The sequence below is a fragment of the Convolutriloba macropyga genome, unplaced genomic scaffold, assembly GCF_964194025.1.
Source record: "Convolutriloba macropyga unplaced genomic scaffold, txConMacr16.3 SCAFFOLD_572, whole genome shotgun sequence".
In the NCBI taxonomy this organism is placed as follows: domain Eukaryota; kingdom Metazoa; phylum Xenacoelomorpha; order Acoela; family Convolutidae; genus Convolutriloba; species Convolutriloba macropyga.
Window position 1 is genome coordinate 49,762 of NW_027453771.1, and position 53,161 is coordinate 102,922.

Below are 53,161 nucleotides of genomic sequence, written 5' to 3' on the forward strand. Positions count from 1 at the left end.
CAAAGATAAACGGAGAAAAGAAAAGGGCAATAAAGTACAAGCTTGGTGGGAAAACTAGGAAGCAATGGATTGTGTTTCCAACTGAATGGTTAACAACGGACGAGAAATTTAAGAAATGTAGGAGAAAAAACGTTTAGCAGATCAAAAAACTGCGGAACAACAGATTGAGAGAATCAATATTGTTTTGGGAAGTAAAAATGATCAACTTTAGGGCAGCAGTTGAGATACTGAGGTGCAGTCACGAATTGAAAAATAGGGTCGAGAGCGCCTTGAAAAATTGTTGCAGATTGAAAAGGAAGGTCGAAGTCAATTGATTTTACGTGAGGCCAAACTGGAAAAAATTTTCTCAAAACCAGAGAAACTAACTACTCCCGGAGGTTTTTTTGCACTATGTCAACTGTTAATCATCGAGTGATGTAAAATATAATTCCAGCTTCATGAGTGATTCTGAGTGCAAATGTTGAGTACCATTTAAAAAGGCGAGTAAGCCATGCTTCCCTTCGTATGTTTGGTAGGCTATACACAGGAGGCAATAACCAGATCCGTAAAAATTTGGAAACATGGCTTAGTACCATTAGCTGGAAGTCAAATTGATATGAAGCAGAGTGCAGTTGGTGAGAATGACTGTTATTAAGTGCAAAATAAGAGTAGTCTTAATACGCGAGTTAGTCAAAACAGGTTAAAGTAATCATGATGCTGAGATTAATGATTAATAGCTCTAACCAAGATGTATCGTTACTACAAGTAAATGGTGAGCAAGCGGAGGGGCTGAAGTGGGGTATGCTGGGAAAGATAATCGAAGAAGAGAAAATAGCCATAAAGTACAAGCTTGGTGGGACGACTAGGAAAGAATAGATTTTTGTTCTAACTGAATGGTTATCAACGGATGGGAACTTTAAGAAAACTAGGATAAATAACGTCTAGCAGATCAAAACACTGTGGAAAAACAGATTGAGATGATCAATGCTGTTTTTGGGATTAAAAGTAGTCAGCTCTATGTCAGCAGGTAAAACAGAGAGGTTCAGTCCCGCAATGAAAAGTAGGGGTGAGAGCGCCGTGAAAATTTGTTGTAGATGGAAAGGGAAGGTCGAAATCGGTTGAGACTACGTGAGGCCATACTGGGAATATTTTTGTCAAAACTGGAGAAACTAGTTTTCCTGGAGGTTTTGTGCTCTACGTCAACCGTTTATCAGCGACTGGAGAAAAATGTAATTCCAGCTACAAAATTAAGGGTTCTTGGTACGAATGTTGAGTACCAATGAAAAAGACGAGTAAGCTGAGCTGCTTTTTGAATGGTTGGTAGGATGTACAAAGGAGGCAATAATCAAAGAAGTAAAATTTTGGAAACATGGCTTAAAATCAGTAGCTGGTAGTCAAATTGATATGAAGCAGAATGCAGTTGGTGAGAATGATTGTTATGAAGTGCAAAACAGGAGTATGCTCAGTACGCGCAGTTGGAGTGGAGTTAGTATAATCAGGTTATTGTCCTCACGATGCTGAGAAGAGGAGCTGAACCCAAATTATATCGTAACTATAATTGAATAATGAGCAAGCAGAGCGGTTGAAGTGGTTTATTTTGGGAAAGATAAAGGGAGAAAAGAAAAGAACAATAAAGTACAAGTTTGGTGGGAAAACTAGGAAGCAATGGATTGTGTTTCCAACTGAATGGTTAACAACGGACGAGAAATTTAAGAAATCTATGGGAAAAAACGTCTAGCGGATCGAAAAGTTGCAGAACAACAGATTGAGATAATAAAAAGTGTTTCGGTGATTAAAATTGGTCAGCGCTAGGTCAGCAGGTGAGATAGATAGGTCCAGTCCAAATTAAAAAATAGGGCCGAGAGCGCAGTGAAAAGTTGTTGCAGATTGATAGGGAAGGTCGAATTCAATTGAGACTCCGTGAGGCGAATATGGGAAAATTTTTGTCACATCTGGAGAAGTTAATTACTCCTGGAGGTTTTTTGAACTATGTCAACGGTTCATCAGCGACTGATTGAAAATATAATTCCAGCTTCAGAAGGGAATATGAGTACGAAGGTTGAGCACCAATGAAAACACGAGTAAGTCGAGCTCCCATTCGTATGGTTGTTAGAATGTACACAGGAGGCAAGCTGTAAAAATTTCTACACATGGCTTGGTATCATTGGCTGGTACTCATTTTGATGTGAAGCAGCATTTGTCCATCCCGAAAGCCTTTGCAGAGTGCCTCATGAAATTCAGTGTTAGAAAAAAATTAAATGGTTGTGATGGACGTTTTCAATGAAGGGGACATTTTTCTAGTTGAGACCTGATGCCAGGTTGTTAATAGAGGCGGAGAAATCTCTTTGGTAACAGATGACAAATAGGCTCAGTCAGTTAATTGTTATGCTCACTTTGCGCTTATTAGGTGGCAGCCTACGACTTTGGCAGACTCACAAACAGTTTGTAAATAAAAATCTGTTTGACATTTTCAGTGGAGTTTTCAGTCAGCTGCAAGTGATCAAAACAATTAGATCAAAACGGGCGGAAACAATTATTTCAGAACGAAATTGCTATGAGGGCCTTCAGTAGAATGTTTTCATGAAGAACGAGAAGAAATGTTAAATGGAGAGTACTGGAGATCTAATTGTTGAAAACTTTTAACAGTTGTTGCGATCGGCGAAATTATGAGGGTTGTGAATGAGACGAAGGCATTTGATATACAACAAAAAGTCAAAGTGTTAGGTGGTGTTTGTGATGTCATGGTGGCGTGGGAGGTGAGATCAGGTTTTGCTCACCTTTGCCCAATATTCACTTCGGTTCACACTTCCCAAGACAGGTTTCATGGCTACAATTAGGTTGCACAGAACGTTTGTGGTGTTGACTGCGTAGAAGAGGGGGAAATATGTCAACAAAAGGCAAGTTGTTTTCAAAATTTAATTTGGTTGTCTGGGTTGTTCTGCGTTAAAAAAAGCTTTGAGTTGTCGTTTTTGTCTTATCCGGATATCGGGTTCTTTGAAGATTTTCTGGGCAAGGAAATGGGCCAACGAGTCCTAGAAATGAGCAGCAAAGCCGATTCTACGGGCTAAAAAATCAATTTTTATGCTGTTTTTTGTAGAGCCAAATAAAAGAGATGAGACGGGAGGCTTGTTTAAAGATAGGGAACCCGCAGGTTAAAGATTAGGACAGAGAGGTTGAGATGAGGCTTATCCCTGAGTCAACCAGATGAATCTTTTTGGACCTAGAAGTCACGATTTGTGCTCTGATTCTTGGACTAAAGTTGAAAAAAGGAGGAATGTTTTCCATTTCCCAAAGTAAGTTTGCCACTAGTTGCCTTGAGAGGAAGAGTCTACAATAAAAAAGAGGAGTTCACTCAGTGGCCTATTTGTTTGACGAAAGATAGCATCGGGGGTTCTGAAGTGATTCTCTGGCACAGAACAGGGTGGATTGAATCAAGCCCGAAGGGGAGTTGGAGTAGGCTGAAGTTGATGAAGAGATGATGGTTCATAAGAACGCCGCCAGATGTCCGGTCGCAGTCCATCGGGAAGTTTATTCATTTCCCGATGTGTGTTTGCCACTAATTGCCTTGAGAAAAGAGTCTACAACATAAAAAAAGGGTTCACTCAGCGGCCTATTTGTTGGACGAATGACAGCGTCTGAAGTGACTCCCAAGCGCAGATCAGGGTGGATTGAAACGAGCCGGAAGAAGAGTTGGAGTAAGCTGAAGTGGATGAAGAGATGATGGTTACAACGTCGCCAGATGTTCGGTCGCGGTCAAATGTGGAGATTGGAGGTCATCCCGAAGGAAAACAGGTGTCAAAAATTGAGGAGTAGTATTAATTTCACATATATATTTTTGATTCACTCATTTTCAGAAGGGTAACTGTGTTGAATTACCGGTCCATACAGTACTTTAGTAAATTTGTGTTTAGTTGGGTTTTTATGATTTCGTACTACGTAGACATATCGGAGTAAAAAACCTATCTGATTTAACCGAAACTTAATCTGATTTAACCGAAACTTGTCAAGAGTTCTAAAGAGTAACAGTGCTTCTTCACAAGATCTTGTTTTTCGTTATAGCTATGAATTTTACGCAGAACAAAACGGGCAATTTTTTAGTATTATCATCAGAATGCTCTCAGAAAGGTAAGTTGTTCCAAAATAGTTCCGTTCATAGTTATGGAAGTTTTTAAGTAAAATTTTTGATGAAATCGCCAGGTTATGGAAAAAATTATGTCGACTCAGCTAACCAAATGATATTGCTGAGAAGTGTTGAATGCTTTGAGTTCTTTCTTATTTTGATGTTTATTGGTTTTATATCAGCAAATCAGCGACATGTTTCTAGTCTCAGTAAAATTTTAAAAAGCAGTGCTTAGCTTTTTGATTTAGTTTTGGTTGATATAAATTGATAATGATACTGTTCGGATTGTTTGGTGTTCTAATGATCTTCATTTGTAATTAGCGATGGCTCTCAAAAATGTCTGATAGTCCAAAACAGTAGTGAAAAGTTGTAATACGTTGTGTCTATGACCTAACAATTAATTTAAAATAATTTTAAAAAATTTCAGCAGCTTCATGCAAGCAAATTTACTCTTTACATGGCGACCAAAAATTGTAAAGATATTTTTTTCCGGCGTAACAACTTTCCTCTTTTTAACTTAGCATTAAATAAGTAAATCCCAAAGGGCAGTTTTTTGTCGAATTTTTTGTGAAATATTAACTATAGATTTGTGCCGGAATTCAATTTTCCAAATGAGAAAAACTTCAGAATTTGAAATTGTGAGTGCTTCAATAACTGACCGCGTCAAGAGTCTGATACTGTTTCATATTTTGAATAATTTTAGTATAAATCAACACTGGAAGTCGTAAAGGAATTTTTAATTGAGAAAGGCTAAACCAAAGTAGTCTAGAGTTGCAATTTGAACAATTTCTTTTGTTTCGCCATTATAGTACATTTTTACAAGATAAATTGCTAGGGATTGAAACCAAAACGTTACCACAACAGTGCCATAATAGATCCGTCGCTTAGGAGATGTGCGGTGAAGGAACTGATCAAGAGATAGTGCTTGAAGAAAACACCGCTAAATGTGCCTTTCGTTCCAGTTTGGAGATTGTAGGTCTTCAGTTCATTCACGATAGGAAACAAGATGTCGAAAATTGAGGAGAAGAATTGCTTTCACAGAATTATTAGTGATTCCTTCTTTCTCTTCTACTTTGAGCTTTTCAAATAGGTTCCTATATTGGATTAATGGTCGACAAGGTACTCTAATAATTCTGTAATGAGTTGCGTTTTGACGATTTATTTATACGTAGACATATGGGAGTATCAAAAAGTAAATGAAACATTAACAGTACTTCTTTACATGAGTTTGTCTTTCTTGTTAAACATGACTACTACACAGAACAATATGTTCAATTTCTTCGTATCATCCTGGGAATACACTTAGAAAGGTAAGCGTACCGAAAAGAGTTTGTAGTTAGGACAATATTTTTATGAAGAATTTCTGATCAGATGGCCAGGTTATGCGGAAAAGAATAAAAGTTTTTGGCTCAACTAACCATTTTATCTTGTTGAAAGTACCAAAAACTGCGTTCAGCTGTTTATAATTTATTTGTTTTGGGTTTTTTTATAATCACATCGCGGAGAACTTTTTATATCCCGTGATAACTTTTAACAAAAATGTGCTTAGATTTTTTGATTTGCATTCAGTTGATGTACATTGATAAGAATAGTGTAGTAAATGTTTGATGTTGATGTACAAATGATGCTCAGTTGTAATAGGCCATTGCTCACAAAATGCTCTGATGGGCATAACAATAATGAAAAAAAATGTAATAGGTCGTGTCTATGACGTAACAGTGAAGTGTCAAAACAAGCTTTCAGCGGCTTCTTTTAAGTATGTTTACGCTTTATCTGGGGACCAGAAAATGTTTTAAAAAAACGTTAATCTTGCGTATTATGTTGCAGAGCAGATTCAAATTTTTCAATAAGTAAATGCTGAGTTGAAGTTTTTGCGTAGTCATCTGAGCGAATAATGTTTTATAGATACAATGTGGAATTTTAATCTGCCAAAAAGGAGAAAATTCACAAGTTGAGAGTCTGACCGCTTGATTAATTGGCAGCGTCGAAATTGCTTCGAAATTGATACTGTTTTTGTTGTCTTTGTTTAACACTAAAAAAGTCAACATCGAATAACAAAAATTTTCTGGTCATTGGTTTCTTCAGTGGCAGTCATAACAAATTTACTTGAGAAACGATAAACAAAAATATTTAATAGGTGCGACTTGAATGTTTTTTTTTTGGATCGGTCGTTACTGTTCGTTTTTACTTGATAATTTACTGGGAATTAGAACCATAAGATTACCACTACAAATCCAAAACAGAGCCGTTGCTTAGGACTAGCCGTTGATCTGTGAGGAAATGAAAACAAAAACGTTGTGAAGAGAGTTGAAACACCTTAACACAACCAGAATAACTGAGAGCCGCAATTGGCAGAAGCGGCATAATTGAATGTTACTTGGAGATCTCCTCTTGTAGAGAAGTTTTGTGGTTAACAAATACTCTCATTCGAGTGAGTTTGGTTACAAAGATGTAACCGCGAACCATCTTTATAAAAAATCCTTTTTGAATTTTTGTTTCTTTTTGGTAATCTCTTATGTTTCTTGTTTACTTATTTGATATTTTATGATTACGTGAATCAATTTGCAGTGCGGGGACAAAAGAGCGCTCCAACAGAGGCCAAGAAGAAGCAATCAAAACACCTTTCAATTTTTCGAGTTTTGGTCGATAGTCAGCCTAAGAAGAACACAAAATTCTACACATTGATATCGCTTCAATTTACTTCGATCTTAGATAAAATAGAGTTGGTAATTTTTCTTCCATTTCGACATTTTTTGCGATGTCTTGCTTCGATATCCGATCATCTGATAAAACCTGAGCTCAGATGACAATTTGCAAAATATGCATAACAAACATTAATTCAACTTTTTTGTGAGGGTATTACTAGACCAAAGACTTGGCCGGAAGTCTTGATTCGAAGGCTTTTTGAGCTCTATTTTTCCGCAGAAATTTCTATACCAAAGCTGCACAGTTAGATTACTAGTTGGCGAGACTTAATACGCAGGTTGTGGTAAAGTTTGACAAGATGGGAATAATCCTTTTTGAGGATGATCCTTAAATGGAACCCCTGCATGAAGTCTGTTAAATTATCTTTCCTCGAAGCTTTTGTTATAGTTATGCTCAATATTGTCGCTTTTTAAACAACTAAACTTCAAATTGGGTTTGTGCTATACTGAAATGACTCAATAAACTAAAAATTTTAGTTTTTTATAATCTGTTGCTGTTTCGGACAGATTTTTATTCGGAAAAATGGTTTAACTTTATCTAGAGTGAATGTGTGTGCAAGCTCATTAAGTTTTTTTTTCACAGCTTGGAGTTCAGTTTTAACCAATATAAGCATGTGGTACTAACTATTATAGTTATGAACAAGAATATTAACTTGTCTTGTTTTAGTTGCATCACATTGACTGAGAGTTAAAGAACGAATAAAACAAACACATACATGCAATTGGTTCTTTATATTACACTGTTGGACACACACTTGTTCAGAAAGACATTATTGGCATCTTTCAGTACCGATATTTTGTTTTCCAAAAAATAAAAATATCGAAAACCAGTGAATTAGTCAAATTATAAAAAAGAATTGGTTACTCATTGTTCTACGAAGGAAAAGTTTTTTACCGAAAAATACTTTGTATTGTGATGTATTGCATCGCATTGTATTGGTTAGAGCAATATTTGTTTATTCTCTTTGATGCAGTTTCAATTGAAAGCTTAATCTTTCTTATTCGTCAAAAGACAATCTTCAATTTTTGAACAATAATTGTTATTTAATAATTATTTTTTCCTTGGTTGACCACTACAAAAAACTTCAGAACAATTAGTTGGTATATATGAATCGGTAATTTTAACCGTCCAAGTGTCCGTCCAAGTTTTATAAAAGCGCTGAGTTTACAAAATTGTTTCGCAAACTGTTTCCAATTGGATTTTGGCTGACTTTTAAAAAATGACATGGTAATGATGATAAAAAGGCGTCTCAAGAAAGACTGTAGGTGGCACAAAAAATTCTAAGACGGCGACTTTTCCAGGTGAAAATCGACTTTATGAAGTAAACTTTATTGTTGCGACACCACTTCTGGATGGGAGGAACTACATACTCGCATGATTTCTATTAGTTCAGTCAGTTTTGGCCGATCGATATATTCATCGTAGAGAAATGCGAGTGGTATCCTTAAAAAACTCGTCCAGCGACGATTTTTGAATTTCGTTCTTCGAGGAGTTATCGAGGATTAAATTATTGTGTGAACACTGGAGGTTTGGCATGATTTTGTTCACATTCGAGTAATTTTTTTTCAAATTAAGATTTTTTCTATAAAAATGTTAATTCAAAATTACATTTCACGCTGCAAAATGAATCGATTTTGTTTTCCTGATGGGCGAAAGGCGAGTTCTGGTCTCATAAGGATGTTTACTATCAAAAAAATGCGAAATTTTTTTGAGAGCTGTTTTTTGGAAAAGTTAGATACTAATCATTTTTCGGATCCATGTTCCGCTAATGACGAACCTAATATACAGTCAAATGATGCTCAATGAACAAAAAATTCAATTTCCAGGAATTGCTCATGCTTTTTGGCTTCGACTCAGTGTTCAAGTATTAAATGAAATTTTGATATTCTGCTTGAGATTTTACTAATTTTTATTAACCTATGGTATCGAGTCGTTGACTAAGAGTGCAGTTTTTGTTTCTATGATTTTTTTTAGTTCTTTTGTTCTCTTTTGAAATCTTATCACATTATATTGTATTGATAGTTCCCATTGTCTTGGAGAGGACATTCAATGGATCATAGAAGAAGTTTTCAAAGATCAGCTTAAATACTTTCTTTTTGCATTTTTCTATTGAAATTTTGGTTTATGCCTGTAAATACTGTCATTTTCATAGTCATACAACCTCTTGTGATGACTTATTGATGACATAGGAATGACACAAATTTTTGCTTTCACATCGAAGCATAATATATTATAACATATTTAGAGAATTCCGTTGAAAACTATTGAATTTATTGGCTTTAATGGAAAGGTTTTTCTCCAAAAAAATTCAAGGAACTAATATTTCGTTTGTTTTTGTTGGTTTCTTTGAACTATTGTCCCAAAAAAATTCCGATGCTAAGAAATTTAAAAAGAACTTTTTTACTACAAAATTTTTTATATGGCTTCAACACTTTTCTCTCATTTTTTCTACTATGCTGTTTTTGATTGTTTTCGTTATGTAGTCATAAAGCGCTGAGAGGTCTGATAAACTTCCAATTATGAATTCAATGAAAAATCTTACTCAAGGCCGTCAGTATATAGCGAACAGTCTCTTTTTAAAACTTTTCAGTTCTTGTTGTTTTTTTCTTCAATTTGTAACTTTTTCTCATTTTTGAGAGGTCCCATCCAGTTCCGTGTTACTCAGTGTCTGAGTTATTATGTCGGAACTGAAGCCCAAGTGAGGCCGCAAGTGAAATTTACTTCACTTTCAGTATAACATTAGCTGAATCAGTGTAAATAACAAATGAAATAAAAAAATATTGTTCAATTAATGGCTAATTTGTGTTTTTGGAAATTGTTTGTACTTTTTTTGAGGTTTCCTGCTTCTTTAGTTCTTTTATTTGGCTTATTTTAACCAAAAGCTCGAACTCTTTGTTTTTGTAATGACTTTTTATATTAAACTTATCAAGAACTAATTTGTTAAATCCTACTGCTTTTTGAGACGTTTGATCTTATTTGGTTCAGATCCGTTGATTGTTTTTTGATTTCCGCCTTATGATTTCTTTTTTCTTCAGTTTGCTACCTAGTCTCAACTTCTTTTTGTGATGACTTATTGAAAACATATGTGTGACCCAATTTTTTGTTTTTACATCGAGGCATAATATATATTGTAACATATTTAGTGAATTCTGTTGAAATCTATTGAATTTATTGGCTTTATTGCTAAGGTTTTAACAAAAAAGCTTTGAAGAATAAATTTTTTGGTCATGTTTGTTGGTTTCTTTGAACTCCTGCTGTTCCAAAAAAATCCCGATGCTAAAAAATTTAAAAAAGAAACGTTTTTTATTTATAGTTCTATTTTTAATGGCTTCGACAGTTTTTTCTCATTTGTTTTCTACTTTGCTTTTCTTGTTTGTTTTCTTATTCGTTACGTAGTCGTAAAACGCTGAGAGGTCTCATAAGCTTCTAATTGAGGATTGAGTGGAATAATTTACTCAATCCCGTCATCTAATAGCAAACAGTCTCAAAGTTTGTTATATTATCCGTTTTCAAAATGTTTTTGAAAGTTTTCAGTTCTTGTTGTTCATTTCTGCAAACTTTAACTTACTCTCATCTTTGAGAGGTTCCATCCAATTCCGTGTTGCTCAAAAATTAAAGTCCCTATTGATATTAGGTCGCAACTGAGGCTGAGACCCCAATTATAATCAAATGAGGCCGTAAGTGATTTTTACTAATCTTTCAGCATAATATTAGCTGAAATAGTATAAAGAACAATTGGAATAGAAAAATCAGGTTCAATTAATGGCTAATTTGTGTTTTGGCAAATTGTTTGTACTTTTTTTGAGCTTTTCTTCATCTTTATTCCTTTTAATTGGATTATTTTAACCAAAAACCGGTCTCTTCGTTTTTGTAATGACTTTTTTATTAAATTTATCAAGAACTATTTTGTTAAAACCTAATGCTTTTTGAAACGTTTGAAACTATCTGGTTCAGATCCATTGATTGCTTTTTGATTTTCGCCTCATGATTTCTTTTTTTTCAATTTATACCTAGTCTCATAACGAAAAAGCCACATCTGCTGCGGAGTTAAGAAAAAATAAATTTGTGTAATTCAGGTTTTAACAGATTGCATTTTGATTTCGTTACTAAAATTTTTGCGTGAAATTTTTGCTCTTGTTTATTTTGTTGTTTGATAATTTTTTCATCTAATCTTTTTAATGGAAGATCTTGTTAGCGATGTAATGAGAGAAAGCATTGTTGAACTCAATTAGTTTTTTGGATGTATAACGATCTTTTCAAACTCTAGCGTCTATTTTTGATCATCTCCACATTTTGTTGACTATTCAGTCAAAAACTTAGATGAGCTCAGTTCGGAACATCATGCGCGAACACACATTAACGAGCATCCTTGTCACACTAAAGTAACAAAAAAACTAACGGCCCTAAACTACAAAGTCTAATGCAACAGAAAGCCCCAAATGTTTAAAAAAAAACAAACGATCATTTAATTGACAAACTAAAAATATTATAAAAGTTTTGGAAAAAAATTGTAATGGAAAAATTATTTGGTGCTTCAAAATCCAATTTGAGCTTGCCTGATTTATACAAAATTTGTTGACAATGAAGAAAACAAGGTTCTCATGAAAGTCTGTAGGCGACACAAAAAAGTTCCAAGACGGCGATTGTTCAAGGTAAAAATTTGCTTAATGAAATAAACGTTATTTTCATGACACCACTTGTGGAGGGAGGATCTATATACTCAAATGATGTCTTCTGTTCAGTCAGTTTTGTCCGATCGATTTGTTAATTGTAGATAAATGCAGGTTGTGCATTAAAAAGCTCGTCCAAAGTAGCATTCGAAATTAAAAATTTTTATATTGCTTTTTTCCAGGAGATATCGAGGTTAAAGTATTTGTGTGAACAGTTGATGTTCGACATAATTTTGATTTTGTTAACTTTCGGAGTAAATTTTTGTGCAAATTAAAATTTTTTCTATAAAAACATTAATTCAAAATTGCCTTTTACGATGCAAAATGAATCAACTACGTTTTCCAATTAAACGGAAGGCGACAAAAAACCTAATTCTCGTCTCAAAGGTACGATCACTATTGAAAAAATTCAAATTCTGTTTCACAGCTGTTTTTTGGAAAAATTTCCATAACTTAAGTCAATTAGAGTCTAGTCACTTTTCATTTCGATGTTTCGTTAGAGACAAACCTTACATAAATCCAAATGATGTCCAGCGAACGAAAAATTTGTTTAATTAGACTCAGTTTTCGTTAGCTTTTTTGATTATCTTATTGATTTTCTCTTTGAGATTTTTCTAAACTTTGTAGTCCTGTGGCAAAGATTGTTGGTTGCAATAGTCGAATAAAGGCTACAAAAAGTGCAGAAGGCTCCCTATCGAGCAATAAGTGAACTTATCTGGTGCTTTGAGTGAATAGATTTTTTGAACCTTAACCAATCGTTAACTTGTTTCTGTGAACTGTAGGTTAGTCTCAGTAATAACAGGACTCAGTTCTTTTTTACTGCAATCAAAATTATTCTGGTTAGCGGTTTTATCTTTTATGGCTTCGATGACACAAGTTTTCAAAATTTGTCTACAAAAATTTTTGAATTTTTTTAAATAATTTTGTTTCATGTTGAAATCTTATCACGTTATCTTAATATTGATAGTTAACATTGGCTTGGAAAACACAATCAATGCATCATAGATAAAGTTTTCAAAGATAAGCTTCGACACTTTCTTTTTGCATTTTTTTACTGATTTTCTGGTTTTTGCATGTACTTGTTGTCGTTTTCAAGGTCACACAACTTCTTGTGACAACTTATTGATGACATAAGACTGACACAAATTTTTGCCTTCTTATCAGAGCATAATTAGTTTTAAAATATTTATTGAATTCCGTTGAAAGCTATTGAACTCAATGGATCTGATACTAATTATTTTTCTCAAAAAATTCCGAGAAAATAATATTTTGTTCATGTTTGTGGGTTCTTTGAATTCCATTTGTTACAAAAAAGAATTCCAATGTAAAGAAAATAAAAAAAGAAACGTTTTTATTGAAAAGTTCTTTTTCCAATGACTTCGACACTTTTTTCTCGTTTTTTTCTACTTTCCTGTTTTAGATTGTTTTCTTATTCGCTATGTAGTCTTAGAACGCTGAGGGGCCTCATAAGCTTATAATTAAGGATTGAATGTGTATCTTACTAAAGGCAGTCAGTTTATAGCGAACAGTCTCAAAGTTTGTGATATCATTTGCTTTCAATAATTTTTGAAATTTTTCAGATTTTGTTGTTCTTTTCTTCCAATTGTAACTTATTCCCATTATTAAGAGGTCCCATCTAATTCTGTGTTGCTCACCAATTAAAGTGTCTAGTGATATTATGTTGGAAATGAGGTTTTGAGGTTATGTTTGTTTGACAATATGCGTTTTCATGAGAGTTTCGTAAGTAGTCATTGTTTATGATTCTTTTGCTTTTCTTTAGTAATAACACAACCACATTTTATTCAAATGAAGCTTAGATGATGTTTTTTAATTTTTCAGTAAAATTTTTACGTGAAATAGTATAAAAAACAATTGAAATAAAAAAACGATGTTCAGATAATAGTTAATGATTTTAATGGGTTTAATAATTTGTCTTTTCGCAAACTGTTTGTACTTTTTTCAGTTTTCTGCATCTTTAGTCCATTTCCTTGGGTTATTCTTACCAAAAACGGGTCATAGTGGTATTTGAAGACTTTTTAGTATATGTATCAAGAGAATTACTTTTTTAAATCTAATGATTTTTCAGACGTTTGAAATCATTTGTTTGAGCACCGTCGATTGTTTTTTGAAATTAGCCTTTTTATTTTTTTTCTGTTGACTTGATAATTATTCTCATTTCGTAAAGGCACCATCTGCCGTTTAATTTAAGAAAATATGGGTGAATCAGATTTTATCTTATTGCTTTTTGACGTTGTTACTAGCTGCTTTTACATATAGATATTGAGTTTTTGCCGTGAAATTTTGGTTTTTCTTTATTTGGTTGTTTTTGTTTTCTTTTCTTGTATTCTTTTTAATGAAAGATCTTGGTAGCGATGTAATGACGCAAAGCATTTTGTAATTCTACTAATAGATTAGGTTTCTAATAACTCTATTTGTGATTATCTCTTCATTTGGCTGTCAATCAAGTCAAAAATGTAGATGATCTTGGGTCGGATCTTCATTTGCGAACAAAAAATATTAAGCCTCCTTGTCACACCAATGTATTAAGAAAATAACGGTAATTAATTTCAAAGTACAATGCAACATAAAGCCCAAAAGATAAACGAAGACAAACAAACCAGAATGTTGTTGACAAACTAAACTTCTATAGAGTTTTTGGAAAAAATTATGAAATGAAACATGGAGGCTCGTTAATATGTGCTAGCATATGATGTTACGAAACGAGCTCATCTACATTTCTGACTTAATGGTCAACTAAATAACAAAAATAGACGTTTGAGTTTTAAAAAAATTGTTTCACACGCAAAATACTAATTGAATTTCATAATGCCATGCCTCATTACAGCGCCCACAAGATCTGCCAAAAAAGAGTACGCAAAGAAACAATCGTAATAGACAAAACAAAAAAAATTTAACTGCAAAAACTCAATATCTAAATGTAAACGCACCTAGTGAACAACGTTAAAATGAGATCAGAAAAAACCATAACCAAACAAATGTACTTCTTCCAAACTAAACAGCAGATGGAAAGTTTTTGAATATTTTTTAATAACTTTGTTTCATGTTGAAATCTTATCACGTTATGTTAATATTGATAGTTTGCAATGACTTGGAAAACACAATCAATGGATCATAGATAAATTTTCAAAGATAAGCTTGGACACTTTCTTTTTGCATTTTTTGAATGATTTTCTGGTTTTTGCATATACTTGTTGTCGTTTTCAAGGTCACACAACTTCTTGTGACGACTTATTGATGACATAAGACTGATACAAGTTTGTGGCTTCTTATCAGGGCATAATTTATTTTAACATATTTCTTGAATTCCGTTTAAAGCTATTGAAATTAATGGCTCTGATACTAACTTTTTTCTAAAAAAATTCCAAGAAATTAAAATTTTGTTCAAATTTGTAGGTTTATTTGAACTCCTATTGTTACAAAAAAAGAATTCCAATGCAAAGAAAATAAAAATAGAGACGTTTTTATTGAAAAGTTCTTTTCCAATGGCTTCGACACTTTTCTCTCGTTTTTTTTCTACTTTGCTGTTTTTTGTTGTTTTCTTATTCGTTATGTAATTTTAAAACGCTGAGAAGACTCATAAGCTTCTAATTGTGGATCAAATAAAATGTCATACTCAAGGCCGTCAGTCTCTTTTTATAGCGAAGAGTCTTTTTTTGAAACTTTTCAGTTCTTGTTGTTCTTTTCTTCAAATTGTAACCTGTTCTCATTTTTGATAGGTCCCATCCAGTTCCGTGTTACTCAAAAAATAAAGGGTCTAATTATATTATGTCGGAACTGAAGCCCAATTAAATCCAAATGAGGCCGCAAGTGAAATTCACTAATCTTTCAGTATAATATCAGCTGAATTAGTCTAAATAACAAACGAAATAAAAAAATAATGTTCAATTAATGGCTAATTTTTGTTTTTGCAAATTGTTTGTACTTTTTTGAGACTTTCTGCATCTTTAGTTCTTTTATTTGGCTTGTTTTAACCAAAAACCCGGTCTCCTTGTTTTTTATTGTCTTTTTTAAATTTATCAAACACTATTTTGTTAAAACCTAATGCTTTTTGAGACGTTTGAAACTATTTGGTTAAGATCCGTTGATTGTTTTTTGATTTTCGCCTCATGATTTCTCTTGTTGTCAAGTTGGATCTAGTCTCATAACGGAAAAGACCCATCTGCTGCAGAGTTAAGAAAAAATAAGTTTGTTTAATTCAGGTTTTAACAGATTGCATTTTGATTTTGTTACTAAAAATTTTGCCGTGAAAATTTTGTTGTTTGATAAATTTTTCCTCAAATCGTTTTATTGGAAGATCTTGTTAGCGATGTAATGAGAGAAAGCATTATTGAACTCAATTATTTTTTTGGATGTGTAACGATCTCTTCAAACTCGAACGTCTATTTTTGATCATCTCCACATTTGGTTGACTATTAAGTCAAAAACTTAGATGAGCTCGGTTCGGAACATCATGTGCGAACAAACATTAACGAGCATCCTTGTCACACTAAAGTAACAAAAAAACTAACGGCCCAAAACTGCAACGTCTAATGCAACAGAAAGAACCAAAATTAAAAAAAAAACAAACGATAATGTAATTGACAAACTAAAAATATTATAAAAGTTTTGGAAAAAAATTGTAATGGAAAAATGATTTGGTGCTTCAAAATCCAATTTGAGCTTGCCTGACTCATTCAAAAATTTTTGACAATGAGGAAAGCAAGGTTCTCATGAAAGTCTGTAGGCGACACAAAAAAGTTCCAAGACGGCGATTGTTCCAGGCGAAAATTGTCTTTATGAAATAAACGTTATTTTCATGACCCCACTTGTGGGGGGGGAGAGGATCTATATACTCAAATGATGTCTTCTGTTCAGTCAGTTTTGTCCGATCGATTTGTTAATTGTAGATAAATGCAGGTTGTGCATTAAAAAGCTCGTTCAAAGTAGCATTCGAAATTAAAAGTTTTTATATTGCTTTTTTTCCAGGAGATATCGAGGTTAAAGTATTTGTGTGAACAGTTGATGTTTGGCATGATTTTGTTAACTTTTGGAGTAAATTTTTGTGCAAATTAAAATGTTTTCTATAAAAATATTAATTCAAAATTGCCTTTTACGATGCAAAATGAATCAACTACGTTTTCCAATTGAACGGAAGGCGACAAAAAAGCTAATTCCATAACTTAAGTCAATTAGAGACTAGTCACTTTTCATTTCGATGTTTCGTTAAAGACAAACCTTACATACTTTCAAATGATGCCCAGCGAACGAAAAATTTATGTTCTTAGACTCAGTTTTCATTAGCTTTTGGTTATCTTAATCATTTTCTTTTTGAGATTTTTCTAAACTTTGTAGTTCTGTGGCAAAGATTGTTGGTTACAATAGGCGAATAAAGGCTACTAAAAGTGCATTGGGCTTCGTGTCGAGCAATAAGTGAACTTATCTGATGCTTTAAGTGAACAGCTAATTTTTGTGAACCTTAACCGATCTTTAACTTGTTTCTGTGAACTGTAGGTGAGTCTAAGTGATAACAGGACTCCCTTCTTTTTTAATGCAATCAAAATTATTCTGGTTAGCGGTTTTATCTTTTCACTATGCGTTTTATGGCTTCGATGCCACGAGTTTTCATAATTTGTTTTAAAAAGTATTTGAATATTTTTTTAATAATTTTGTTTCATGTTGAAATCTTATCACGTTATCTTAATATTGATAACTAAGATTGGCTTGGAAAACACAATCAATGGATCATAGATAAAGTTTTCAAAAATAAGCTTCGACACTTTCTTTTTGCATTTTTTTTTACTGATTTTCTGGTTTTTGCATGTACTTGTTGTCGTTTTCAACAACAATTTGTTTAAATAACAATTGAAACAAAAAAAACCGTATTCAGATAATAGTTAAGGATTTTAATGGGTTTAATGATTTGTGTTTTCGCAAACTATTTGTACTTTTATCAGTTTTAGCAAGTTATCAGTTTTTTTGAGTCTTTAGTCCATTTCCTTGGGTTATTTTAACCAAAAACTGATCATATTCGTATTTGAAGACTTTTTAGTAGATTTATCAAGAATTACTTGTTTTTAAAAAAACCTAATGGTTTTTAAGACGTTTGAGATCATTTGGTTGAGCACCGTCGATCTTTTTTTTTTAATTTCGCCTTATTATTTTTTTTCTGTTGACTTGATAATTAAAAAAGTTATCCTCATTTCGTAAAGGCACCATCTGCCGTTTAATTTAAGAAAATTTGGGTAGATCAGGATTTATCTTACTGCTTTTTGACGTTGTTACTAGGTGCTTTGACATTTAGATATTGAGTTCTTGGTGTGAAATTTTTGTTTTTCTTTATGGGTTTGTTTTTGTTTTGTTTTCTCTTATTCTTTTTAATGAAAGATCTTCTTAGCGATGTAATGAGCCAAAGTATTTTGTAATTTGGGTGTGTAACATTATTTTTTAAAATCAAACCTCTATTTTTGATTATCTCTTCCATTGATTGTGAATTAAGTCAAAAATGCAGATGATATTGGCTCGGATCTTCATATGCGAACGAAAATTAACAAGCCTCCTTGTCACACCAATGTTAAAAAATATAACGGTAATTGATTTCAAAGTACAATGCAACATAAAGACCCAAAGACAAACGAAAACGAACAAACCATAATGTTTTTGACAAACTAAAACTTCTACAGAGTTTTCGGAAAAAATTCTGAAATGAAACAAGGAGGCCCGCTAATATGCGCTCGCACATGATGTTACGACCCGAGCTCATCTACATTTCTGCCTTAATTGTCCACCAATTAACAAAAATAGATGTCTGAGTTGTAAAAAAAATTGTTTCACAAGCAAAATACTAATTGAGTCTCATAATGCCATGCCTCGTTACAGCGCTCACAAGATCTGCCTAAAAAACACCAAAAAAAATCAAAATAGGCAAAACTAAAAAAAATTAACTGCAAAAACTCAATATCTAAACGTAAAAGCAGCTAGTAAACAACGTTAAAATGAAATCAGAAAAAACATTAACTACAAAAAATGTACTTTTTCCGAACTAAAAAGGCAGACAGGAGAACGTTTTCACAATGAGACTAGGTAACAAGTCGACAAACAGAACGAACAATGCGGCGAAATTCAAAAAATAATCAAAGTTTTTTAAACGAAGAAATTTCAAAAGTCTTAAAACTCATTATCCGTCAACAAAATAATCCTTGATAAAATACTAAAAGTCGTTACAAAACCAGAGGACCTGTCTTCGGTTAAACTTAGCCATAGAGAAAAAGCTGAAAAATCTCAAAAAATTACAAACGATTAGCAAAAACACAAACCATTGCTGCAATTAAAATCATTAGCTATCATCTGAAAATTATGTATTTTCAATTTAATTGTTGTTTCGACTAATTCAGTTGAAGGGTTTATACTGAGAGGTTAAATAGGTTCACGTGGGCAATATTTGAAAATCATTGGGATCTGTTATTACGCGATTGATCTGAAAGAAGAGAAAAAAAACACAAATATTGACCACTCAATAAACGTTTTTGAAAACGAATATTTTCCAACAAACAAAACATCAGTGACAAATAATATCAGTAGATATGCTATTTTTTGAAATACAAAAAATTAGATGGGACATCTCATTGATCAAAATAAGTTACGATTTGACTTTTTAGTAGATTTATCAAGAATTGTTTTTTTTAATCTAATGATTTTTAAGACGTTTGAAATCATTTGGTTGAGCACCGTCAATTGTTTTTTTTTGAATTTCGCCTTATTATTTTTTTCTGTTGACTTGATAAATATTTTCATTTCGTAAAGGCACCATCTGCCGTATAAATTTAAAAAAAATGGGTGGATCAGGTTTTATCTTATTGCTTTTTGACGTTGTTATTAGATGCTTTTATGTTTAGATAATGAGTTTTTGCAGTGATATTTTTGTTTTTTTTTATTTGGTTGTTTTTTGTTATGTTTTGTCGTATTCTTTTTAATGGAAGATCTTGGTAGCGATGTAATGACGCAAAGCATTTTGTAATTCTACTAATAGATTGGGTGTGTGACAATTTTTTTAAACTTAACGTCTATTTTTGATTATATCTTCATTTGTTTGACAATAAGTCAAATATGTAGATGATCTTCGGTCGGAACTTCATATGCGAACAAAAATTAACGAGCCTCCTTGTCGCAACAGTGTAACAAGAAAAATAACGGTAAATAATTTCAAAGTACAATGCAACATAAAGCCCCAAAGACAAACGAAAACAAACAAACCATAATGTTATTGACAAACTAAAAGTTCTATAGAGTTTCTGCGAACAGATATGAAAAGAAACAAGGAGGCTCGTTAATATGCGCTTGCACATGATGTTACGACCCGAGCACATCAACATTTCTGACTTAATTGTCAAACAAATAACAAAAATAGATGTTTGAGTTTTAAAAAAAATCGTTTCACATCCAAACTACTAATGGTTTTACATAATGCCATGCCTCATTACAGCGCTCACAAGATCTGCCAAAAAAAACTACGCAAATAAAACAAACAAAATAGGCAAAACTTAAAAAAATTAACTGCAAAAACTTAATATCTAAATGCAAAAGCAACTAGTAAACAACGTCAAAATGCAATCAGAAAAAACCTTAACTGCACGAATTTACTTTTTCCAAACTAAACAGCAGACAGAAAAATTTCATAAAGAGACTAAGTAACAAGTCGACAAAGAGAACGAATAATGAGGCGAAAATCAAAAAGCAATGTTTTTCAAACCAAGAAATTTCAAAAGTCTTAAAAATGATTATCTTATAACAAAAAAAAATAATCCTTGATAAAATACTAAAAGTCATTACAAAACCAGAGGACCTGTCTTTGGTTAAACTAAACCATAGAAAAGAACTAAAGATAAACTTCAAAAACTACAAACAATTTGCAAAAACGCAAACTATTGCTGCAATTATAATCATTTGCTTTTATCTGATTATTATGCATTTTTTGATATAATTGTTGTTTCTACTAAAACAGTTGACGGGCTTATGCTGAGAAATTAAATAAGTTTACGTGGGCCACATTTGAAATTAATTGAGATCTGTTATTACGCGATTGATCTGAAAGAAGAGAAAAAATAACACAAAAATTGGCCACTCATAAACGTTTTTGAAAACTCAAATTTTCCAACAAATAAAACATCAGTGGCAAATAATATCAGTAGATATACTATTTTTTGAAATACAAGAAATTAGATGGGACCTCTCTTTGATGAAATTAAGTTACGATTTGACATTTTAGCAGATTTTGTGCAAATTAAAATGTTTTCTATAAAAATATTAATTCAAAATTGCCTTTTACGATGCAAAATGAATCAACTACGTTTTCCAATTGAACGGAAGGCGACAAAAACCTAATTCCATAATTTAAGTCAATTAGAGACTAGTCACTTTTCATTTCGATGTTTCGTTAAAGACAAACCTTACATACTTTCAAATGATGCCCAGCGAACGAAAAATTTGTGTTCTTAGACTCAGTTTTCATTAGCTTTTGGTTATCTTAATCATTTTCTTTTTGAGATTTCTCTAAACTTTGTATTTCTGTGGCAAAGATTGTTGGTTACAATAGGCGAATAAAGGCTACTAAAAGTGCATTAGGCTTCGTGTCGAGCAATAAGTGAAATTATCTGATGCTTTGAGTGAACAGCTAATTTTTGTTAACCTTAACCGATCTTTAACTTGTTTCTGTGAACTGTAGGTTAGTCTAAGTGATAACAGGACTCCCTTCTTTCTTAATGCAATCAAAATTATTCTGGTTAGTGGTTTTTTCTTTTGACTATGCGTTTTATGGCTTCGATGCCACGAGTTTTCATAATTTGTTTTAAAAAGTATTTGAATATTTTTTTAATAATTTTGTTTCATGTTGAAATCTTATCACGTTATCTTAATATTGATAACTAACATTGGGTTGGAAAACACAATCAATGGGTCATAGATAAAGTTTTCAAAGATAAGCTTCGACACTTTCTTTTTGCATTTTTTTACTGATTTTCTGGTTTTTGCATGTACTTGTTGTCGTTTTCAAGGTCACACAACTTCATGTGACGACTTGTTGATGACATAAGACTGACACAAATTGTTGTTTTCTTATCAGGGCATAATTTATTTTAACATATTTTTTGAATTCCGTTGAAAGCTTTTGAAATTAATGTCTCTGATACTAATTTTTTTTTCTCAAAAAATTCCAGGAAATTAATATTTTGTTCGTTTGTTGGTTTCGTTGAACTCCTATTGTTACAAAAAAGAATTCCAATGCAAAGAAAATATCAATAGAAACTTTTTTATTGAAAAGTTCTTTTTACAATGGTTTCGACACTTTTCTCTCGTTTTTTTTCTACTTTGCCTATTTTGATTGTTTTCTTATTCCTTATCTAGTCTTAAAACACTAAGGGGTCTCATAAGTTTCTAATTGAGGATTGAATGAAGTATCTTACTAAAAGCAGTCAGTTTATAGCGAAAAGTCTCAAAGTTTGTGATATCATTTGTTTTCAGTAACTTTTTCAGAAATTTTTCAGATTTTGTTGTTCTTTTCTTCAAATTGTTACTTATTCTCATCATTGTGAGATCCCATCTAATTCCGTGTTACTCAACAATTAACGTGTCTACTGATTTTATGTTGGAAATGAGGTTTTGAGGTTTTCTTTATTTGACAATATGCGTTTTCATGAAAGTTTCGTAAGTGGTCATTGTTTATGATTCTTTTTCTCTTCCTTTAGCGGATTCGCGTAATAACAGAACCCAATTTTTTCAAATGAGGCTTAGATGATGTTTTTTTTGACTTTCAGTTTAAATTTAGGTGAATTTGTTTAAATAACAATTGAAACAAAAAAACCGTATTCAGATAATAGTTAAGGATTTTAATGGGTTTATTAATTTGTGTTTTCGCAAACTGTTTGTACTTTTATCAGTTTTTTTGAGTCTTTAGTCCATTTCCTTGGGTTATTCTAACCAAAAACTGATCATATTCGTATTTGAAGACTTTTTAGTAGATTTATCAAGAATTATTTTTTTTTAAAAAAACCTAATGATTTTTAAGACGTTTGAGATCATTTGGTTGAGCACCGTCGATCGTTTTTTTTAATTTCGCCTTATTATTTTTTTTCTGTTGACTTGATAATTAAAAAAGTTATCCTCATTTCGTAAAGGCACCATCTGCCGTTTAATTTAAGAAAATTTGGGTAGATCAGGATTTATCTTACTGCTTTTTGACGTTGTTACTAGGTGCTTTGACATTTAGATATTGAGTTCTTGCTGTGAAATTTTTGTTTTTCTTTATGGGTTTGTTTTTGTTTTGTTTTCTCTTATTCTTTTTAATGAAAGATCTTCTTAGCGATGTAATGAGCCAAAGTATTTTGTAATTTGGGTGTGTAACATTATTTTTTAAAATCAAACCTCTATTTTTGATTATCTCTTCCATTGATTGTGAATTAAGTCAAAAATGCAGATGATCTTGGCTCGGATCTTCATATGCGAACGAAAATTAGCAAGCCTCCTTGTCACACCAATGTTAAAAAAAATAACGGTAATTGATTTCAAAGTACAATGCAAAACATAAAGACCCAAAGACAAACGAAAACGAACAAACCATAATGTTTTTGACAAACTAACACTTCTACAGAGTTTTCGGAAAAAATTCTGAAATGAAACAAGGAGGCCCGCTAATATGCGCTCGCACATGATGTTACGACCCGAGCTCATCTACATTTCTGCCTTAATTGTCCACCAATTAACAAAAATAGATGTTTGAGTTTTTAAAATAATCGTTTCACATCCAAACTACTAATTGTTTTACATAATGCCATGCCTCATTACAGCGCTCTCAAGATATGCCGAAAAATACTACGGGAATTAAACAAACAAAATAAGCAAAAATCAATAAAATTAACTGCAAAAACTTAATATGTAAAAGCAGCTAGTAAACAACGTCAAAATACAATCAGAAAAAACCTTAACTGCACGAATTTACTTTTTCCGAACTAAACAGCAGACAGAAAATTTTCATAAAGAGACTAGCTAACAAGTCGACAAAGAGAACGAACAATGAGGCGAAATTCAAAAAGTAATGTTTTCAAACCAAGAAATTTCGAAAGTCTTAAAAATGTTTATCTTATAACAAAATAATCCTTGATAAAATACTAAAAGTCATTACAAAACCGGAGGACCTGTCTTTGGTTAAACTAAACCATAGAAAAGAACTAAAGATAAACTTCAAAAACTACAAACAATTTGCAAAAACGCAAACTATTGCTGCAATTAAAATCATTAGCTATCATCTGAAAATTATGTATTTTCAATTTAATTGTTGTTTCTACTAATTCAGTTGAAGGGTTTATACTGAGAGGTTAAATAGGTTCACGTGGGCAATATTTGAAAATCATTGGGATCTGTTATTACGCGATTGATCTGAAAGAAGAGAAAAAAAACACAAATATTGACCACTCAATAAACGTTTTTGAAAATGAATATTTTCCAACAAACAAAACATCAATGACAAATAATATCAGTAGATATGCTATTTTTCGAAATACAAAAAATTAGATGGGACATCTCATTGATGAAAATAAGTTACGATTTGACTTTTTAGTAGATTTATCAAGAATTGTTTTTTTTTTTAATCTAATGATTTTTAAGACGTTTGAAATCATTTGGTTGAGCACCATCAATTGTTTTTTTTTTGATTTTCGCCTTATTATTTTTTTCTGTTGACTTGATAAATATTTTCATTTCGTAAAGGCACCATCTGCCGTATAAATTTAAAAAATGGGTGGATAAGGTTTTATCTTATTGCTTTTTGACGTTGTTATTAGATGCTTTTATATTTAGATAATGAGTTTTTGCAGTGATATTTTTGTTTTTTTCATTTGGTTGTTTTTTGTTATGTTTTATCGTATTCTTTTTAATGGAAGATCTTGGTAGCGTTGTAATGACGCAAAGCATTTTGTAATTCTACTAATAGATTGGGTGTGTGACAATTTTTTTAAACTTAACGTCTATTTTTGATTATCTCTTCATTTGTTTGACAATAAGTCAAATATGTAGATGATCTTCGGTCGGAACTTCATATGCGAACAACAATTAACGAGCCTCCTTGTCGCAACAGTGTAACAAGAAAAATAACGGTAAATAATTTGAAAGTACAATGCAACATAAAGCCCCAAAGACAAACGAAAACAAACAAACCATAATGTTATTGACAAACTAAAAGTTCTATAGAGTTTCTACGAACAGATATGAAAAGAAACAAGGAAGCTCGTTAATATGCGCTTGCACATGATGTTACGACCCGAGCACATCAACATTTCTGACTTAATTGTCAAACAAATAACAAAAATAGATGTTTGAGTTTTAAAAAAAATCGTTTCACATCCAAACTACTAATTGTTTTACATAATGCCTATGCCTCATTACAGCGCTCACAAGATCTGCCAAAAAATACTACGCAAATAAAACAAACAAAATAGCAAAACTTAAAAAAATTAACTGCAAAAACTTAATATCTAAATACAAAAGCAACTAGTAAACAACGTCAAAATGCAATCAGAAAAAACCTTAACTGCACGAATTTACTTTTTCCGAACTAAACAGCAGACAGAAAATTTTCATAAAGAGACTAAGTAACAAGTCGACAAAGAGAACGAATAATGAGGCGAAAATCAAAAAGCAATGTTTTTCAAACCAAGAAACTTCAAAAGTCTTAAAAATGATTATCTTATAACAAAATAATCCTTGATAAAATACTAAAAGTCATTACAAAACCGGAGGACCTGTCTTTGGTTAAACTAAACCATAGAAAAGAACTAAAGATAAACTTCAAAAACTACAAACAATTTGCAAAAACGCAAACTATTGCTGCAATTATAATCATTTGCTATTATCTGATTATTATGCATTTTTTGATATAATTGTTGTTTCTACTAAATCAGTTGACGGGTTTATGCTGAGAAATTAAATAGGTTTACGTGGGCCACATTTGAAATTAATTGGGATCTGTTATTACGCGATTGATCTGAAAGAAGAGAAAAAAAACCAAAATTGGCCACTCATAAACGTTTTTGAAAACTCAAATTTTCCAACAAATAAAACATCAGTGGCAAATAATATCAGTAGATATACTATTTTTTGAAATACAGGAAATTAGATGGGACCTCTCTTTGATGAAATTAAGATACGATTTGACTTTTTAGCAGATTTATCAAGAATTGCTTTTTAAATCTAATAAGTTTTAAGACGTTTGAAATCATTTGGTAGAGCACGGTCGATTGTTTTTTGAATTTCGCCTCATTTTTTTCAAGGCCCAGTCTGCTGCATAAATTTGAAAGAGTAAATTTGGGTAGATGAGGTTTTATCTCATTGCATTTTGACGTTGTTACTAGGTGCTTTTATGTTTACAAATTGAGTTTTTGCCGTGGAAAAATTGTTTTTCCTTTTTTGTTTGTTTTTTTTTGTTTTGTTTTCTCGTATTCTTTTTAATGAAAGATCTTATTAGCGATGTAATGAGGCAAAGCATTTTGTAATTCTATTAATAGTTTGGGTGTGAAACAATTTTTTAAACTTAAACGTTTATTTCTGATTATCTCTTCTTTTGGTTGACAATTAAGTCAAAAATGTAGATGATCTTGGATCGAAACTTCATATGCGAGCAAAAATAAACGAGCCTTCTTGTCACAACAATGTAACAAGAAAACTATTGGTAAATAATTTCAAAGTACAATGCAACATAAAGCCCCAAAGACAAACGAAAACGAACAAACCATAATGTTATTGACAAACTGAAAGTTCTATAGAGTTTCTGCAAAAAGCTTTAAAACGAAACAAGGAGGCTCGATAATATGCGCTTGCACATGATGTTACGACCCGAGCACATCAACATTTCTGACTTAATTGTCAACCAAATAACAAAAATAGATGTTTGAGTTTTTAAAATAATCGTTTCACATCCAAACTACTAATTGTTTTACATAATGCCATGCCTCATTACAGCGCTCTCAAGATATGCCGAAAAATACTACGGGAATTAAACAAACAAAATAAGCAAAAATCAATAAAATTAACTGCAAAAACTTAATATGTAAAAGCAGCTAGTAAACAACGTCAAAATACAATCAGAAAAAACCTTAACTGCACGAATTTACTTTTTCCGAACTAAACAGCAGACAGAAAATTTTCATAAAGAGACTAGCTAACAAGTCGACAAAGAGAACGAACAATGAGGCGAAATTCAAAAAGTAATGTTTTCAAACCAAGAAATTTCGAAAGTCTTAAAAATGTTTATCTTATAACAAAATAATCCTTGATAAAATACTAAAAGTCATTACAAAACCAGAGGACCTGTCTTTGGTTAAACTAAACCATAGAAGCCAACTAAAGATAAACTCCAAAAACTACAAACAATTTGCGAAAACGCAAATTATTGCTGCAGTTATAATCATTAGCTATTATCTGATTATTATGCAATTTTGATATAATTGTTGTTTCTACTAAATCAGTTGACAGGTTTATGCTGAGAGATTAAATAACTTTACGTGGGCCACATTTGAAATTAATTGGGATCTGTTATTACGCGATTGATCTGAAAGAAGAGAAAAAGAAACACAAAAATTGGCCACTCAATATACGTTTTTGAAAACTCATATTTTCCAACAAATAAATCATCAGTGACAAATAATATCAGTAGATATGCTATTTTTTTGAAAAACAAGAAATTAGATGGGACCTCTCTTTGATGAAATTAAGTTACGATTTGACTTTTTATTTGAATTATCAAGAATTGCTTTTTAAATCTAATAATTTTTAAGACGTTTGAAATCATTTGGTAGAGCACGGTCGATTGTTTTTTGAATTTCGCCTTATTGTTTTCAAGGCCTAGTCTGCTGCATAAGTTTAAAAGAGTAAATTCGGGTAGATCAGGTTTTATCTCATTGCATTTTGACGTTGTTACTAGGTGCTTTTAAGTTTATAAATTTAGTTTTTGTCGTGGAAAAACTTTTGTTCCTTTTTTGTTTGTTTTCTTTTGTTTTGTTTTCTCGTATTCTTTTTAATGAAAGATCTTATTAGCGATGTAATGAGGCAAAGCATTTTGTAATTCTATTAATAGTTTGGGTGTGAAACAATTTTTAAACTTAAACGTATATTTCTGATTATCTCTTCTTTTGGTTGACAAATAATTCAAAAATGTAGATGATCTTGGATCAAAACTTCATTTGCGAACAAAAATAAACGAGCCTCCTTGTCACAACAATGTAACAAGAAAAATAACGGTAAATAATTTCAAAGTACAATGCAACATAAAGCCCCAAAGACAAACGAAAACGAACAAACCATAATATTATTGATAAACTAAAAGTTCTATAGAGTTTCTGCAAAAAGCTTTAAAACGAAACAAGGAGGCTCGATAATATGCGCTTGCACATGACGTTACGACCCGAGCACATCAAGATTTCTGACTTAATTGTCAACCAAATAACAAAAATAGATGTTTGAGTTTTTAAAAAAATCGTTTCACATCCAAACTACTAATTGTTTTACATAATGCAATGCCTCATTACAGCGCTCTCAAGATATGCCGAAAAATACTACGGGAATTAAACAAACAAAATAAGCAAAAATCAATAAAATTAACTGCAAAAACTGAATATGTAAAAGCAGCTAGTAAACAACGTCAAAATACAATCAGAAAAAACCTTAACTGCACGAATTTACTTTTTCCGAACTAAACAGCAGACAGAAAATTTTCATAAAGAGACTAGCTAACAAGTCGACAAAGAGAACGAACAATGAGGCGAAATTCAAAAAGTAATGTTTTTCAAACCAAGAAATTTCGAAAGTCTTAAAAATGTTTATCTTATAACAAAATAATCCTTGATAAAATACTAAAAGTCATTACAAAACCAGAGGACCTGTCTTTGGTTAAACTAAACCATAGAAGCGAACTAAAGATAAACTCCAAAAACTACAAACAATTTGCGAAAACGCAAACTATTGCTGCAATTATAATCATTTGCTATTATCTGATTATTGTGCAATTTTGATATAATTGTTGTTTCTACTAAATCAGTTGACAGGTTTATGCTGAGAGATTAAATAACTTTACGTGGGCCAAATTTGAAATTATTTGGGATCTGTTATTACGCGACTGATCTGAAAGAAGAGAAAAAGAAACACAAAAATTGGCCACTCAATAAACGTTTTTGAAAACTCATATTTTCCAACAAATAAAACATCAGTGACAAATAATATCAGTAGATATGCTATTTGTTTGAAAAACAAGAAATTAGATGGGACCTCTCTTTGATGAAATTAAGTTACGATTTGACTTTTTATTTGAATTATCAAGAATTGCTTTTTAAATCTAATAATTTTTAAGACGTTTGAAATCATTTGGTAGAGCACGGTCGATTGTTTTTTGAATTTCGCTTTATTGTTTTCAAGGCCTAGTCTGCTGCATAAGTTTAAAAGAGTAAATTCGGGTAGATCAGGTTTTATCTCATTGCATTTTGACGTTGTTACTAGGTGCTTTTATGTTTATAAATTGAGTTTTTGTCGTGGAAAAATTTTTGTTCCTTTTTTGTTTGTTTTTTTTTGTTTTGTTTTCTCGTATTCTTTTTAATGAAAGATCTTATTAGCGATGTAATGAGGCAAAGCATTTTGTAATTCTATTAATAGTTTGGGTGTGAAACAATTTTTTAAACTTAAACGTATATTTCTGATTATCTCTTCTTTTGGTTGACAAATAATTCAAAAATGTAGATGATCTTGGATCAAAACTTCATTTGCGAACAAAAATAAACGAGCCTCCTTGTCACAACAATGTAACAAGAAAAATAACGGTAAATAATTTCAAAGTACAATGCAACATAAAGCCCCAAAGACAAACGAAAACGAACAAACCATAATATTATTGATAAACTAAAAGTTCTATAGAGTTTCTGCAAAAAGCTTTAAAACGAAACAAGGAGGCTCGATAATATGCGCTTGCACATGACGTTACGACCCGAGCACATCAAGATTTCTGACTTAATTGTCAACCAAATAACAAAAATAGATGTTTGAGTTTTTAAAAAAATCGTTTCACATCCAAACTACTAATTGTTTTACATAATGCAATGCCTCATTACAGCGCTCTCAAGATATGCCGAAAAATACTACGGGAATTAAACAAACAAAATAAGCAAAAATCAATAAAATTAACTGCAAAAACTGAATATGTAAAAGCAGCTAGTAAACAACGTCAAAATACAATCAGAAAAAACCTTAACTGCACGAATTTACTTTTTCCGAACTAAACAGCAGACAGAAAATTTTCATAAAGAGACTAGCTAACAAGTCGACAAAGAGAACGAACAATGAGGCGAAATTCAAAAAGTAATGTTTTTCAAACCAAGAAATTTCGAAAGTCTTAAAAATGTTTATCTTATAACAAAATAATCCTTGATAAAATACTAAAAGTCATTACAAAACCAGAGGACCTGTCTTTGGTTAAACTAAACCATAGAAGCGAACTAAAGATAAACTCCAAAAACTACAAACAATTTGCGAAAACGCAAACTATTGCTGCAATTATAATCATTTGCTATTATCTGATTATTGTGCAATTTTGATATAATTGTTGTTTCTACTAAATCAGTTGACAGGTTTATGCTGAGAGATTAAATAACTTTACGTGGGCCACATTTGAAATTAATTGGGATCTGTTATTACGCGACTGATCTGAAAGAAGAGAAAAAGAAACACAAAAATTGGCCACTCAATAAACGTTTTTGAAAACTCATATTTTCCAACAAATAAAACATCAGTGACAAATAATATCAGTAGATATGCTATTTGTTTGAAAAACAAGAAATTAGATGGGACCTCTCTTTGATGAAATTAAGTTACGATTTGACTTTTTATTTGAATTATCAAGAATTGCTTTTTAAATCTAATAATTTTTAAGACGTTTGAAATCATTTGGTAGAGCACGGTCGATTGTTTTTTGAATTTCGCTTTATTGTTTTCAAGGCCTAGTCTGCTGCATAAGTTTAAAAGAGTAAATTCGGGTAGATCAGGTTTTATCTCATTGCATTTTGACGTTGTTACTAGGTGCTTTTATGTTTATAAATTGAGTTTTTGTCGTGGAAAAATTTTTGTTCCTTTTTTGTTTGTTTTTTTTTGTTTTGTTTTCTCGTATTCTTTTTAATGAAAGATCTTATTAGCGATGTAATGAGGCAAAGCATTTTGTAATTCTATTAATAGTTTGGGTGTGAAACAATTTTTTAAACTTAAACGTATATTTCTGATTATCTCTTCTTTTGGTTGACAAATAATTCAAAAATGTAGATGATCTTGGATCAAAACTTCATATGCGAACAAAAATAAACGAGCCTCCTTGTCACAACAATGTAACAAGAAAAATAACGGTAAATAATTTCAAAGTACAATGCAACATAAAGCCCCAAAGACAAGCGAAAACGAACAAACCATAATATTATTGATAAACTAAAAGTTCCATAGAGTTTCTGCAAAAAGCTATGAAATGAAACAAGGAGGCTCGATAATATGCGCTTGCACATGATGTTACGACCCGAGCACATCAACATTTCTGACTTAATTGTCAACCAAATAACAGAAACAGATGTTTGAGTTGTTAAAAAAAACGTTACACATCCAAACTACTAATTGATTTAAATAATGCCATGCCTCATTACAGCGCTCTCAAGATCTGCCAAAATATACTACGGGAATAAAACAAACAAAATAAGCAAAACTCAATAAAATTAACTGCAAAAACCTAATATGTAAAAGCAGCTCGTAAACAACGTCAAAATACAATCAGAAAAAACCGTAACTGCACGAATTTACTTTTTCCGAACTAAACAGCAGACAGAAAATTTTCATAAAGAGACTAGGTAACAAGTCGACAAAGAGAACGAACAATGAGGCGAAATTCAAAAAGTGATGTTTTTCAAACCAAGAAATTTCAAAAGTCTTAAAAATGATTATCTTGTAACAAAATAATACTTGATAAAATACTAAAATCATTACAAAACCAGAGGACCTGTCTTTGGTTAAACTAAAACCATAGAAACGAACTAAAGATAAACTCCAAAAACTACAAACAATTTGCGAAAACGCAAACTATTGCTGCTATTATTATCATTAGCTATTATCTGATTATTATGCATTTTTAATATAATTGATGTTTCTACTAAATAAGTTGAAGGGTTTATGCTGAGAGATTAAACAATTTTACGTGGGCCACATTTGAAATTAATTGGGATCTGTTATTACGCGATTGATCTGAAAGAAGAGAAAAAGAAACACAAAAATCGGCCACTCAATAAACGTTTTTGAAAACTCAAATTTTCCAACAAATAAAACATCAGTGACAAATAATATCAGTAGATATGCTATTTTTTGAAATACAAGAAATTAGATGGGACCTCTCTTTGATGAAATTAAGTTGCGATTTGACATTTAGTAGATTTATCAACAATTGTTTTTTTTTAAATCTAATGATTTTTAAGACGTTTGAAATCATTTGGTAGAGCACGGTTGATTGTTTTTTGAATTTCGCCTTATTTTTTTTCAAGGCCCAATCTGCTGCATAAATTTAAAAGAATAATTTTTGGGCACATCAGGGAATATCTCATTGCATTTTGACGTTGTTACTAGGTGCTTTTATGTTTAGAAAATGAGTTTTTGCCGTGAAAAAATTGTTTTTCCTTTTTTGTTTGTTTTTTTTTGTTTTGTTTTCTCGTATTCGTTTTAATGAAAGATTTTATTAGCGATATAATGAGGCAAAGCATTTTGTAATTCTATTAATAGTTTGGGTGTGAACAAATTTTTTTAAGATTAAACGTCTATTTTTTATTATCTCTTCTTTTGGTTGACAATTAAGTCAAAAAAGTAGATGATCTTGGAATGGAACTTCATATGCGAACAAAAATTAACGAGCCTCCTTGTCACATCAATGTAACAAAAAAAGGTAATTAATTTCAAAGTACAAAGCAAGATAAAGCCCCAAAGACAAACAAAAACGAGCAAACCATAAGGTTATTGACAAAACACAACTTCTATAGAGTTTCTGAAAAAAGTTATATAATTAATATTAAATAATATTAATAATGCTATTTTTGGAAATACAAGAAATTGGATGGGAACTCTCATTGAAGAAAATAATTTACAATTTGACGAAAAGAACAACGAAAACTGAAGAGTTTGAAAAGTATTTCGAAATGTTCATCAAAAACTTTAAGACTATTTGCTACAAACTGACTGCTTCCGGTAACATCATTCATTCAATCCTCAAATACAAGCTTATGAGACTTATCAGCAAGTTACGGCTACCTAATAAACAAAAGCAGGCAAAAACCGCAACTTCACGAAAAAAATTGATCGATAAAAGTGTCGAAGGCGTGGAAAATTGGTCTTTTCAATAAAAATTCTTTCTATTTTCAATTGATTTTTAAGAGCAATGGAATTTCTCTTTTTATCATTTTAACTTCAAAAAATCAGCAATATGAACAAATACATTAGAACCACTCGTTAGAAAACTCGTTTTATCAACGCCTTTAAATACATTAGCTTTCAACGGAAGCTAGTAAATACTCTAATTTATGCCTCAATGGGACAACATGATTGTCTGCCAGTCATATTTCATCACTAGGAACTTACAACAAGTTATTGATTATGAAATCAACAACAAAGGAAGGCAAAAACCAAAACTTCAGTAGAAAAGTGGCAGAAGAAACTGTCGAAGCCATTTAAATCGTAAGCTCTTCTCTGAAAACTTTATTTATGGTCCATTGAACGTCTTCCCTAAACTAATGGGAACCACCAGTAATAGGATAAAAAGACAAGATTTCCAAAAAGATCCAGAAATAAGAAAAAGTACCAAGAAACTTAAAAAAAAATAACAAAATCTCGTGGCATTGAAGTTTTAAAACTAATATGTGGAAGACAAAAACGCTAACCATTTTAATTTTGGCTGTAGTAGTAAAAACGATTTGCTGTGAATACTAAGATTGACTAACAGTTCACGAAAAAAAGTTTAAGATTGGTTGATGTTCAAATATAAACATGTGATCAATTATGATTATGAAGAAGACACATAGAACAAAGAAAGTATTGGCATCATAGAGTTGTCGTATTTATTTTTGAAAAACACTAAACTACCCCAAAACCAGTTTAAAGGAATTATGAAGAAATAATTGACATCTCTTCATTATAGAGATTTGCTTTGCCAAAAAAAATCTTTGCATTGTACATTTAAGGGCACAATTTTGTACGAAAAAAATTTGAACACATTTTTTGCTTTACACAATGAAATATTGTTTTTGTTAAGAAGCCTGTGCAGCCATGTTAAGTAATCAACTGGTTGTAATTTCACTGAATGAATTGTATCAAAAAAAATTTAAAATCGATTTTTGGCCATTTTTACTTCAATCCGAAGCCTTTTTTCTTCTTGTTTTAGCAATCAAAGTTTTTATAACAATAAAGAAAATATTTTCAATCAACATCATTATCATGCGCAAAGGAAGCGATGTAGAGCTCTGCAAAATTGAACTTTTTTATCTAACAACATTTTTAGGCAAAATAACATGAAAAAAATAATATAGTAGTTTTTTTTGGTTTTTATTTTTTTTAGGTGAGCTTTTTGTTTCTATTTATCGTCCTGCTGTAAATTTTTCTGTTTATGAACTTGATAGACATCTCTTTATTACAATGTTGGAGATTTACAACGTTGGTTAATTTTTTGAAAGGTTGGAAAATACAGAAATGCACATTTTTTTAAATTTCTGTATTCATGATTTTTTGTGCAATTTTTTCATGTTGAAATAAGACATTGTAATGCAGGAGGATACTGTTTTTTCCAACTTTGCATTCATGACATTTTGAGGCAGTTTTTTTTTATTTGAGACAGTTGTCACGACTAAATAACTACTTGCATATCTCGTTTCTTTTGTCTTGTAGTTTCTCTTTGGTAGTTTTTGGCTCAAACAATAATAAGTTTCATGTTTACCCAAATATTAAAAATATGCTTCTGATTGTTTGTTGTTATTTCAAAACTACCGAAAAAGCTTTGTTTTACGCGTGCTGTGAACACTGATCTTGGTGAATTTTTCGGTTTCAAATGTACAGCTAAAATTTAATTGTTTTGCCGTGAGGGTCTCAAAAATGAGCGTTGTCCAATTAATTTGTGAATAATTTAAACCTCATTTGAAGAATCTTCACCTGGTAAAATTGCTGTGTTGGATTTTTCCGTGTCATGCAGAGATTTGAACTAGTCTTCTTGTTGTATACGTCGTCCCTGGTTATGAGAAAAACTTAATAACAGTGACTCCCGATATATGATCTCTATAGATTTTTCTTACCAAGCAATGGTCATTAGAAATTCTTTGTGGTTTCTATATGTTGTTAATATTTATAGAATGTTGTACAAAATATCAGCACAACTCGGGTTTCAAGTTCAAGGTAAAGTTTTTGAAAACTTAGATTTTATTAGAAACGTTACTTAGACCATTTCCTTAAAAGTTTTCATTAATCTCCTCGACTTCGTAATACAATACGATCGTATCAAGAACCTTTGCTGGGAATTATCTTCAACTGACATCCTTTGCAAAATATCAAAGAAAAGTTTTTGTTAAATTCTTGAAAGACAGCCTTAAAAAAACTTTTTTAATAAAATGAATGATTACTGAATTACTGACCGTACTTTTGCCTCAGAGCGTTCCAGGGCTGTAACATTGAATAACAATTGTAAGCATTACTGAAACATAGGGATCCTCAGACTGTGCAGTTTAAAACGCGAGTGCTGCCTGTTTGCACATCAGTAACATCATTATGTATGCTCTCTGACCAGAGCTAATTACATACCCACCAAATTCCACATGATGTTCATTAAACATTACAGTGCAAACATGTTGGAAATGTTCGAAAATCTTTCATGACTGCAGGATATCAAAATGGCCGCCTCCGTTTATCAGAAATAATTGTCTCGGACCGCCGAAATCGCACCCGAACGCCTAATATATATACCTTTGAACTCAAATTTCTATACTCAACCCCCCACACGACCATGCTCACCTACCCATCCTCTCCCACCCGCCCATCCCCACCTCTTTTCTTTCACCCCCATACAATCCTGTAAATAACAACAGAAATCAGTGTTCTCTACGCTATTTATTTCAACCAAGCTGAAAGATTGTAATTTCCAACTTGCAGCGCTACCTGCGGGGTCAGTGAAGAAGGTCGCCAACTTCACTTACCCCGGGCCTTCCGAGCCCACACGGGAAAAGTTGGAAAAGAGGGTCCACTGAGGGGCTGGATCAATTTCGAGCTACTTGAACTTATACACACATAGTCGTTGCAGCAATTTATACGAATATGTTCCCACTAACCAGTCAGGAAGTTGTAATAACAACATAACCAGGGTTATAGCACTAGAAGATATAACCAAACGAATGCAGCATATTCCCAGCGTGCGTGGAAAAAGGCATGATTGTAAATCATGTGCTATTCTGCCGTTGGCGAGTGTCCAAATTATGGGCTCAAAATCTTTCACTTCTGTCACGCGAGGAAAAGTTCAAAATTTCTGTGTTTCCGTCGTTTTGTGAAAGTAAATTAATTGAGAAAATACGCTATATCAAATTGTGAATTTGATAGCTATAATACTGACAGATAGAGGCTGTGACATAAACTTCCCGTACTTTAGCGTTCCAATGCGTATATCTTTCAAAGTTTGGCGTTGAATTTAGCTTTGGCCTAACACAATTGCTTTTTCCTTAGTCAAAAAATGAAGAAAAACTAATTTTAAATTGTTTGTCCAATTTTTTTTATGGCATTAGTAACTTTTTTGTTCCCTTTTAAGTAATCTTTTTTCTATAAATGGAGGTCCTAATAAAGAGATTCCAATCTGCGGGACTCACAAATCTATCTAAAGAATGACGAGCTCTTGCAGCAATATAGTTAAACCAATTTATCATAACTTTGATCATAGAGTATTTTATCAGTAAACATATTTTATTCAATTTTGATAGCCCAACATATAACAGTGAAGGTGGTTTTAGATGCGATCATTTGACTGGGCTCACGAAAATGGCTTCTGAAGGCACGCATGTGTTTGTTATTTTCAGTGATAACGGCGCAAAATCAAAGTCACTTTCATATATTTGTGAAAAATATTTTGATTTACGCGATGTCATATGACCGACGGAGGTCAAGTTTGCCGGACATATGCGATGGAAAGACCTTCTACCCCAATTGGTTTCGAAGATCAAAACGTATCCTCGCAATATTCTAGGTTGTCAATTGAAAGGCACCACCCATATCATAAGGCGCGAAGACTTCAGTGACGCTTATCGTTTTCATTTTGACAAGCATGGGGAGTGTAACTGCCACATGGCGGAAATTTTTTTCGTTATTGAGAGAACTCTAAAAAGATAATTGATTGAATAGCACTATGTGTTCAGCTAGTTTAACTAATTGACTTTAGTTATTTCCCCAAACTGTTCTATTTTTACCAACTAAGAGTTGTCTTCAGCCATCAAGCTGTTTGCAGCCATCAATGTTCTATCAATGTTCTATCAGTTCTATTTTGTTCTATAATGCATTCAAAAATTAGTGTTTGTTGAACCACTGGTGCTGCTGTTTCAATTTTATTTGAGATTACTAAGTCTGATACTCTGGTGAACTTTTTTGGGGACAATACTTTTGTACGGATCCATCCCGTCTATGGACTCTCTTTTCCCGCTTTTCCCTGTGGGCGCGATATGCCCAGGATTTGTGAAGTTGGCCACCTTATTTACTGACCCCGCAGGTAGCGCTGCAAGCTGAAAATGACAATATTTGCCAATTTAAAGCAAGCTTGAAGTGCAGTTCTAGCTAAATGAAAAGAACGGATGAAAGGAACAGAGAACTGTGTATAAACAGAAGTGACTAAAACTAATGAGACTGTTAAAACTAATTAGAAGTATTATTTTATTCCTAACATTTTCCTTATTAATTTGCTTCATCTAATAATTAATTCATGTCAATGAAAAAGAATTATAGAGATGAAAGAGATAGTGAAGTCTTGTAGTTGGTTTATAGTAGAGCGAGAACAATTACGAGCAATTATCTTGCGTTTGCAGATCGAATTTGTTCGAGCTCAAATTAATTAGTTTTGTAATTAAGCCTGGTCAGATCAAAATCTACTTATGATGACTGGCTCTAGTTATATGCATATTCAAAGCAGTCTGTTGCAAGTACATGTAGCTGTAACATACATTAGGCGTGAAAAAATGTGCAAAAAAATAATTGCATATATATGACGCATTCGGTTGAGAAAATACAGACGGTAAATAACTGAAAGTGACAGGTACATAAAATGATCTTCAAAAAAATCATGATGCTAATTGTACTGATTCAGGGCTGAAAAGCTTCTTCGGTTAGCTCCGGGTGATTTTTTGTTTAGATAAAATATCTTGAGTTATCGTAAATTTTAAGTTATTATTTATTTTAATTTACCGGATGCTTAGAAGACCAAAATTTCGCTGCTTTAGTGGCGGATTGCAATCAACCGTGTTGTTAATTCTAATATTTTTAACATGCCAGTTACTAACAAACTTGCCTGTGTTATCTTGGCAAGGTTTAAAAGGACCCCAAACGTTCTTATTATGGAAACAATCTTCGATTAATAATCTTCATAATTACGATTCTATTGGAGTAGTAAAACCGTGCCCATTAAAGCGAACAATTCACTATTCCTTTTTCAACGCAAGTTCGAAAGGTTGCAAGGTCAACGTAACTCTTCCCGTTTTTAATCACAGACACTCTGAAAAATTCCAGCTGTTTTTTCTAGAAACTTCTGGAAGGCCTTATTTGAAAGGCAGACAAGCATGTTCGGTTGAATCGGCCGCTATTAGCTCTTGTTTGATTTCTAAAGTTATTTTGAAAAGCAGTTACTTAGATTTATCAAAAAGCAGAAGTCTTTGTGATTTGTATTACAGTTATCCCAATGTTGAATTTTACTCCATAGATTTTGCTGAGTTATTCAGGTAAACAACTCTCGGATCTTTTCTGTTTGTGCCCCCAGCTTAGTATGTCCTCCCCCCTCCCCCCCCTCACGACGCACGCGCCAAATTATTTTTAGATAATGATTTACTATCATACCGCATTGGGGTGTGCATTGGGGGGTGTGCATACCGCATTGGGGGCATAAACTTGGATGAATTGGATCTATTCTGGTTCGCCTCCCCTCAGTGTTTTTTATTACCCCCAGTTACAAATAAATGTTATATAGCACGTTACTATCTAAGTAAAAAAAAATATCACGTGCGCCTGGGGGTCATAAGAGGTTCATTAAGCTGGGGGGGGGGGGATTAAGTTAACACTCTTATATCTTTTCGGGCAGAAAAATTTAAGCAGAGAAACTTTATAAATAGCGTAGTTGATGAAGTGAAATTGGGCAAAGTGCGTTTTCGACTTTTCGCCAGCTACACTTCTGTTTAAAGTATTACTCTTCGAATCCTTCTCAATCTCGTGGAGAAATTTTGGGTCTATCCCATTTTCGCCCCCCCCCCCCCCATGAAATTATAATTACCATCATCGGGGGGCTATAGGTTATCTGACCACTAAGCTGGGGGGGGGGGGGGGGGCTATTATCGGAAAGACCCAAAATTTTATCATATACCTTCTTTTAGTGCTTTTAATGTCTACAGACAGATAATTCTATAGAATTGTAAAATTTTAACAGTTAAGCTGCCACTCACGGAAAAGGCGAAAACCTTAGGAAATGGCAGATGGCTCATTACATCGGCATCCAAAAATTTTGATATGTTTCTAACGAATTTGACAAAAAGGGATCACTTAAACAAAAACAAAATGCCAGCTTGTCAAGTATGCTTAATTGAAATGAAATGCGGAACAAAGGTCTCAACTAGCTTCTTAGAAATTCGAGCAGACATTTTTTCTTGTCATAATGAAACAGCTGTAAAAATTGAGTTGGGCGATCCATTAAAACACCTCTTTAACAAGCTACCAGACTTGTCTGAATTGCCTCATATATCAACAATGACTGAAGCAAGACAGCAGATAATTGAACAAGTTCAATTGCAGATGGCATCCATCCCTGAATATCACAGAAAATCGATTAACAAACTTGATGAGATCTCTCTACTTAAAATTCTCGGAATGAAGACCATTAGGCCCAGTCTACGGAATGAATTCAGCTCGTCACGCACCTGGAAAAGTATAAATTGGACTTGGAATGGTTTCGTTTTTGATCTCGTTAACACTACATACTGGACTCTCTTACTTACTTCATAAGTACAGAGCACACTACGATCTTATCAAGAAGGCTCTAGTTGGCGACAAAAAGATTCAACCAAAGGCTATACTTGTGGTCTCAGTAAATGAGTATCAGTATTTGCGTCTTCACCCACAATCGAAGCTACTACAGAAAAATATTGTCATTCATGAAGATCATCTGAGTCAGATTTTCAACAAACCTACAGAAGTGAATGCGCCAATGGAACCCAGATCAACTCTGTCACTAATCTGCAAACAAATCACCAGTAATTTGCAGGAAATCAATATGAGATTAGCGGAAGAGAACAGAAAAATGAAAAAAAAATTAAAAACAAAAAGCTTTATAAAATTGAATCAGCAAACTAATTTAATACTGCACGGTTTAGTTGAAAAATCAATAGGTAGTGACGTGGTTCTCAAATTAAAGAGACACACTTTTATACAAATTGCACCATCGAAATAGTACATTTATATTCTTTATTCTTATTGGATTGAAATGTTGTGAATTTCCTAGTCTTTTGAGAATGTGAAACAATGTAATAATTTTATAGGATAATTTTGAAATTAATGTAAAGTAGTTTAATATTAACTCACTCAAAAGAAAAGAGGAATGAATTGAAGTTTGCATGCTGAAGTTTTTATTGAGAAAACTGCTAAAAGAAATTCCACCATCTGAAGTATGCCATACACCTGAAAGAATTGATTAACTTACAAAAATTGATAGAAGTTTTACATAATAGATTTAGACATTACTTTATCAACTGAGGATCTTGGGCTGAGGTTTAGGGTCTTTCCCATAGCCCCCCATGAAGTAATAGCCCCCCATTATGGTATAATTACCATGATTAGGGGGGCTATAGGATATCTGACCACTAAGCTGGGGGGCTATGATGGGAAAGACCCGAAATTTTATCATATACCTCCTTTTAGTGCTTTTATGTCAACAGACAGATAATTCTTTAGAACTTTCGGACCTTTTCCGTCTGAGCCCCCCCCCCCCAGAACTTCATGCACCCTCCAGTTACAGAGTACGTGCCATTACATAGTAAATCACCAAGTAAAATATGGCACGTGTGTCTGGGGGGTACAAATAATATGCACCCACTAAGCTGGGGGACGGGCGCAACCGGAAAAGATCCGCCAGATTAGAAACAGATTAGATCAAATATCGATTTCTCAAATTTAGAATTGGAAAGGAAAAACAAATATTCAAGCTCTTGTTATTTAAATCAAGCTATTAACGTTAGTTTATTACAGTTTCCATGAAAGAGTTATGTTGCTTAGCAAGCCATTGTTTTGAAAATAGATACAAATATCGGCCACAGGTCTATTGTTTAGCAGTGTGCGTTTGATTTAGCTACACCTCTTTACTGAAAGATCTGAGACGTAAAGGTAAAAATTTTCCAATCCAATTGAGGATAAAACATTTTTCATTTTTTTGGAATCAGCACTGCTATGGTCTTTGCTGGCGATTTAAAAAAATTTGTGAATTTTCGACATCAACTTCTATTTTGTACCAGGACTGATGTATTCCACTAACCCTATGGTAAACCCTATGGCAAAACAATACGTCAACAATCTATGCCTCCTTTTAAAAATGTCCTTGCCTACTTGCCTAATACAGCTACAACTTTTGTGTTTTTCTTTTTGTTTCAATACATTTGCTTTAAAGTATAAATGTTGATAATTTGAATGCGTGAATAGAAAAAGAAAATCATTAGGCTCAATCCAGCTCATCAATTAAATTAGAACGTAAAATTCTATGTCAAGCAAAACATAGCTGGCTCAGCTAACTATCAGTTTTTTCATTGAGCCAACCATTGAATAAAATAACAGCCAAACAGGACTAAAAATAAGTTTCCACTGCAATTTAGGTTTACTGCGTTTAATTGGTAGAAAACTCGGCTTACATTAGTGTCACTAACCTCTCGCACTCAAAAAAGTTTTCCTCAAGAATTCCCATTTAAAATAAATCAGGTTTTTGCAAAAGGAAAAAATTATTCCCATACAAAAATTTTCACGCAAATTGTTTTAAATAATAAAAAAATCTTTTACGCTAAATGTTCCATATACCTTTAAAAGTCCTATCCGATTATTAAATTCGTAAATTTTATGTCTTTGATAGTTATGAAAACCAGATATTGATAATTTAAAACCATTAAAACTTTCAGGAAGACTTTCAACTCAGAATTACTGAAAACAGTTTTTAAATCTTTTCGATCTATTTCGATCAATTATAAGCCAAATGTTGCCTTTCAATTACATGTGGTCTTAATAAAAGCTTGAAGATAACAGATACTTTGTTAACGAGTGCAAAATTTGTCAAAAATTGCCCTCATTCAAATGAAAAATGTTCTATCTTGATTATGTCAATCTTAAATCTGCTCAGAGAAACAGAAGACTTGAGTTCTGCTCTGCCCAGAAACCCGGGTCGAGAAAAAATTGGAAAAATATGTAATATAAGCGGTGAAAATTTCGTTTTTTCACCGCAATTTTCTTACATAATTTTGCGGTGAAATGCGGTGAATGCGGTAAATGCGGTGAAATTATGTAAGTTCACCGCTAGAGTAAGCGGTGATCTTACAAAAATTCACCACAAATCACCGCTAAAATTTGTAATTTCATCTCCCTTACAAGGGTTCAAACCTCTCACCTCCCTTATGTCGTCCACTCGTCTTCCACTGCGCCATCTCTCACTAACTGCTAGCATTTTTTGTTTTGAATATAAATAAAATTCACTCTACTTTCTGTAAAACATACGCTGTGAATTTTTGTAAGATTTGCGATTTTTAGCGGTGAAATTACATATTTTAGCGGTGAAATGTGGTGATTTTTGTAAGTTCACTGCTTACTCTAGTGGTGAAATTACGTAAATTCACCACTTAGAAAAAAGTGTCAAAAAGATGTAAGATTAAGGGGTAGTTTTAGTGGGAGGGTAAATCTAACAATTCCTCCTTTTCTCCCCATTAATTTCACCACATTCTTTGCTAATCTCACACAATTTTAACAATTTTTTCTAAGCGGTAAATTTACGTAAGTTCGCCACTAAATTGAGCGGTGAATTTATGTAATTTAACCGCATTCACCACCTATCTTATATAATTTGGACACTTTTTTCGTAGCGGTTATTTTATGTAATTTCACCGCTAAATTTCACCTCAAACCGGGAAAAACCATGCTTGGCATCTCTCTGCCAATATTTGTCCTCTGTAAAATCTCAGGTCTGATAGGCTCTGGGGGTTCGGCACGGGATGTGTTATAGTAATTGTAAAGCTACATACAGTGAAAATTTTGTCCCCAAAAATTTTACTTTGTCTTTGAGTGGTGACTTTCAGAAGCAAAATCCGCAATACAGAAATTGACTCGCAGAAACACTGATCTACTGAGTCGAACTTTATAAAGACAAAAATGTAAAACGGTACCTATTTTTTAATTTTTAAAAAAACAAGGTATACGTTTGGTTTCCTTCTTTGGATGACCTCAATGCTTTAATTCTGTTAAGATTTTTATAGTTGTATCTTCTTTTTTAAATATTGTTAATCGCTTCAGAGGACAAAATAGCAGCTTGCCTAAATCCTTCAACAATCTAGGTTCCTTGAGTTTATTTTTTGGCGGTTGAATGCTTTTATTAAACAGGAACACACCAGCAGAGGGCATGACAGAGGAACTTGACAAGGTTGTCAACCACAGTGTCACTCACTACAGTGACGTCGGGAGAATGGCCATAACTTACAAATATGGAGGTTTCTATCTCGACTTGGACATCATTGTCACAAGGAACATGCGAGATTTGTCAAATTTCATTGTAATTGAGCGAGGAAGAAAAAAGTGAGATTATGGTCTATTTCCCAGGTTGAGGTGCCATCCGGAAGTGACCTCTGATCAGACCAAGTCCAACGCACACGGTGTGTTCCCAGATCAAAATTACAGGGTCTGGGATTTGGTTCGAGCGCACAATAGTATGATCAGAGGTCAGTTCGGTCTGGGAATGGTATGATCAGAGGTTACTTCGGTCTGGGGATGGTATGATCAGAGGTCACTTCGGTCTGGGGATGGTATGATCAGAGGTCACTTCGGTCTGGGGATGGTATGATCAGAGGTTACTTCGGTCTGGGGATGGTATGATCAGAGGTCACTTCGGTCTGGGGATGGTATGATCAGAGGTTACTTCGGTCTGGGGATGGTATGATCAGAGGTCACTTCGGTCTGGGGATGGTATGATCAGAGGTCACTTCGTTCTGGGGATGGTATGATCAGAGGTCACTTCGTTCTGGGGATGGTATGATCAGAGGGCACTTCGGTCTGGGGATGGTAAGATAAGAGGTCACTTCAGGATGGTAATGGTCTGATGAGAGATTTTTCGTTTTTTTTTAACAAGAGATGTTGGCTCTGCCAAGAGGCAACAAAAAGCAGCATTTTGATCAGAGACACATCTAGAGTCTGATGTCTTTGATCAGAAACAAAAGGGTAAAGCTGATAGAACATGCCAGTCCCCTTACCAGGAAATTTTGCTTAACTGTAGAATATGATGTTTTATATGGAAAGCTGTCTAAATTCATACATTGAGTTCGAAATATGCACTAATGTATACTAAATAATTTTTTTTCCATCAGTTGGGCTTTCTTTTCGTTAGCATTATAACTTTTAGAATGGTCTTTTCTTTGGATGAATGTAACAATGCAAACATCATTTTGTATGAAATGAATATATTATAACAAACTTCGTGCGGTTAGGTGATTTTGAGCGCACAATAGTCTGATCAGAAGTGACTTTTGAGCGCACATTAGTCTGATCAGAAGTGATTTTCAGCGCACAATCGTCTGGACGATGGTCTGGGTTTTGTCTGGGCCATGGTCGCACAATCGTCAGGACAATGGTCTGACTTTGTTCTGATCAGAGGTCCTTTCCGTCTGGAAAGGTCTGATCAGAGAGCGTTTCGAGCGCACTTAGAGCGCACATGGTGTTTCGAGCGCACTTCAGTCTGATCAGAGGGTACTTTGGTCTGGGATGGTCTGATCAGAGGTTACTTTCGTCTGGCACGGTCTGATCAGAGGTCACTTCCGGATGGCACCTCAACCTGGGTTGGATCAACATTAAATCAAGTTCTTCGAAATCTCTTGGATGAAGCAAAAGGAAACTGAAACGTGCAGTTCTTAACTTTAACTTGGTTTGTTCCCATCAATCAAACGTCGTTTCAAAATACTCTTTTTTTGTAAATCAACAATTCTCGATTATTAATAAAAAACACTTACTTAATTAGGTTAAGAAATTTGAAATCTTTAATCAAATTCAACCACCACTTTTTTCAAAATACAATGTATGCATCAGATTATAACTGCAGCGCGAAAATACTACCCAATGTTGCCAATAAAAAACTGGTGCACAAAATATGAAAGCAAATTAATTTCTACTAAAGTTTCTGAATTTCTCTAACCAATTTCTTATATGTAATAAAAACAAGTGGGCCCTTGAGAGTCTGTGCGTGCGGGGCAAAAAACGTCCCATACAATCCTTGGAAGAACAACACAGAAAACAAAGATAGATCAACCCGGGTTGACCCCAAAATTTAAGAAGTAATAACATTACAACTTCATATTATGGCGTCTATGAAAAGTTGTAATCATAAAACTTTCATAAAATGAAAGTTGTAATTCAACAAATTTTAAGACAAATCAATAAAAGGGTTAAGACAAAGAGCAAGTAAAGTGTTTCAAAAAATGCTGTGGACTATAAAACAAAAAAGGAGAAACCACATGTGTTCATGGGAATTAAGAGCTATTTCTCTGTATTATATTATATGGGATAAAAATTCAAAAAATCATTTCTATTTCAAAACTGTTTGAGCTTAAGTGGGTCCAGCTGCTTGACATTGTCTTGTTCTTGTTCAATTATACCAAATTAGTATATATTTCCAACCGTTTGTTTATATAAATTTTATAGTTTTCTTCTCTTTCTAAGAAAAGTTTTGAGGTTATTATGGTTAGGTTAATAATCGGTTGCGGAAAAAAACCTCCACGGATAAAAACCCTTCATTTTAGATAAGAAATAAACCCCCCACGGGAAAAAAAGCCACGGCAATAAATCCCCACGGAAATAAACCCCATTTTACAATAAAAGAGCTGCTCATTTAGCGCGTTTGGCCATGCCTCGCGGGACATGCCTTAGCGGCCCGTGGGACTTGATATGAAACGATCAGAACCGAAAATATTATAACGACCGAAATTCGATTTTAAAATGGGGGTTTATTTCCGTGGGTGTTATTTTCCGTGGGGGTTGATTTTCTAGACCCTTTAATAATATAGGGTTGTTTTACTAAATTTGTCACCCTGAGGTCAAATTGGAGTATATTATCGGCACATGTTCTTTTAGTTTGAAGCTTTTCTTGGTTTCTAACTACTTTTTGCCTGCTTTTTTTATCTACTGTTTTGCTTTTGTTGAGAAAAACACATATTTTGTTTAAACTTTGCTTGTATAATTAATAAATTTAAAATCATTTTATTTTATGAAACATTTATAATTTCAATCCATTTTAATAGTTTAAGCAAATCATTGTAGTTAAAGAAACAAGCATGATGTACAATTCAAATTCAGCTAAGTTTGTTTGGGGCCTTAGCCTCTAAATTCCAACAAGTTTTGAAAAATAATTCTCAATTAGTGTTTTCGCAAGTTAACCCTCTAGGCGACTTTATATATATATATATATATATATATATATATATATATACATATATATATATATATATATATATATATATATATATATACATATATATATATATATATATATATATATATATATATATATATACATGAATATATTTTTAGTTTATGCGCGTTTTCTGTATTTCAGTCAGTGTGGTAGGATTTTAAGGCTATTAAAGTGGCTGGAGAGTTAACTTGCGAACACACTAATTAATAGTAATTTTTCGAACCATGTTGGATTTCAGAGGCCCCTAACCAGCTTAGCTGAATTTGAATTCTACATTTTTTTTTCTACAATGATTTGTTTAAACTAATAAAATGGATTAAAATTTAAAATATTTTATGAAATAGAAACGATATTCAGATTTTCAATTATTCAAGGTTATAAATTACTTTTATGAAAACGAGACAATTCTTTATTAGCGATGACTGGCTAACACAGTCTTATTTTGTTCTGAATGAAGATTCATTGTCCAAAAAATGGCGTACAAAAGAGGGTGTCAGGACAATATACCCAATACCATAATACCCAATGCCATAATACCCAATTCCAAAATACCCAATGTGCCAAAATACCCAATGCCAAAATACCCAATGCCAAATTACCCAATGCCATTATACCCAATTAAATTATACCCAATGCAAAACTACCCTATTTATAATTTAATAGTTATAATCTTGAAATTAAGGTATAATCCCACAATTAGAGTACCAGTCTACCATTAAATTCAAATTAACTAATTAGACGCAATTTAAGTAAACAAGACGCAAAATTATCACAGAAACTGAATTGTTCAAAGAAACTTGACTCGTTATTCTAGTCTTTAAACTTGGCCAAATATAGACGCTAAACATGAGCGAAATAGCTTGGGGTACGTCCCAACAGAACCGATTAACTTTAATCCTTGATGGACATGAGTTTCAAAAGAAGTTAGAAACAAAAACTACTACGCATTGGAAATGCTCAAAATGGAGCTCTTATAAATGTAAAGTTACGGCCATTACCACTGGAAAACAATTACTATCCAAGAAAAACGAGCACAACCACGAAATTGTTCCGGGACATGTACAAGCAAAACAGATCATTGGTCAAATGAAGGAGACAGCGAGAACGGAACAGAACCCAGTAAATAACATGATAATTGCCAGCAGTCTGTTACCAATCGGGTCCGATATTGCAACGCAGCTGTCTTTGCCAACCAGATCTGCTATAAATCGGACATTAAACCGCCAAAAAGCATCCGAGAACTTACAGGAGCTGCCAATTACAGACAGACATTTCGAAGTGCCCGCCAAGTTTAAAGAATTCTGCCTTTACGACACGGGAACAACTGACAACGAGAGAATGCTGATTTTTGGAACACACGAAAATCTAGAATCTTTGAAAACAAACAATGCGCTTTGGCTCTGTGACGGAACTTTCAAAGTATCTCCCCTTCAGTTTTACCAGTTGTACACCATTCATATTCAGATTGGCCCGGAACTAGCATTGACTTTGCGAATGATTCCTGCACTCAGTTTTGTCCCTGAGCCAATGGTATCGGCCTCTTTCGATCTTGTAATTGAGGAAATACAAGATGTCTGTGAAATTGCTAAATTAGACACAGAGTATTTGCAGATGATAGACGACCTAACTTCCTACTTTCAGAGGACGTATATCCGAGGCGAAAAAATTGGCCGTATCAATAGAGAACCTCAATACCCTTTGGCACTCTGGAACCACAACAAAGATGCAGCTGGAGGCTTAGCAAGAACAACAAATGCAGTTGAAGGCTGGCATTTGGGGGTTACATCACTTTTTCAAGGCAACCATCCCTGCATTAGGACTTTTCTGGAGAAGATATCACTCGATGCCGCTAACCAAAAATTCAATATTATTAAAGCCTTAAGCGGAAAGGAGAACAAAAGCCGAAAGAAGTACAGAGTTCTGAATGAAAACGTCAAAAATATTGCAAAAAACTTTAAAACTGATGATGTTGTCCCATATTTACGTTCACTTGCTTACTATACACATTCCTGAGCTTTTATAATTGTTATTCGTGCGTTTGGTGGTGTTATTGAATAAATTTTTTGTAAAAAAACTTTACTCAAAAACTAGAAGAGCTAGAGAGCTGATAATTTGACAGTAGAATTTCTGTGTGGGGTACTTTTCTACCTTCCACTCCCCATGCACTCCCAACACCACACATAGCTGGTATCGGCAGGTTTTCCTGACTTCTTCCCAGTTTTTTAGTTTCCAATTTTTTTATTAAGTCAACTTTTAATTTTTCGTGAAAATTTTTTAATCGCCGGAATTCGAACCTCCGCCGTGTTTTTTGTTGCATGCATTAACCGCCGCGCCAATTCCGCTTTGATGTTTGCAGTGATATTTCTGTTATCTTTTATGTGTTAAGTTTAAACAAATTTAACCTAAAAGGCGATTTGACCTAAAAGGCGGTTTGACGTAAAAGGCGGTTTGACCTAAAAGGCGGTTTGACCTAAAAGGCGGTTTAACCTAAAAGCGGCATTTCAATTGTCAAGTTGTTTGTTCTCTTTTATGTTTTTGTGTGCAAGCGTTCTAAAAGTTGACGTCATTTCTTTAAAGCACAATTAGGCCATACCATTTCGCCTTTGAACTTAAAATGAGCATTCTTTATCAAAGTTAGCATCAAAGTGATTATTGTTATTATTACGATTGGGTATATTGGCATTGGGTATTTTGGCATTGGGTATATTGGCATATTGGGTATAATGGCATTGGGTATTTTGGCATTGGGTAGAATGGCATTGGGTATATTGTCATGTAACCACAAAAGAGATAGGATCGACTTATTTTTAATCACCTAAAATTTGCTCGACCTAATTGTACTTACGAACAAATCGGTTGCGGAAGTAAACCCCCACGGAAAAAACGCACTTCAGTTTGGATAGGAAATAAACCCCCACGGAAATAAACCCCTGCGGAAATAAACCCCTGCGGAAATAAACCTCCACTTTACTATTAAAGAGCTGCCCATTTAGCGCGTCTGGCCATGCCTCGCGGGCCATGGTCATGCCTCAGCGGCCCGTGGGACTTGACATGAAACTATCCCAAATAAACAAATAGACAAATAAACTTTGGCTAATTCTAATTTATTATTTTCACCTTGTCCAGGATTAACTCTCAATTTTGGCTAGATCTCCATAAATTAGTAAAAATCAATATCTCTACTCCTTTTGTAGTTGTTTAGTCTTCTCATAAATTCGAGGCCTCGACTGCAGTTGGATGGTGGTGTTGGTGGTTGTGGGGGGGGGGGGGGGTACAGTTCCTAATATTTAGACAATTCAATTTTCAGGCCAAATCCGGATTGCAGTCTGGCATACGGTATCCAAAACGGACACTGGATCAACAATGGACATTTCCACTTCGAAGCGGGTCACGAGTTCCCTTTTTTCTACATGACATACGCTAAGAGCATTTACAACATCAGCATGAATTACAGACACCAGACTGGTCCTCCGACTGTGTGGGAGGCTGCGAAAGAAATGTACCAATTATCGATACTGACAAACCAGGTTGTCGGAGTCGGAGAGGGTGCGTTTTGTAATTTCAATACCTGCTCAAACTCAAATCACACGCTAACTTGTCTCATTTAGTTATCAATTCCTTGTCGACTTTTCCCCCTAAATTCTTGTCTGCTTACTATATCCTACTTATATTACCGCTCTTTTGTTTATTGAGTAGGGAGTCACGTTTGCAATTTGTCGTTCTACTCACCCGGGCCGAGATTTCGTCGAGAAAATAATGTAAGAATTGCGGTGAATAGCGATAAAAATTTTTGCCGCAGAGCGCCCGCATACTAAGCGGTGAAATTAGTGAATTTTTGTAAGATTTTTGTTTAATTTAGTGGTGAATTTTTTTAAGAATTGAGGTTTTTGCGTTGAAAATTTTTTTCACCGCATTCAACGTTAAAAACCGCAATTCATACTTCTTTTCACCAGATTTATTGCAAATCTTACACTTTCTGGGCAATTTTTAGCGATGGCATCTCGACCCGGGTATTCGCGCAAACAAAAAATAATCAGATTTCAAATTCGATTCTTGTTAATAATTGTTCTGAATTTTCCAATGCCGTTAACCTGGGTCAAGATGTCAACGCCAATAATCACTTAAAATTGTCAGAATTTCGGTTTCCAACGGCAATTTTTTGAAAGAACAACAAGCAACCCAGGTCGAATTCGAACGAACGGTTAAGTTGTAAGAAACTGCATCGCTTTGCAAGTTTTTCTCCCTAATGCTTGCATGATAACCATTCCACTTAAAATCTTACAAGTTAACTATTTGCCTTACAAAGTTCTTACAAGTTAAACATTCGACTTAAAGCAGATAAATTCTCACATAAGTTCCTAGAACATAGGTTCTCACAAGAAAGAAATTACCGTTCTTCCTATATTTTAGCAATAAATAATCAAACTTCGCAATAAACGAGTGTACACACATTCTGTTCATCCACAGAAGAAGAAAATTACCAAAAAATTGATCCTGCATTATAAACTAGTTTTTTTGCAAATGTGCAAATTAATTCTCCGAATTGAGCAAAATTGCGCATAACTGCTGTAAAATATGCTAAATTTGTTGTTGTTATTTTGAATAAAAAAGACGCAAAAGAAAAAAAAGAACAGGACCTCTTGAGTGGCCGAAATTTAAAATAGCGATTTGTGAAATTAAGTCACATTGTATGTTATACAAACTGACCAAACATTTCCCACAAGTTTTCTACGGTAAGTGACAGAATTTAAATGACCAAGCAGAGTTGAAATCAACCGGAACGAACTCGTGAGAAACTTGCAACTTAAGCATTTGACTTGGAAGTTCCTACAAAGTAACCATTCGGTTTCTACCAGTGAACAGAAAGCGCTGAAAATAGAAATTCAACCACTAAGAACCTCACATATTACGTAACATAACCGGTATAAGATCACCGCGAACCTTGTAATAAAATCACTGGTAAAACAATAGCCGAACTTTTTTGAGATTTGCGGCTCTTAGCAGTAAAATTTTTGTTTTCACTGTTTTCTTTTGGCAGTTATTAGTACAAGAGTTTACTGCTAAAGACCGCAAATGTTGAAAACCTTAGAAGTCTAATTTAATTTCAAATGAATAATCCTAGAAATAAGCGACAGAAGGCGTAGTACAGGGAGAAACGCAGCCGACGAAGAAGTCAGAGATTCAAACAGTGGCGCGGAATTTTTTTTTGAGAGATATCCGGTGAATGCGGCAAAAAATTAACCACTGAAGATTGTACCTCTTACAAAAATGTACTGCTTTCGCCGCGTTCATCGCGAAAAGATGAGGCTGATCTGTGGTTAAAAATTACTTTTTCTACAAACCCTCAACCTGGGAGACAAAAGTCATAAATTTTTTTTGGATGGTACGGGATGAGACCCGGAATTTCATAACAAAAATAATTGTTTTGAAAAGAGTCACATAAGATTGATAGGTGATATGTATATGCGTGTGTGTGCGTAAAAATAAACGTGCAGCTTGTCAATATCAAACTTTACTGAGCAAATGTCCAGATCAGGAATGGCATATATATGTCATTCGTGAATAAAAACGCAGATTAAATCATCTCTGCGCCAAGAAGTACATTATCTACTCGTAGTTTCAACAAAATCATTTAACAATGTTGCAGTTTTTTCTTTTTCAAATGACAACGTGAGAGTTTCTTTAGATACAAAAACATTTTTCTAGTTAGCGACTTGAAATATATCTTTACAAAAAATGAATTCACACAAATTTAATTCCACAAAATTCTGTGCCGTATAAACTTCTTCTTTCAAATTTTGAGTCATTTTAGATTACATTAAACACCCTATAACTCAAAAAATTTATCATATCACGATTCCAAGGCCGAGGCGTGAATAATGATGAAACAAATACAAACGCATTGTCAATTAAAAACGTTCAATATCTTCACTTTTTGATCAATGACGCGATATGTGATTCACAATCCTATTTATTTTTATTTATTTATAAGATTAATTGTTAAATCCCATTCTTTGCATATTAATGGAAGGAACTCCTAGCACTCCGTATGTGCGCTGTTTATGAAAACGAAACACTTTTGCTCGTAAGCTCTTAAGCGTGTGCCTTCACAGTAAAAAAAAAGGTTGGGCACACATTTTTTACATTTTTTCTTATTTTTGGGTATACGTTAACATTAGGGTGAATTCAGAACAGGTATTACTGGTTCTTTTAATTTCGCCTAATATGCAAAAAAATTTTCGATAAATAATTGATGATAAAAATAATAAATGCAAAGCTATCTGCATGTGTAAGGCTATTGTCTGGTCTTAACCAAAGACTCATCATTGCCATTTTTTGTTATTGGTTCTGATCATGACTATTTTGTATACGGTTGCGCCTGATAAAAAACAAGAATAAAACGAGCAAAATTTTTACAACGCTCTAAAATTTTATCACTGCTTCGTAAGTCTGATCATAACTGAATTGCTTTTTGTATATTAACCAAATCCAGCGATGCATTGGGAATCCCAATTGTGCTCTGCAAATCTTATTATCAGTTTATTGCATAAAAATTAGCTGAAAAATCAATCCGGTAGGTTTCAATGTTTATAGTTTGAATTATCAACATTTTAAAAGAAAAATAATTGAGCATCTATAAATTTTATTTTTTGGTCTTTTTTTATTCAATATGTGCGAGAGAAGGTTTTT

General features: G+C 33.1%; 1 protein-coding gene across 6 annotated transcripts; it reads left to right on the plus strand.

Annotated features, from left to right (window-relative positions):
* Positions 1 to 7,486: 7,486 nt before the first annotated feature.
* Positions 7,487 to 50,106, plus strand: LOC142358537 (uncharacterized). Of its 6 annotated transcripts, none has more exons than XM_075409934.1 (4): positions 7,487 to 7,919; positions 38,315 to 38,510; positions 43,399 to 43,590; positions 49,779 to 50,106. In XM_075409934.1, exons 3-4 carry the CDS (start codon positions 43,418 to 43,420, stop codon positions 50,077 to 50,079), a joined length of 474 nt encoding a protein of 157 aa, XP_075266049.1. In that variant the 5' UTR covers positions 7,487 to 7,919; positions 38,315 to 38,510; positions 43,399 to 43,417; the 3' UTR covers positions 50,080 to 50,106. The 6 variants fall into 6 exon arrangements, with proteins under 6 accessions (XP_075266049.1, XP_075266046.1, XP_075266044.1 ...); XM_075409931.1 differs by having other exon boundaries at positions 7,487 to 7,905; positions 37,906 to 38,510; XM_075409929.1 differs by having other exon boundaries at positions 7,487 to 7,901; positions 37,883 to 38,510.
* Positions 50,107 to 53,161: the final 3,055 nt, after the last annotated feature.

Bases quoted from the DNA above. Each gene is read 5' to 3' on its own strand.
- LOC142358537 (XM_075409931.1), top strand. From the start codon at position 37,984: ATGCTTAGAAGACCAAAATTTCGCTGCTTTAGTGGCGGATTGCAATCA. The intron at 38,511-43,398 runs GTAAACAACTCT...TTTATTAAACAG, and splicing joins GATTTTGCTGAGTTATTCAG to GAACACACCAGCAGAGGGCA. The intron at 43,591-49,778 runs GTGAGATTATGG...TTCAATTTTCAG, and splicing joins ATTGAGCGAGGAAGAAAAAA to GCCAAATCCGGATTGCAGTC.